At 36.2% G+C, this 72,089-nt stretch overlaps 1 pseudogene across 1 annotated transcript; it reads right to left on the reverse strand.

Moving 5' to 3' along the window:
* Nucleotides 1-12,417: 12,417 nt before the first annotated feature.
* On the reverse strand, nucleotides 12,418-15,999 carry LOC309620143 (DDB1- and CUL4-associated factor 12-like protein 2 pseudogene; annotated as a pseudogene). The gene has a single exon. The product of its transcript is annotated as a DDB1- and CUL4-associated factor 12-like protein 2 pseudogene (transcript).
* Between the last annotated feature and the right edge of the window lie 56,090 nt (nucleotides 16,000-72,089).

Here is a 72,089-nt window from a genome sequence, read left to right on the forward strand (position 1 = left end):
TTAAAAAATCTTAGCAAACTAGGAATATAAGGGAATTTTCTTAATTGGAAAAGGGGTATCTTCAAAAAATATAGTAAGAATCATACTTTAATGAAGTATTGTAAACTTTCCTCTGAATTTTTGAACAAGAAGAGTGTATTTACTATCATCATTCTAGTCAACATTGTATTGGAGGTATTACCTAATGCAAATAAGCCAGGCAAAGAAATAAAAGGTATTGATTGAGATTGGAAAAGAATAATGAAACTTGTCTTTATTCTCAGATGATATCATTGAGTATGAAGATAATCCACAAGCTCCTACATAAAAAGTAAATATTAGAAATGAGAAGAGAGATTGGCAATTTCAATGGATACAAGGCCAATGCACAACTTTTGATTGTATTTCTAAATACTAGCATTAAAGAAATGGAAGGCAAAATTTTACAATGTCATTTATAATACTATTAAAATATCAATTACCTAGGAAGAAATTTAAGGGAAGTTGTGCATTGCACTAAAAACTGTAAAATATTGCTGACTGAAATAAAGTCTTAAATAAATAGAGGAATATGCTATGCTCCTGGAATAAAAAACTCACAATTGTAAATATGTGAAATCTCTCCAAGTATTTCATGGATTTAACACAATTCAAATTAACCCCCAGATTTTTTTTCTTCTTCTTTTTAAAAATATTTATTTATTTAGGCTGCACTGTATGGCTTGTGGGATCTTAGTTCCCTGACCAGGGATCAAACCCAGGCCCTCGGCAGTGAAAGCGCTGAGTCCAAACCACTGGATCACCAGGGAATTCCATCCCCCTCCCCAGATTTCTTTTTAAATCAATAAATTGTTTCTCAAAATATGGATATGAAAAATTCAAAGAATATCCAAGTTTGTACTGCAGAAAAGAATAAACCTGGAGGATTTACACTATCAAATTTCAAGATTTACAATGCAAAAAGTAATTAAGACATTTTGACCATATGACCCAGCAATCCCACTACTGGGCATATACCCAGAGAAAACCATAATTAAAAAAGACACATGCACCCCAATGTTCATTGCAGCACTATTTACAAAAGCCAGGTCATGGAAGCAACCTAAATGCCCATCAACAGACAAATGGATAAAGAAGGTGTGGTACATATATACAATGGAATATTACTCAGCCATGAAAAGGAACGAAATTGGGTCATTTGTAGAGACGTGGATGGACCTAGAGACTGTCATACAGAGTGAAGTAAGTCAGAAAGAGAAAAACAAATATCATATATTAACGCATATATGTGGAACCTAGAAAAATGGTATAGATGAACTGATTTGCAGGGCAGAAATAGAGACACAGATGTAGAGAACAAACGTATGGACACCAAGGGGGGAAAGTGGCAGGGGTGATGGTGGTGGTGGGATGAATTGGGAGATTGGGATTGACATATATGCACTAATATGTATAAAATAGATAACTAATAAGAACCTGCTGTATAAAAAATAAATAAAATTCAAAAAAAAAAGGCAGTTTGGTATTGGTGCAAAGGTAGCTAATAAATCATGGAATAGAGTCCACAAACTGGAGCCCCACACATGATTTTCATCAAAGACTCCACTGCAATTAATAAAGGAAAGAAAATGTACTTTGTAAATTGAATATCTACATGGAAGAAAATAAACTTGATACCATAATTGGAGATTGATCATATATCTAAATATGAGAGCTGAAAGAATAAAACTTCTAGAGGAAAACATAGAAGAACATCTTAATGAACTTGGAATAAGGAAAGAATTCTTTATCAGCACACCAAAATCACTAATTATAAAATTTTTTAATTGCTAAATTTTGCTTCATTAAAAGTTAGTGTAAAACACTACTAAGAAAATAAAGAAAAGGCAAGCTATGAACTAAGAGATTTTTCAGAATACACGTATTTGCAAAGTTCTCATATCTAGAAAAAATTAAGTGTTTCTATAAATAAATGAGAAAAAGGGAAACCCCACTTTAAAAATGGGTAAAGAATTGAAGAGACACTTGACATAAGAGGAAATAAAAATGACAATAAGCAGGTGAAAAGGTGATAAACATCCTCACTGCTAGGGGTAGTGCAAATGAAAACCACAATGACGTACCACTGTGCACATACCAGACGGAAAAGAAGGCCAACAGTACCAACACTTGGCAAGAATTTGGAGCAACAAGAACTCTCTTACAAGTCCATTGATGGAACTGTAAAATAGTACAACTTCTAAAAAAAGGTTAGTACCTATTGTAGCTAATCATAAGCCTACTTTACAATACAGCAATTCCATTCTTGAGTATATCTCCAACATAAATGAGTTGATGTCCACCATAAAATATGTGCAAGGATGTTCATAGCAGCTTTATACAAAATAGTCAAAAACTAGAAAAAATATCCATCAACAGTAAATGGGTAAAGATAATGTGCTATATTACTACAATGGAATATTACCAAAGCAATAAAAAAAACCCCTAGTGATACATGCAACTATATGGATGGATCTCACAGATATAATGTTGAGTGAAAAACGTGAGAGGCAAGAATACATTCCATATGATTCTATCTACATGAAGTTTAAAACAGGCAAAACTAACATGTGATGATAAAAATCAAATAACAGGGAAAGGAGCATTCTGGCAATAATCTGTTGGAAATAATCTTTATTATAATAAATGTGTGTGCATGTGTATGTGTGTATATATGCGTATACACATATATATGCACGCACACATATGTGTGTGTGTCTGTGTGAGTGTATTATTAGTATACTGTTATTTTGTTTGGAGTACTTTACTGTACATAATTTATACCTTAAATACAATTTAAGATATACGAGACTATTATAAATAATTGTATACATTTCTCAGTTTAGATGAAAAGGACAAACTATACTTGGAAGCTGCAGTCAAGTAAAACTGACACAAGAAGAACTAGAAAATCTTAACCATCTTAGATTCCATAAATAAATTGAATCTCTTGTTATAAACCTTCCTACAAATATACTCTGTGCCAGAGAGCCGTGCTGGTGAATTCTTCCAAGTACTTAAACAAATTTACCCAGTATCTCCCAGAGAATAGGAAAAAAGGAACAACTCCCTCACTTTTATGAGGCCAGCATGACTTGATACCCAAACTGATAATAATAATAACAAAAATATTACTGACTTTTATCTCTCAATAACATAGATATTATAAATAAAATAGTAATAAATCCAAACCAGTAACATATGGAAAGACAACGCAAAAGGACCAAGAGGGGATTATTTCAGGAAAGAAAAATTGGTTTAGTACTAAAAAATAAATAATTTCATGTAATGCAAAATACTAACAGAATAAAACACAGAATTACATGATTATTTCAAAATAGATTCAGACAGTAACATTTGATACAATTCAAGACCTCAAGGGCATAACACTGAGTGAAAGAAGCCAGACACAAAAGAGCACACACTATCCCATTTTTATCAAATCCAAAACAGGTAAAACTGGTGGTGTTAGAAGTCATCATCACAGTCCCTTCTGGTAACAGGAATGAGCTAGTGACTGGGAGGAGGCATGAGGGGGTGTTGATGTGCCTGTATTGTTCTGCTTGCTGAACTGGTTGTTGGTTGGTTATCAGGATGCATTGAATTTGCGAGAATTCTTTGAGCTATGACTTGTGATTTGTGAACATTTTTCTGTGTTATATTTCAGTAAAAAAACACACTTTTAGTACCTTATATTGCTAAAGGAAAATATAAATTTGTGAGATGATTCTAAAAAAAAACAGCATAAAACAGGTACCCTGAATTGAAAATAATCCTTCTGTTGTCATATATCTCAGCTATAGACTTTGAAGCACGTTAAGAAGATAAAAGGTCAATGCATACCAATTTGTCAATCATGAAGTACTACTTATGGGAACATACTCTTACTCCACTGCTAGGTATAAAGGGCTTGGAGAGTTTTCCTAAAGCATTCTTCAAAGTTCAGATGCTTTTCTAATTGCAAGGGGCCTATTATATTTCTGGAGATATACATTTTAAAATGAGTATCATGGGATGATAGAAATAAATGTGTAAAAGTTTATACAGCTCCTAAAATGTAAAACTGGCTTTTAAATGAAGCATAATTGCCTTAAGAAATTCAAATCCAAAGAAAACAAAGCAAACATTTTTTAAAACCTCCCTAAGTGTAAATGTATAGCAGAGCATGTTATAAATCAATCCTGATACACATAAAGAGAAATATATGTGAGATGCTAAGATTTTACATTATTGAATAAAAATTGATACTCATCCAATCAAATAACATTTGTAAGTGAAGTGAAATATACAGTGTGATGGAGCCACATTACATTATATTTTAGATGAAATTTATTATTTAAATGCTGAGTTTTCTTACTCTTTCAGTTAAAATTAATTGAACATATACTATGTTCCATGTACTTTTCCAGGTTCTGAGGATGCATAAGCAACTTTAGCTGAGAAAAATTCCCTAGACTGTTCACTAGCAAGTAGGAATAAGAACATCACAGCCAAAGCCTGAGTCTCAAATGAAGTTAAGCATTTAAATCATACCCGGCTTTCTTCCATGCAATTTGCTCAGGTTAAAAAGCAATGAGCAAAATGAGCTCTGAGAGAGACCAGATAATTGAAAACTCAACAGCTAAAAGCAGTTCTTCTCAAATTTTAAAGGGCATCCAAATCTCTGACAACCATTGTGTAAATGAGTACTCTGGGCCCAGCCAGGAATCTGCATTTTCTCTGGTTTGGTTTGGTTTGGTAAGATCCTGGATAAATTTAGTGCAGCTAGTTCCAGGACCATATTTGAAGATGTGCTGACCTCTGCAAAGGAAGCAAGTGTCCAAAGAGTGACCAAACTTAAACTCCATTTTCTCCATCCATTTTTATTCTAACTTGTAGGAAAATATGAGTGATTGAAAATTTATTGTGGCTTTTATTTCCATTTGCAGTTAAAAACACACAGGGAACAAATAAGTTTCTCATCTGATAGGATCACAGACAATATTTTAAAGATATTTGCAAAAAATAAAACAGAGAGAAATAAAATGTAGTTTGTATATTTGCCTGAGGCATGTTTTTTTAAGATACTTAAAAAATCATCCTCATTTACCCTCTTAAGAGAAACTAAAGACACATACAAAGAAGGAATGTCTGGGAAAAAAGCCATGACTAGCAATGACCTGTTGGAAAATGAGAAACATTTTTAATTACTACCATGTTTTAGCAAGTTTTCTATATCTCCAAATCCATGGGACCATGACCAGTATTTTATGTTTCAAAAGTATACTTCCATAAATTATTTTAATAATTTTTTACTTAGATATGATCATAATATTTGCTCTTTGAATGATCCTTCCTTTTTCAACTGTTATTTTCTTGCTACAGTCCTCATCTTTTGAATTTTGAGGTTGTTGAGAAGAGAACTAGTTTAACAGTAAAGTGCTATATCATTTTTGTTGCCCTGTTGAGTACATAAGTATTTTCTATATGGATTCAACTCTTATACCTTTAATAGTTTATAAAATATGTCCACTTTGGACAGGCTAAATAAAGATCAACTTAAAGACCAAAAAAAAGTTTGACATAATCATCTCAAGTCTAAATGCAGTTACATACATAAGCATTCTTATTTTACACTAACTTCTGGCTCCCATTCACAAATGGGCTTTACAACTTTAATAACTCTACATCTCATTAAAAAATGTCAACCTATTTTTTGGAAAATATGATTCCAGGAAGATGTTGAAAGTACAACTGACATAGAACAGTGAATAACACCTTTATTTAATAGCTAATATAAAACAAACCTAGTAGATAGTAGTTACACAACGGGGGCTATTTAATGCTGAGTTGTAGGATATGAAAAAATGTTTTCAATTCACTTGGGGGAGTAAGCCACTCCTAGATGTCAGATGTTTGGTGATGCATTGTAGCATGGTGGACAGAAGTACCCAGGGAATTCCTCTGTAAAGCCATATCTCAAAGCCTGAGTGTGTCACAGTGAGTGATGATAGAAATTTGAGAGATGAGATGCTATATGAATGTATGGACATTTGTAAATGGATTAGTGGCTGCACTACATAGAAGAGTCTTGAAGATAATCTTTTTTTTTTTTTTTTTGAAGATAATTTTAATCTAAGCCAACATTTCCCAAACTTGCCACTGAGATACTATTTAGAGCCTTGAATCAAAACAAGATCCCATTTATTTCAAAGCAGTTACAACTAATACTCAAGGAATAAACTGATCACCTGGTAGGATCTGGTACAATGATTCATAATGTTTTAATTTTATTTATTTATTTATTTATTCATTCATTCATTCATTCATTCATTCGCCAGGCCACGCGGCTTGTGGAATCTTAGTTCCCGGACGCGGGATTGAATCCGGGCCTTCAGCAGTGAGAGCATGGAGTCCTAACCACTGGACCACCAGGGAATTCCCCATAATGTTTTTAAATTCGTAGGAATACCAAAACCAGGTGTTGCTAGTGAAAATACCACTTTCCCAATTGCCATACTAGTTTGGGTTTAAAATAGATTTTTCTTCTGGGGATTCAGTCACTTCATGTTTGTCTCATATTTAAACCAAAAACAAAACAAAACAAAAAACCATAGCAACTACTTTCTGCAGAATGCGAGCATGCATTTATAAAGGGTCAAACTCAGTGGAATGTTAGTTCTCTGCGTTACTTCTAATCAAAATTTTCTCAAAAATGGGCCAATAAAAGTGAAAAAAACAAAACATCTTTTTAGGCCAGGGTATCAGTGCTACTCTCAGTATTTTCCACAATATGATGCTGAACAACAAATTGGGAAATTAATACGGCAAATATCGAATTTGACTGAACTAATATTACGGAAGGTGAGTGGAGATGTGTGTGAACTTCTTGGAATTTTTGGAGCAAACAACATGTTACTAGAGCTCATAAATTAGAATATACTAAGGAGAATCCCTTCTCTTAATCCAATATACCAACTCTTGAAGGTAAAAAGAATGTTAACGAGAATATCTAGAAGAGTGTATATGAAAAATACCCAATTCCACTATATATATACAGATGTTACAGTTCTCATTTATAATGAAGTGAGATGCTTCTAACCATCAAGAAAGCCAAATAAATCTCATTTTTACTTAAAAAATCAGAAAATCAATTTGTTCAAAATATATTAGGCATTTATTATGCCATGCACTTTATTGAGGAGTAAAAATTCAAAAAAACATGGTCTTGCAAGATGCTTACAATATTAGAAATATATAAGTAAATCTCTAATGACAGCAAAGTGTGATAAAAATATAAAATTTTGGGATTTAGCACTTCATTCATAATTGGCTTCAAAGAGATCTTTAAAACAGGAAAAAATGCTAGCCATTATAAAATGTTGCAAAATTTGTAAATATAGGTGGTAAATCAAAGAGATTAAAAATTTCTTGGCATCCCACCTTTATACATTCCTGTATTTTTTTTTCTGATTATCAACACACCAAAAATGTTAAGGGTCTAGAATGAGACTAGATCTTTCCAGATACACAGATTTTTAACATGGCTAATTTAGAATAGTTCCTTTCTGAAATATTCAGTTATTTACTGAGAGGTTAAATAGCTTCTTGTTGGTTATGTAATCTGACCTGTAAAACAGACTGGATAGCAAGAGGTAGTTTGTTTCATCTATTATTTAAAACAGATTTTCTAGCAACACACTCTAACACTGAGTTTAAAATTAGTTTCAGGTGTTGAAACTTTCTATGATGTTTTGCTCCATCAACTGCCACTGAAAGTGTCATATCCTCTGTTTATAACTCACTTTATTTCCCAAGACACTCCTAAGGAACTTCAGGCTAAGGTCAATTGTAAGAAACATATCCTTGGGCAGAATATAATTACTAGTTATTTCTAAAATTAATTTTTTACTCTAGGTATTTCCCCTCAAAATACACCAAGGATAGCATTTAAGATATAACTTTTTCCTTACATCTAGTTAGGAACACTAGATGTGTTCAAATAAATAAATTAGAGGTTAAATATACTGAGAATTTTTAAAAAGTGATAGTTCAAACTTTAATTTTCAAATTATCCAACTTGGTACCTTTTAAAGAAAAACATATAAAGAAAACAGATTTTCTATATGTTTGGTATATTTCAAAACTCCCTTGCCCATACTTAAAAATCATCATGATTTCTCCCCACAGTAATCATAGGTATATGTTCTGTTCCACATGTAGTGTACTATTAATACTTAAGGATTGGGCTGGAATGTTTGTATCAATCAATTATAAATTGAAACAAGTTTAAAAACAGCCCCTGACACCTCATAGCCCATGAGGATGTCACTGTCAAAAAAACAGAAAATAACAAATGTTGTTGAAGATACAGAGAAATCGGAACCCTTGTGTACTGTTGGTGGGAATGTAAAATGGTATAGCCACTATGGAAAACAGAAATCAAAAACAGAATTACCATGAGATTCAGCATTTGCATTTCTGGGTATATATCCAAAATAATTGAAAGCAGAGTCTGGAAGAGATAATTGCACACACATGTTCATAGCAGCATTATTCACAATAGCCAAGAGGTAAAAGCAACCCAAGTGTCCCTCAACAGATGGATGGATAAAAAATATCGTATATACAGACAATGGAATACTATTCAGTATTTAAAAGGAAGAAGTTTTGACATGATACAACATGAATGAACCTCGAGGAACTTATACTAAGTGAATTAAGCCAGTTAAAAAAAGATAAATATTGTATGATTCTATTTATATGAGGTACCTAGAGTAGTCAAACTCAGAGAAGGAAAGTAGAATGGTGGTTGCCAGGGGCTGATGGGGAGGGAGGAATGGAAAATTCTTGTTTAATGTGTGTAGAGTTTCAGTTTTGCGAGATGACAAAGTCATGGAGATTAGTTCCACAGCGTGAGTATACTTAACACTACTGAACTGTACACTTAAAAATGCGTAAGATAGTAAATTGTGTGTGTGTGTTTTACCACAATGGAAAAAAATTTAAATTAAAAAAAGTCCCCGATCTTTAAGAAAGCAACTAAGGAAACATTTTACATTCTTATTATTTCTGGAACCACAGTTCGTCTAGCATGATTATGCTGAAACCATCTTTTTAAAAACCGATTCAAATACCCCAAGTTTTTAAAAGGTTAAATTAGTGAGGAAAAACAAAGCATTATTTATCATCCCTTGGGAGTATTCGTAAGCCAAACACCTTTGCTTAGGGCAATATTCATAAAGAAAGACCAGAGAAAAAGAAAGAAGAGAGCTTCTTTAGGCATAACATATGAGGATATCGTAGAATTTGCCCTGGCTTGCGATAAATATATACAGAGCAAATCAAATTACAGGATGTCCTACTTTAAGAAATCCCATTTTCTACACAAATGAAATAGGGCTTAATTTATCACATTCTGAAAGTATCCTTTAATATTCTTTGAAATAGGGGATTCCATTACATCACTTAGCTTTTATGTGAAGACTAAAGTACTTGTCTCAAGAGGTGGAGGCAGTGGCAACGTGTTAGAAACCACTGTCCATTGGAAATCAATCCATAATAAAGATGACACTTCTAAAATTATAATGTAAATCAATGAGGGAATATATGATTCCATTTTCAAAAATGTGCTTCATGTACAAATGTCCAGGAATGCATCTATTGTGTAAAACGGCATCTAGTTTTAGTCATATATGGCATAATTCAAAAACAAAAACCACCCTCAACCCTATATCTCTGGGTTAGTAAGGCAGGAGGAACAAAAATGAGCCATATCTCAGGTGCTGGGGGATGTTATTTGATGAATTAACTAGGAGCCTAGAGGAAACTAAAGTTGCTGCCCTCTGACTGGAACATTCAAGTGTATCATTTGTGTGTAACATAAAAGGGCAATTTAGATGTTAAAATTTAATCAACATGAAACATTAATGCCTTAGGTTGAAACAGAGAATGGCACAATAATGGCATTAGAAAGGGTGAAAATGGCGCCATTACTCTCATTGACATCATCAACATGTTTGCTTCAGTGAACTGTACCTCCAAAATGGAAAAACAAAAAATTCATTTGTAAGGAAATTATCATCAATATTTAGCTTTCTTCTTGCCCAACTGCAGAATGACCTACATTCTACAAAGGATACAAAAACATCTAACTGAAATATAGATTTTTCTTTATTTAAAACAGCAACATTTGGTAGATTTCCCTGATCTTCTTTTGGTTAATATGATTCATTAGGGAAATTCATAATAAAAGTTGATCATTACCAAATGAAAAGATGAAATATTACTTTTGGGTGGCCACTAAGTAGTGTTTAATATTCACTAAACAAACATTCATTTGGTCATCCGCCTACAAGTCATTAATTTCCTACTATGTGCCAGACATATAGTAATGCATATGTATATATATATATGTGCAGACCTATTAAATATAGGTGGGTTTTGGAATGAGAACCAGAAGACCTTGCTTCTGAGATAGTACACCCCTCCCAGCCTCTCCCAAGTACCATTTCTATAGCGATGATTCCCGCATCTGTAGCTCTAGCCCTAACTTCTCTTATGAGCTTCAGAATCATATTTCTAACTACCAACCAGACATTCCTATCTAGAAATCCCACAGGCACTTCAATTTCACAAGGTCAAATTGTAACAGTCCTGTATGTATGCCAGGTACTCACAATGTACTTTCAAACCAATATTACCTCTGCCCACTCTTATTTTACTTGCCAGACCCAGCTCAAGTATTGACTCTTCTGGGAGCTCTCCATGACCTTTCTAGCAGAATTAATTGTTACTGTCTCCATATTCTCGTTGTACATGCTATATACCCTTAATACAATATTCACTTTTTCTCATCATTAGTGAATTTTTATAATTAATGAAGTAGGTATCTTTTGCCTTTGCTACATCATAAACCTTTATGGCAGATGTCCTGTTTCATTGTTGCTGTCTCATTTTTGTATCTGAATGGATTAATTTAAAAACACTAAAATAAAATGGTGTTTTTACAAGGAAATTCTGTCTCAGTAGGTCTGAGCTGAGACTTGAGGGTCATGGCAACGTCCTGTAACCACACTGCCCTTTCGATGATACCACACGCCAATGATAGATGTTCCTGGGTTTGCAGCAGTCCAGTAGTGGGAAATACTTTTAGACAGCCCTTTCAGCAGCTCTTAAAATAACACCCCTTAAAGCAAACACCTATGGCCTATGCAGCCTTTCTTTGACTTTAGTACATGTCGTTCTCACTGAACTGCATCCCTGAGCAGCTCATATAGTGACATGTTTAATGTAGCTGGGTTACCCAAGACTTGCAGAGATTAGGAAGCTGTCAGTAAAACATTCGGGAGGGCTTTGTGAATTGCTTTCTAAAATCACTCTAAATTAGCAATTAATGGAAAATTTTTGACAACTTGTTCAACATGGAGTACAGTCGGATAAAAATCAACCTCTGGAGAATTCAACACTGTTTATCATTAATACTAGAGTATATTTAACAGATAAATTTTTTCCAGAGTAGTCATCTCTATTTATTTCAGTGGCTATCCTTGATTAGTAGATTCTTTCTCCCCCCTTTAAAGAAAATTTAGAAATTATCTCATCCATATAGTAAAATTAGCTTCTTCTTGCCCAACTGCAGAATGACCTACATTCTACAAAGGATACAAAAACATCTAACTGAAATATAGATTTTTCTTTATTTAAAACAGCAACATTTGGTAGATTTCCAGTAAAGTAAAGGGGAGGAACAAACTTGGGGAGGAATATATGAATATGTAGTTAGGGATAAATGGAATTAATCTTTTTTTATGCATTGTCATAAGTAACTAACATTTTTCAGGCAACAGTGATAGGTAATTTGTACTTAGAGACATGTATTCCATTGTTTATTTTAAGTGAACTATATGCATGGGTTCCTTGAAATGCTGGCATGGTTACTTTTTCAATTACAATTACATTTTCAATTATTTCACACTCACAGGTTACACAATTAATTGTACTTCTGTAGATCACTTTGACCCAGAACTAAAAAATATTTCAAAATAATTAAACTTCTACTAATATAAATACGTAGAGTTAGGCTATCTAGTTTTTTAAAAGGCTAGCCATGTGATTTGGCATTAAGGAGATACACCCTAAATTATGAGAAAGTTAACAGTGAGTCAGTGATGAAGTTAAGGGCTAAGCCAGAGAACAAATCAGGGTAGAGATGTTCCTTCTATTTCTTGAAAATACGTCACGTAGAAAGCATCATTTCCTCTGAAACTGTTCTCCCAATGTCCCAAAACGATGACAAAGTACCATAAAAATACCCTATAACCTACAAGAAGACAGGCAGTGAATACTTTGGTGAAGTTCTTGGGTAATGTTTGAAAAAGTTTTCAGCAAATACACACACACACCCACACACACACACACACACACAAAGTAAAAAGAGAAACTGCCTACAAAAAAGATCTTTCAAAACTAATTTTGTAAAAAACAAAATATTTTAAAGGAATCTTCAAATTTAAGTATTTGCAGGTGGAAATACTAAATTCCAGTGCCATCTAAAATGTATACATTTTCCTTTATCTTCTGGTATCACATATGGAAAGTTTATGAATGGATAAGCACCATGGCCTGACCTAGAAATGAATTAGGGCAAATTTTATGGTAAAAAGGCAGGAAAACAACAATATTCCATACTATTTAAGAGTAAAATATTTACTCTTATTTATGCATTTACTTATTTTTTCATAGCCTTGAACTTTAGGTCTCCAGAGGCAAATACATTCATTCAGTAAATATTTACTGACTGACTATGATTTGCTAGGCATTAGTGGAGAAATGTGAGAATATAAAGACACATTCTCTGCTCTTAAGACACTTATAACTGAGGTGGAGACACATACATGCACACAAATACATTTTACTGCTATATAACAACAACTATATAAACCTGTTAAAACAATCTCTGTAAACAAAAACTGCTTTCTTTCCTGTATTTCTTAACTCCCTTTTAGTACCACTCAGTATATTACTCAGTTGGTTCAGATTTGCAATTGAACAGCATGTAGGAAGGGCCAGTCTCCCTTCTCACTTCCAATATTCTCACATATGGAGAAGTACAACCTGTTTTCCTAACAATCCATGCTTTGTATTTGTCTATGCTCCAAAGTATCGATACTTTTCTTCAACCTAATCCCATTTACTTTTATTTTCCACCCCATCTTCTTGAAATAAACTTCCTGTGTCCTTGATAATTGTATATTATTATATTGAGGGTCATAACATCACTACTTTTTAACAACATATTTATTCGACTTTAGGTAAGAATCTTTGAAATTGACAAAATTAAATCTTAATAAATTGGACTTTACAAATTAAGAATCTTTTTCATAAGGAGTTGGGACGGGCTCATTTTCCTTTTTTGCAGTTTTTTTCCTGTGACTTTAACTGTTAAGCAGAATTAGAAAATTTAAGTATGTTCAAATATAATATTTGGTATTGAAAACAGCAACAGCAAAAATATCCAGTCTATACCCTGCATCAGTATACATTCTGCCCAGCCTGCAATACGTTCTACATTTTCACACTTGGAATCCGTTTTGAATGACGGCACTGAAACTCTGTGCAAGTTCCTTAACAAACATTCAAATATACTCACAAGTCTTAATAGTACTAAGGCAAGAAGTGAAAAAAATACATATTCACTTATCTATTTAACAACAGGTCAGGAAAACTTAAATAAGGGTTTAAGGAGAAAAAGATTGATTAGGTTTTCAGATTAACTCTGAACATTCAATCAGCAGAACCCCTGCGTTCCTAAAGTGTTCTGACCAAATGAGATTCTGGTACAAAAAACAAGATTGTATAACAACTTTTTTTTCAAAGTGAATGAAGTTTTTAAAAAGCTTGTTTAGCACCAACAACTTACAAACTAAAAACATGAAGACTACAATTTGCAAATGGAATGCTTCCAAAAGCCGGTAATCTAGAACTTGGAATGTATCCTCCCACTGGAACAATGCTATAAAACGACAGCTAGCTTTCCAGAACAGATGTACAAACTGTTTTTAAGAGTGTTCTTAATATACCATCTATCTGCAATGAAAAATAACCAAAACAGCATCATTGTAATACTGGTAACAAAAAAATAATAAAAGAAAAAGAAAATATACATAATTGCAAAACCATGACTGCCTGGCCTTCAAGAGAGAGAATATGTAAATGACTCAAAGAGTGAACAGATCTAAGAATTAGTCAAAATTTTTTGTATAATTCAAAACAATAGTGTTGGACAGGTGTAGAAAAGTATTAAAGCAAAGTTTTGACTGCCTGAAGGACACCTCACTCTCTAGCCCGCCCTCTCTCTTTCTTTCTCTCTTTGCATAACACGCTGAGCAGAGGTAAGTTGGACCCTTTCCACCTGGAAGATAAAAGCCACACAGAGTAAAAGCACAAACAACAGAGTGAAGGAGGAAAGCGAGAGGGCACTGGAAGGTGTATCTGGGCACTTTGACGACACGGAGGCCAGCCTTAGCTCCAGAGGCCTGCATAGTTCCCGTGGAGGCCGGAAGGGAGAGGCCCCCCAGCGGCGAAGAGCTTCATCTCGGGCCAGTTGTAGCAGTGGGTGTAGAGCGCGTTGGGGAACTCACCGATGCCACCGAAGTAGTTCACCCACAGGTCATCGTGGTTGAGCCAGCCTCTGCCACAGGTGAGCTTGAGCTTCCTCCCCGTGGGCCCCGGAGAGAAGTGCGGGCTGGCCGAGGCCCTCTCCTCCAGGAACTTCTGCGCGCGGATGTCATAGAAGAGCAGGGAGCCGTGGCCCGTGCCCACGGTGACGATGTGCTGGTAGAAGCTCAGGGAGCGCACACCCGTGCCGCCCTCTCGGGAGCACAGGGGCTGGATGTTCTGGTGACCCTGGCGCAGATCCAGGAAGGAGACGTGGGACTGGGAGCCCACCGCGTACAGGGCCAACTCATCGCAGTAGGTCAGGCACACGTTCTCTCGGCAGCAGGGCAGCCTGATGGACAGCAGCCTGGACAGGTTGCTCCCGGCTTTCCACAGGTGGAAGTAGCCGTCCAGGGACACGGCTCCCAGCTCCTGGTTCCTGCCGCTGAAGGCCAGGGCCCGCACCTTGCGGTTACCGGGGTTGGTGCTGGCCCTGGGGATGGTCTCCACGTCACTGGGACGGATGTGGGCGTACACGGGGAGGCCCGCGTCGTTGTGCCAGGCGATGCTGCCGTGGGACATGTCGGGGTCCATCCTCCAGAGCGCCACGGTGCCGTCGCGGGAGCCGCTCACGGCCACCGTGTCGCTCATCCAGGCGATGGCGAAGATCCAGTCCTTGTGGCCGTGGCGGTCGCCCAGGCACACGGGGTCCAGCGTGGGCAGCTGGTAGACGGCCAGGCTGTTGGGGTTCTCGCCCCCGGTGGCCAGAAGCGTCTTGGAGGGATTCAGCTGGATGGCGTGGATGCCGCAGCTCGGCTGGGCGCGGGCCGAGCCGGGCCCGCGGTCCCGCATCAGGGGGATGCGCGTGATCTGGCCCGATTGCACGTCCACCACGAAGAGCGTGTTGCACTTGGTGCCGCACACCACCTGCCTGGCGTTCAGCCACTGCGACGCGAACACCTTGTTGAGCGTGCCCAGCGCCAGCTCGCGCTCCCTCAGCAGCTCGGGCAGCTTCTGCACCGCGTAGCCGCGCAGCTCGCCCTCGAAGCCCGGGAGCCCGGCGCGGCCCCGCGCGCCCACCTCGCGGCCCTTCAGGTAGTGCAGCAGCGAGCGCCGCGCCGCCGGCCGCTTGGGCTTCTTGGGAGGCAGCGGCCCCTCCCCGTCCGCCGCCGAGCCCAGCGACGACGAGCCCGCGGCGGCCGCGTCGAGCGCCGGCGCTTTCCGCTTCCTGCTACCTGTTTGCCGCGGGGCCATGGTGGGCGGCGGGCGAGTGGCGGCGGCGGGGACGGCGGCGTCGGCCGGGGACCGGGGCGGCCGCGGGGCGCGGCGCCAACAGAGTCCGGGGCGCGGCGGCGACGGAGGCGAGGGCGGCCGGGCCGGGCGAGGAGAGGTGGCCGGGGGAGCGGAGCGCAGGCGGCGCGCGGCGGCGAGGGTGGCGGCGGCGCGAATCGAAGCGAGGGCGGTCAGGGCGGCCGGCGGCGCGGCGGGAGCGAAGTCGGTGTGGGACGAGGACGACGCGGGGGGCGAGTGTGAGGGGGCGGAGGCGGCGGGAGGGGCGGGCGGGAGCTGGTGGGAGGGAGGACACGCCGACAGCGGGGATGGATTTGTTGGGCCTGGGATGTGCTGGGGGCCCCGCTCCAGGACCCCGAGCTGGCCATGTGCTCCTGACCTAGATCCCCACTAAATGACTCGGGATATTTTGCCACTCTTAGGACAGCAGCCGGGCAGCCCCTCTGCTGGAACCTAAACAGTTTCAACCAAATAGATGCACATATATTTTTTCTCCTCAAATTGGGGTCTCGGAGCTCCTGCACCGCAGTGGCCTGAAGGATGCCTTCCGAATGCAGATCCCCGGGGCCCCACACTCTGGTCAGGGAGATGTCTGGGACACCTTGATCAGGTTCTGCCTTGAGAACATGGCAGGCTGAGCTGACACGGGAGAAGGGGTGTTCCTTGGAGGTGTTCGCTTCCACTGTAACTCAGAGCCCTAGGAAGGTGGAGAGGAAGAGTCAGGGGGACGGGCAGCTTCCTCCCTGCTCCTGGGTGCTGTCCTCAGCTCTCAGTCCCAGAGTCTCAGGTGCTTGGGCATAGTCCCCCGGGGCTTTAGGGAGAGGTTCTGAGGGATGGGCAAGACTTTCACAAGCGGTCATGGAGATAAAGAACCTTTCAGAAGGAGGCAACCACAAGGACAAATGATAAACAAGTATAAGCGTTCAGAGGCAGGGCTTAGTCTCCGGAAGTGGGTGTTTCGTACTTCGCTCTGCCGTGTCAGGGCAGCCAGTCCAGTGGCAGGCTCGTAGCCAGGCATGCTCAGTTACTCAGTGATAATGTGGCGCTCCGGGGCTGGTGGTTGATGCCCATTCTGCACACACAGCCCTCCTCCTAACAGAAATATACATGATGCTTGGTGAGTGGGTGCATGGGAAAATGCATTTACTTTTCTGACCAATCAGGGGAGCCCATGGGAGCTGCTTTGTTGCTGCTTCCTCCTCACTTCCCCTGCCCTATTTGCTGATTTTTCTTCCTGCTTCCCTCACCCTTTTTGCAATGTCACCTCAAATTGCACAAATTCCAAGTACAAACCATGGGTCATTTCCACCACTCCAGTCCCGGTGCTGCATTCCAGTGTTCCCCAACACTCCCCTGCACCCCAGTTCTGATTCTTCCCATATCATTCATCTCATAGCAACAGAAGACGGTTACATGGGCTGGTGGTGATGAAAATGAAATTAGGGACGGCTTCATGGAGACAGCTGCATTTTGCTCCCACAAGTTGGGGTGGGGGGCATGGACATTTCAGAAAGAGGCAACCATGTGTGAAATGGCACAGAGAGTGTAGAGAAGTGGTTCGCAAACTTTAGCGTATATTAAAATGACAGGGGCAGCTTAATAAATATACATGTACCTTGGCTGTATCCTTAAAGAGTTGATGCAGATGGTTGGGGACCACTCTTTGAGAAGCACTGGTCTAGGCTCTTCTCACCCAGCTCAGGGCAGGGTGTGTTGCAGGTAGGCGAGTAACATCTTCGGTGTACTTCAGGGTTACCCTGAAAATGGACCCCTATCCAGGCGAATATTGTGAAAACCTTAGCAATTAAAGAGGCTATGGTCAGCTCGATGCCAAAGCAGCATGGCCTAGGCAGAGAAATTGTACCTAGTAAGTATATAGAACTTTTACTATGTAAGCTTACACCTTTACTATATTATTATACTAGCAAGCATCGTTTCAGCAATTTTACAAATATTATCTTGTTTAATCCACTGTTATAATAGGGTAGCTACTATTTTGTACATGAGGGAAAACAAGGCTTGGAGAGTTATAATTTTGTCTAAAGTCAATGAAGTAGTAAGTGATGGATGCAGGATTTGAACCCAAGTAGTCTGAATCCATATTCCATGCTCTTATCCACTTCTCAGAGATTAGGGATATGTCAGGGATTGAGTGAAAGGTTCTGCTAGTGATAGAGATTTAAGCCTCATTTCTTTGCATCACCAAAAATGGTGGGACACGGCTGTGGACATCTGTGAAGTTGGACGCCATGGGTAAAGATGCTAAGAGCAGCTGTGAAAGATTCTAGGATTCAGCCTATGATCAGTGGCAAGGCTTGCTGAAAGGGGCAGTTCTGTAGCTCTTCTGACACAACAGCCAGACAGACTAACAAGGACCAGTGTAGGTCATCCTGATGTCATCCTGTCGTAGAATGAACAATGGGGGTATCCATAGCAAACAAAAGCTAAAGACTACATCCATCTCTTTTTTCCTGGGACCAAGTATGCATTGAAATCTAATACTATCTCATGGAAAGGGGAAAGAATCCTTGAAATTACTGATGTTGGACTCTACCAGCCAGGTGTGTGCAGTTTGGATTCAAATGCATTTTGGTTTAGAAAAACAAGGACACGTGCTATATCTTCCTCCTACGTTTCATGTGAGAAGATAATACTCATTACCCATACCTCACAAGAACAAGGAGAGGGCTTTGTATGCTCTGGGGAAAGTGGTACCACAGACAGTAGAGTGGTAATCCCTTAATCACTTACCAGCACCCCAAGTCATAACGCAATGCCCTTATGTCTGCAGTAGTGGTGGATGAGTATTGTAACTGTGCAAAACATCATGGAGATACAGGAAGGAAGACTTTCAGTTCTGGCAAAGAGAGAACACCCCTATTCCTTCCAGGCCCTCAGCTCTTAGAACTAAAAAGCTCTCGAACATAGCACAGGAAACAAGTAAAGGAAGTCTCTGAAAGATGGAAAGAAGTTGGAAGGACTAAGGATCTCAGAATTTGAGGAAAGACAGGGTGGTGAGTTCCCTGAGTTTCCTTATTGTGTCCCATATATTCCAGAAAAGGAACCGCAGAAGCTCCAACCAGGAACCTTCAATAGGCTCAGAAAATAAGAGCTCCAAGAAAAGCCTGTCCCCTCTAGGCAAAGGATCTGGAGAAGGGAGGCCAAACAACAGAAAACCTTTTTCTCAATACTCACCCTATTTCAGCCAAACACCCCACCTCTCCCCACCCCCACTGCTTCAGTGCGGCCAAGTGGGAAGCTGATCTTCCATTCTCAGTATGGCAGAAGCAGGTGCTGTACCTTGATTCCCCTGCAGGGGTAGTGTCAGCGCGGTCCCGGGATGAGCTGTGCCTCCACACGCACCCAGGAACTCGGAGACTTAATGAGATGATTCGATGAGAAGCTAATCACCACTCTGCTTCTCCCGCCCCCTCCACTTCACCGGTGTCAGCAGGGCTCAGTGAGGAGCTGAGCTTCCATCTCCCAGCATCAGGGAGGCTGAGCACTCCCCTCACCCCTGGTATCAGCAGGGAGCTGACCCTCCACACCCACCCAGCAGCAAAGAGCAAGGGCCTGGGAAGCAGGGCAGTTCTGTTCCCCAAGAGAGAGAGAAAGATGTACACCTATAGATTCCAGAAACTGTGAACCCAAATAGCCTCAGTCCAAATAAATCCACACCAAGGCACATTATAGTTAAACTTATGAAAACGGAAAACAAAGAAAAAATTTTCAAAGCAAGCAGAGAGAAGTGACACCTTACTTGGAGGGGAAAACCAAATTGAATGACAGCAGACTTCTTATCTGAAATGAGGCCAGAGGAAGTGATGAAAGAAAAAATATGTTGACTGAAAATTCTATAGCCAGTAAAAAAACAAAACAAAACAAAAACAACTCAGGACTGAAGGGGAAATAAAGATATTCTCAGATGAAGGAAAACTAAGAGAATTTGTTGGTAGAGAAAACCTACCCTTGAAGGATGGCTAAAGAACGTTTTCTAGGCAGATTGGTAATCATAAAAGAAGACCTGGAATTTTAGAAAGAAAATCAAAATGACTACAAATATGATAATATATAATAGACTACCCCAATTCCCAGGAGTTTCTTAAATAAAATTTGATGTTTGAAGCAAAAATTACACTATCTGATGTGGAATTCAATGTATGTAGGGGGAATACTTAAGACAATGATATTTAAAAGTAGCTAAGGTAAAGGGAACTTAAAGGAAGTGAGGTGTTTTATACTTCACTCAAGGTAGTAAGACATTGATAACAGTATACTATGATAAATGACATATGCAAATTGTAATACCTAGAGTAACTTCTAAGAAACTTTACAAACTGATATATTCAAAAGTAATATAAATAAATGAAGATGGAATCCTACAAAAAGAAAAAAAGAAAAAAGTTCAAATAACCCATGGGAAGGTGGGCAAGGAGAAACAGAGGAACAAGAAAAAGAGGAAACAACAGAAAACAGATAAGTGGCAGACTTAATCCCAAACATATCAATAATTACCTTGAATATAAATGTTCTAAATACGTTAATCAAAAGACAAAAATTGGCAGAGTGGATTAAAAAGAAAACATGATGCGAAAATATGTTTTCTACAAGTAACTCCCTTCAAATATGACATCGACAGATTGAAAGTAAAAGGATAGAAAAAGGATAGAAAAATGGTGCAAACATTAATCATAAAAAAATAGGAGAAGCCATATTAATATCAGAAGAAGTGAACTTCAGAGTGAAGAAAATTACTAAAGACAAAGAGAGCCATTACATAAAGCTAGAAGGATCAATCCGCAAAGAAGGCATTACAATCCTAAATTTGTAAGTGCCAAACAAGAGAGACTGCATGATCAAGTTGGATTTATTCCAGGTGTGCAAGGCTGGTTCAACATTTGAAAATTAGTGTAAATCAACATGTCAAAAGTATAATGAAAAAAATCATATAATCATATCAACTGACAGAAAAAGCAGTTGACAAAATCCAACCCCCATTCATCATAAAAACTCTCAGAAAACTCAGAATAGAGGAGAACTTCCTCAACTTGGTAAAGAACATTTATAAAAGCCTACAGCAAACATCCTATTTAAAGGTGAAAAACTAGATGCTTTACCTCTAAGAAAAGGAACAAGGCAAGGGTTTCTGGTTTCACCACTTTAATCCAGTGTAGTATTAGAATTTCTACCCAGTTTAATAAGGATAGATAAAGAAATAAAAGGCCTAAAAATTGGAAATAAGTAAATAAATGTGTTCCTATTTGCAGATGAAATGATTGTCTATGTAGAAAATCCCAAGGAGTCTACAGGAAGAAATTCCTGGAACTAATAATTGAATTAAGCAAGGTCATAGGATGCTCAGCCATCAGTTACATTTCTATATACCAAAAACTAACATTACAGAAACCAAAATCAAGAACACAATACCATTTAAAATCATACAAATAAAATGAAATATTTACATATAAACTTACCAACATTTTTACAGGATCTGTATGGTGAAAAAGACAAAATACTAATGCATGAAATCAGTTAAGATCTAGGTACATGATACATTCATATATTAGAAGACACAGCATAGTAAACATGTCAATACTCCAGAAGTTGATCTGTAGTTTTAATGCAATTTCTATCAAAATATCAGCAGGGTATTTTTGGAGACATAAGCTTGTTCTAAAATTTGTATAGAAAGGCACAGTCCCTAGAATAGCTAAAACAATCTTGAATAAAGAGCAAAGAGGGAGGAATCAATCTACATATCTACAGTAATCAAGATAGTGTGGTATTAGCAGAGTGATAGATACATTAGCAAACAGAACAGAATAAAGAACCCAGAAATAGACCCACCAAATATGCCTAGCTGAGTTTTGAGACAGGTACAAAGACAATTCAATAGAGGAAGGATGACTTTTTCAACAAACGATGCTGGAGAAATTGGACATCTATAGGTAAGAAATGAACCTTGACCTAAATCTCACTCCTTATACAACAATTATCTTAAAATGGATCATGGACTTAAATTTAAAATGTAAAATTATAAAACTTTTAGAAAAAAATAGAAGAAAATCTTTGAGATCTAGGGCTAAGCAAAGAATCCTTAGAATTAACATCAAAAGCACAATTCATGAAAGGAAAAATCGATAAATTCAACTTCATCAAAATTACAAGGTTTTACTCTGTGAAAGCCTCTGTTAAGAGGAATAAAAGAAAAACTGCAGACTGGGAGAAAACATTTGAAAACTGTATACCCAACAAAGAACTAGAATCTTGAATGCATAAAGAACACTCCAAACTCAACAGTTAAATAAGAATCCAATTAGAAAATGGGCAAAAGACATGACTAGACATTTAACTGAAGAGGATATACATATGGCAAATAAGTACTTAAAAAGATGTTCAATAATACTGCTATCAGGAAAATGCAAATTAAAGTCACGAAGAGGTATTACTACACACCTATCAGAATGGCTAAAATAAAAATGACACCACCAATTTCTGGCCAGAATGGTGGGAATGTAAAATGGTGCAGCCACTTGGAAACACAGTTTGGCAGTTTCTTACAAAAGTAAGCATGTGCTTACCATATTACCAAGAAATTGCACTCCCGGGAATTTATTCTAGAGAAATTAAAACATATATTCACACAAAATCCTGCACATGACTGTTCACAGCAGCTCTATTTGTAATAGCCAAACTCTGGAAACCACATGGATGTCCTTCATCAGATGGAAGGTCAAACAAACTGTAGTACTTCCAGATCACGGGTGATGACTTAGCAATACAAAAGGAACATGCTATTGATACATGCTCCAACTTGGATAAATCTTGAGGGAATTATGTTGAATGAAAAAAGCCAATATCAAAAGGTTACAAACTGTATGATTCCATTTATATAACATTTTTGAAATGGCCAATTTATAGAAATAGACAAGTTAGGGATTTCCGGGGTTTAAATAGGGGAGTGGGAGTTGGGAGGGAAGTGGCTGTGGCCATAAAAGGGCAACAGTAGGTATCACTGTAGTGATGGAAAGCTTCTAAATCGTCACTGTATCAATACCAATATCCTGGTCCTGATACTTTACTATAGTTTTTCATTGGAGGAAACTGGGTAAAGTGCACACTGAATCTCTCTGCAGTATTTCGTACCATTGCATGTGAATCTACAATCGTCTCAAAATAAAAATTTAAAAATCATTAAGAAAGAAATCATGGAACATATAAAGACATTGAAAATCTGTCAAGATAGAAAATTTTAAAATGAATGAAACCATAAGCACCCTTTTGTCAATAGGTCTAACACTAACACATTGGACTCCTTGCCTCTAATTGTGCAGCCTTGCCTGTTGACTTGACAGAAGCCATTGGAACACTTGAGGGTTAGGGCAGGGAAAAACATAGTGAGGTGCCACTTTCTCTCCTTGGCATCCCTCACTCCACTGTACACAACTGTCAGGCACCTAATAGAATTGAGCAGAAAAAGTACATTAGTATTGCAGCCACCCCATAAGTGTACCCAAGGAGGCTGCAACCTAATAACCTCAGTGAGGTCCTGGAATGAGGATTCATTAGGCAGCGAGTGGTCATACTTCTTTCTAACTGTGCAGGTTAGATGATTGAGGTTAATATACAGTAAGTCCCCTACATACGAACAAGTTCCATTCTGAGAGTGCATTCATAAGTCCAATTTGTTCATAAGCCCCACAAAGTTAGCCTAGGTACCCAACTAACACTATCAACTATATAGTACTGTACTGTAATAGGTTTATAATACTTTTCACACAAATAATACATAAAAAACTAAAAAAATAAAGAAAACATTTTTAATCTTACAGTACAGCACCTTGAAAAGTACGGTAGTACAGTACAACCGCTGGCATACAGGGGCTGGCATCGAGTGAACAGGCAAGAGGAGTTACTGACTGGAGGAGGGAGAGGAGGTGGGAGATGGTAGAGCTGAAGGATCGTCAACAATAGGAGACGGAGGGCAAGCTGCAATTTCACTCACGCCTGACCTTGACGGAACGCACGTTCACATCTTTGAAAGTTCTCAACTTGAAGGTTCGTATGTAGGGGACTTACTGTACTGGCCAGCTGCCTCTTTAGTAGGTCCAAATGAAGTGTTTAAAAGAGTGCCTTCACATTCTCACAGAACTCCCAAGAGTAGGCAGAGGACTCCACAGAGTTAAAAAAAAAAATCCAAGAAGGCATTCTTGATTTTTGTCTGTTTATTTAAATATGATATACACAAAATACTATACCCATATATTTTATACTTTCTTGAGAAGACATAAAAGAGATTTAATGAATTAATGCAATGCAAATGTATACTAGGATTCTAACATGAGATACGTGAGTATGTTTGAGTGTGGTGGGGAGAGGGAGATGATCTGGGGGAAAGAGAGAGAGATAGGGATGAGGCAAGCAAAAAGGAAAGACGTATAAATGCCCCCCCACACTCAGCGTATATGACATGATTACATGTTTACATTTATTTAAAATTTTATATATGTATAAACATAATTTTTAAATAATAGACAAATTCAGTGTTTAATATTTTCTTCGGTACCTCAGTGGATAGTCTCGTACTCACTGCTTTGGAGATGTCATCTAGTGGACTGTTATTTATTGAGTGCTTACTAATAAGACAGGTACTATGCTAAGTGCTTTACATCAATTATTTCATTTAATACCTACCACAACGACTGGAGCCCTGGATTATTTCTCCCATTGAACATATCAGGAGTGAAGGTATAGCAAATTTAAGACAACTCAGCAAATTCATACAGCTAGTAAGTGAAAGAGCCTGGATTGAAATGTATCTTGGCTTGCTTCGCGAGACCATGCATAGGCTATAGTATGTATTGTGTATTGAACTTTTGTTTATAAAAACAAGTGATACAGTGAGGTTTTGTTTTATGTCTTTGAAGATTAAGAAATACCGCTTTTATTTTAAAGGTAGAACATAGGAATAAAATGCTAAATGTACAACTCAGCCAAAAAACTTGAATCAACTATTGAGAAATGTTAGGATAAAGTTAAAACATATTGAATTCTTACCCAAGTGTCTGGTTCCCCTTGCTGAGAGTTTTTTCGGACATGTCAAATCAGTCTCGGTCATTTCAAAAATCTAAAAGAGCATAATGCACAGTTTCAAATATGTAAGAAGCAAAAGGAAATATGTATTATTTTCCTTATACAGTAGTCTCCCCTTATGCACAGGAGATACATTCCAAGAGCCCCCAGTGGATGCCTGAAACTACAGATAGTACCGAACTCTATATATACTATGTTTTCCTATACATACATACCTATGATAAAGTTTAATTTATAAATTAGGCACAATAAGAGAATATCCGAATTGCCAGCATCACTACTCTTGCACGTTGGGGCCATTATTAAGTAAAATAAGGGTTACTTGAACACAAGCACTGCAGTACTGTGACAGTTGATCTGATAACCTAGATGGCTGCTAAGCAACAGATGGGATAACAGACAAAGGGCAGGACATGGCTAGATAGCACAAGATTTCATTACACTACTCAGAATGGCATGCAATTTAAAATTTATGAATTGTTTATTTCTGGAATTTTCCATTTAATGTTTTTGGACCACAGTTGACCATGGGTAACTGAAACTGTGGAAAGCAAAACAGTGGATAAGGGGGTACTACTGTACTTTCCCTAATTCCTACCTCATAAAATTATAGGACCATACACATCAGCAGAGGGACCATTCCTTTCATTCCTGGTTAATGTTCTCTTAATTATCGTGAAGAGAGGAGTAGGAAATGGTGTATGGCCCCTGCCTTCCCACAGCACCTTTAATGGCAACCTGCCTCACCCATAGCTCGTTCTAGAAGAAGCCTTTTGCTGAGCATGCTTTATATCACATGACCCTGTACTCCTGGTCTCAGCTGATTGGACCAATTGAAGGTGCAATGATGAGGGTAAGTCGATCCATAGAAAGACGGGTATTACAGATCAAAGAATGAGCTGGGACAAGGAGAGTCTCAGTTTCAATAATTTTATGTAATAAATACCAACTACCATGAACTTAATAAGCATTTACTATAGCTAGTCTAGAATGGAATTTTGAAAACCCTGATTTGTGGGAAAAAGTGGAAGATGGAGTTGAATTAAGTAACACTGCAGTGTACTACAATAAATGTACCCAAAGGAACTCAGCCTATCGCAGATTGGGAAATGAACAATGAAACTCCTGGTCACTATACTTTTTCTAAAAGCTTGATACATTTATCTCCAAATTCTTTAATCTGTTATATTTTGGAGGAGCAGACTGGCATTTAGTGTATGTTTCAATTTAGTCACTTTTTTTTTTTTTTTTAACTTTGGGTTTATTTATTTATTTATTTATTTATTTTTGGCTGTGTTAGGTCTTCGTTTCTGTGCGAGGGCTTTCTCTAGTTGCGGCAAGTGGGGGCCACTCTTCATCGCGGTGCGCGGGCCTCTCATTATCGCGGCCTCTCTTGTTGCGGAGCACAGGCTCCAGACGCGCAGGCTCAGCAGTTGTGGCTCACGGGCCCAGTTACTCCGCAGCATGTGGGATCTTCCCAGGCCAGGGCTTGAACCCGTGTCCCCTGCATTGGCAGGCAGATTCTCAACCACTGCGCCACCAGGGAAGCCCTAGTCACTTTTAATTTCTTGTGAATACATGTACATTTTCCCATCATCACTTGTCTAAATGTCCTCTAAGCATTGTTATTCCACTGAAAAATGAAAGGAGACCCAATCAGTAGTATCTTCTCACATTAACTTTGTGGTTAAGAGAATCTAATTACCTTCATAGCAAAAGGCTGTCCTGTGGAGAAATGAATTGAAAATAATAAACAGGAATCTATCTGGCTATGAATCTATCTATCTATCTATCATCTATCTTCCTCTCTCTCCACACGCACACACACACACACACACAAATTTCATATATATATAAATAGTGATCCAAAAAGGCATTAGGAGAGAATGAATGCAAATCTGGAAAACATAATAAAGATATCAGGCACAATATACTCTGTCTTTCAATAGCGATGTTGCCTACATATGGAAACATGGAAAGTAGTAAGTTACAGGTTCTCCAAAGACAGAATCCTTACCCAATTTACTCATTAAAATTTTTTTCTCACCATGCCTAGCACAAATGCTTTTAACTTGTAAGACTAGGTTTTCAAAAAATGATATTTTAGAAGGAAAGTGTGTTGTAGAATAAATGCTTAAATCATGGTTTTATCACTCTATTTAATGTCCAAAAAATTAACATTGATATATTTATTTCTTAGAGTTAAGGTACTAGGCTAAATTGTCAGGTAGACCTACCAAAGCAATTAGACAAAGAGGCATAGTTATCCAGATCTGAAAACATTTTCCATAATTCTTATGAAACAAAATGACTAACCAGACATGAATACAGTTTTCCAGCAAAAAAAAAAAAAAAGTTAGTTGGATTATGAGCATTATTTTCAACTAGGACCAGAAGTAGGTTATTGTGAGGCCCATCTGGAGGTATTATGAGTATAAAAATTATATTCATCGCTCAGAAATGGTCCTTGGGGTCCAGTGCAAGAAACTTTCTTGGAGTGTTAGAGCTCAGTGGAGTGCTTTCTTAATGCATCTAACACATCACATGATCTAGTTGGGCCTGCTAAGCAGCAAATGTTAATTGAAAATCAGTAAGTTCAGGAGAGCAAGCTCTAACCTAGGCTTATCACTAGGTGTTGATCATACTTAAACAGCTGATCTATTACCATGCTGGACGCTCCAAGGTTAACTATGCTGGACCCATCTTTAACAGCAACAGATTTTGAGTAATTGCCCTCTCCAAAAGGATCCACAGGGATATGGTCTTTTGACCAGAATTTTCCAGTTTGAGTAACCTAACTCATAAATTTCGAGATTTTCAATTCTCTTTAAACTTTGAGTAAGAGAAACCCATAATAATAGGGAAGAATAATAATCATAATCATGGCTGCCATTTATTGATAGCTTGATATAAGCTATGTATATACAATCCTCACAACAATCCTGCAGGGTGAATATTTTTGTCCCTACTCTACAGATGTGGTGACAGACTTAGAGATAGTGTAAGACTGCCAGTAAGGGTCAGAGATGAACTGAAAATTCAGTTTTGTCTCAATCCCCTCAAATGCACTATCTCAGTCAGTTCAAGCTGTCATAACAAAATAGCAAAATACCATAGCCTGGGTGGCTTAAACAACAGAAATTTATTTCTCACATTCTGGAGTCTGCAAGTCTGAGATTAGAGTACCAGCACTGTTAGGTTGTGGTGTAGGCTCTCTTTCTGGCTCACAGAAAGTGGCTTTCTCTCTGTGTTATCATGTGGTAGAGAGAGGAACCTCTCTTGTCTCTTCCTCTCCTTATAAGGGCACTAATTCCATCATGGGGGCTCCACCCTCAGGATTTCATCTATACCTAATTACCTCCCAAAGGCTCCATGTCCCCACCTCCTAATACCATTATATTAGGAGATAGGTCTTCAAAATATAAATTTGGGGGGAACACAAACATTCAGTCCACTAAAAAAAGCATTCAATTTTTCTGTGCAAGAATTTCTAAAGTGTATTATGAACAATCATTTGTGAGATGCTTTGTAAACAAACTGTATAGATGTGTCCTACAGCGAAACACATTTGGCAAGTAGATATACACGATATTCAATTTGGAGAAATTCACAATGCATGCTGTCTGAGTGAAGTCCCTGACAAGTCTTGCACAACAGAAATCTGTTTTACTTTACTCAGTGTTTTCCAAAGTTGGTTTTTTATTAAACACTTTTCCACAGAACACAGTTTGAGAAATATTAGTTTCTGTCCGTCATGGTCTGGTCTTCCAACATTCTTCCTGGGTAAGATTATGACCATAGATTTTGGGAATTTAAGTAAAACACATCATGTTACAAGGCTAGCAGGAGTGAACACAAAGAAGCAGAAAGCTTAATTGCATGACATTTGTGGTCCTGCCAGTAGATGAAAAAAAGCAAAGACAAATGTCAGGGACAGTATGAAACTGTATTATGTATCATACCTAAATTTTATATGTTTAATATTCAATATCTTGCAGAGATGAATAATAAAGGTGTTGGTGATAAGAAATTATTATTATTATTATTATTATTATTATATGAGGTAAAGGCTAATTAATTGAAATACTGCTCCCTCATTGTATTATTCAGGGTTCTCCCAAGAAACAGAGCCAATAGTGTGTGTGTATGTGTGTGTGTGTGTGTGTGTGTGTGTAGAGAGAGAGAGGGACTTATTACCAAGGAATTGGCTCACATGATTTTGAAGGCTGAGAAGTCCCATGATCTGCCATCTGCCATCTGTAAGCTGGAACCCCAGGAAAGCCAGTGGTGTAATTACAATCTGAGTCCAAAGGCCTGAGAATCTGGAGAGCTGATGGTGTAAATCCCAGTCCAAGGGCAGGAAGAAGACTAATGTTCTATCTCAAGAACACAGGCAGGAAAAGAGGTAATCTCCTGTTCTTCCCCTTTTTGTTCTATTTAGACACTCAAGAGATGGCACAACCCCACCCACACAGGGAAGAGCAATGCAAAACAGTCTACAAATTCAAATACTCATCTCTTCAGGAAACACCCTCACAAATACACCCAGAAATAATGCCTAACCAAACTTCTGAGCTTACTATTATCCAGTTAAGTTGACACATAATATTAACCATCACACTCATCATAGGTGGCTTTTAAAAATCTAGAAAACTGATCACTGTACACAGTTGACATGACTCTATTCTTGTACTACAGCACATGACAGTTTTTATGTTGGTGGCTAAAGAAATTTGTTGAGGGCACTCACTCTTTAAAACAAACTTGCATGTAAAAATCAATTGCAAGAGACTCATTTGACTAAAGCTTCTACACAAAGTTTCAGAGTAGAAGTGATGAATTTTTAAAAAAGACATACTAAAGCCTTCAAAGTGTGAAATAAATTTCCACAGCCCCATTTTAAAGTGTCATGACAGACCTAGAAACAATTAGGTGAATATAACTAATTAAAACCAAATTACTAAATCGATAGTGTAATTTAGCCCAAACTAAAACTCACTCTAGCAGACCTGAAATACTTAGATTGGACAAGCTGAGTACTGGATCTCAATTAGATAATATTATGCTATTGGCCAGGAAACTTGCAGAAAAATCTTTATTTTTAGATGTGAGATTAATAATAAGGTACAACATATGCTCTCAGAACATATCAAGTATACCAAAATTCAGAATTAATCCAGAACATTAGCTCTATTACTATGATTGTACAAAGGCTAGCTAGCCATATTCCATAGGTTGAGAAAGGAACACTATTAAGGTGACACCTGTATTTAAGATATAGCTCCAAATTAATTTTAAATGACTTAACTTGTATGTTTATTTTTATTGTACTGTTTGATTTCTAGGGAAAATTACCCCTGGTGAAAGAATGCTGATAGAACTGGAGAGCTGGGCATATGAGATCCTCTATGGAATTTAGGAGGTAGCATAAGATTGTGAGGTCCTTGGAGGCATGCCAAAGGAAGGAACATAGCGTATGGAGAAGTCATTTCTAGAATAGAGTTGGGTGAAATATGGAGAGAGGCTATATGCACATTCTTGTTTCTGGGCCCAGTTGGTGAACTTCCAATGCAGGCATGTTAATAAATGGTACAGTTCATGTGGCAAATTGACTTAGTCTATTTGATTATATGAATATAGATACTGGAAAATATGGAAGAATTTGGTAGAATGATGTGGACTGTAGCAGTAATTCACCTGACCTTGATCGAGAGAAAAATATCAATTTTCAAAGAGCCATAATTTCATCAATAATTTTCTTTTCTTCTGTACATGGATAAAACATATAATTCATGAACCAGCTCATGTGCTGGTAAGTTGTGAGTGTTTGTAGCTATACCTTGTATTTAGGAAAGAGGACAATCACCTAAATGGTGTGATTTCATCTGCCTGTCTCACCAACTCACCAATATTTGATGTTCTTTTAACAAGGAATAAAAACCTTGCATTCAACAATTAGAAAACAATCTTAACACAGAGATACAAATGACTTATAGTAGATCCTTTCTTAAAGTTTTTATTGTAGGTACTTTAAAAGCATGAAAGTGGTAGGGAAGACATATTAGGCTAAAATGAGTCTGACCTATCAAGGAGCCTGTTGATGTTGATAATGGACTGATGTTGACAGTGATGCCTTTCAGGTTCAGCAAAATTCAGCAGCATCTTTTGAATAATTAAACAATAATCAAATCGTCATCAATGTAGTGAAACTTCAAATTTAGATGGAATCTATCTAAAAATTAATGATTCAGAGGTGACATCAGCCAAACGGTGGACTAGGAAGCTCCAGGTCCTCCACTCCCCTTGGAAACATTAAAAAAAAAATAAAAGAAAACAAAACAGAAACAAGCAAACAAAACTAGAGACTGGCTAAAGTAACTTTATAGGAACTCTGTAAAACAATTAAAGATCTATAGCAACCAAGTAAATGCCCAATCAAGAAAAAGCAGAAATCGAATGGTACGAAATGTCCTGACATTTTTACTCACTGTTACCCTACTCCTTCCCTGGTGCTGCAAGGTCTTGATTTGGAAGCAGCAGCAGCCCAGTTTTCAATTCCCTCTCGTGAACCACAGGGAACAGAGGGAGTTCCAACTTATCAGGGGTTTGCCTGACACATAAACAGAAAGTAACAAGTGTTGGCCAGGACGTGGAGAAACTGAAACTTTTGTGAATTGTTGGTGGGAATGTAAAATGGGTCGGCCACTGTGGAAAAGAGTATCATGGCTCCCCCAAAAATGAAAAGTAGAATTATCACATGACACATCAATTCTACTTCTGGGTATATATCCAGAAGAATTGAAATCAAGGATTTGAACAGATATTTGTATATCCATGTTCATTGCAGCATTGTTCAAATAAATAAAAGGTGGAAACAACCCAAAAGTCCACCAATGGATAAAATATGGTATAAATATGCAATGCTACAACATAGGATGAACCTTGAGGACATTATGCTAAATGAAATAAGTCAGTCACAAAGGAACAAATGCTGTATGATTCTACTTATATGAGGTATCTAAAGCAGTCAAATTCATAGAGACAGAAAGTAGAATAATGGTTGCCAGGGGCTGAGAGGAAAGAAGAGAGTGGAGAGTTCTTATTTATGAAGTACAGAGTTCCAGTTTGAGAAGATTAAAAAAGTTCTGGAGGTGGATGGTAATAATGGTTGCACAACAATGTGAATGTACTTAATGTCACTGAATTGTACACTAACAAATGGTTAAAATGCTAAATTTTATATGTATTTTACCACAATAAAAATAAAAATTAAAAAATTAATGATTCACATATTAAACACATGGCAACCTTCTTTTAACCAGAGTACTTGGTTAACTACAATTATCATAGAGAATGGCTTCTATGAACGTACCAGATAAAATAAAGTGTACTATGTTTTGTGTACGAAAATGAGGGTGATGGTATTTCTTTTAGAAAGACTAGACAGGAATTTTTCCAGTGGTATTATATAGGATGTCTATTAACATTGGCTGAATGTTTATATGACCTGCTGAAGAGTACTAAAAAGCAGAACCTAGGAGCAAATATCCACAAAGGAAAATTTTTTTATTAAAGTGCAAATAAAATCAAAAGACCAATACTAAAGAAAATGTATAAACTACAACTTTGCGCAGCAGCATGGATGAATCTCACAAGTAATTATGTTTAGCAAAGTAAACCAGAAACAAAAGAATATGCATGAAACTATTTACATTAAGCTCAAAACCTGATGATTTGAGTAATTTTTCTTCATATAGATGCCATACTACAATTAAAAGAAATATTTAGATTATCTATTTCAAAATCTCAGGGAAACATCCCAAATGCCCATCACTAGGAGGATGGATAAGCAAATTTTGACTTGTTCACACAATGGCATACTATTCCACAATGAAAAGGAAAAGCTACTGGTGTACACAGCAATAAGCATGACTCTCATTGACATTATGCTGAAAGAAAGAAGCTGGGAACAAAAAGAACATATAATATGATTTGTTTATATAAAGTTCTAGAAGAGGCAAAAGTAATCTACAGTAAAAGAAGAAAAGCTATTGCCTGCATTGTGTGTGGTAAGATTGACTAGGAAGGGACATGTGGGAACTTTCTGGGGTGAGGAAATGCTTAAAGACTTCCAGTGACTTTCCATTATGTTTAGAATAAAATCTAAACTTACTCTGGTTTACAAAGCCTTACGCAATCTGACCTTTGTCTATCTCTTTAGAATGTATCACAGTTTATCTGCACTTCCTTCTTTATGTTCTTTAATTATGTTCCCACCAAGGTCATTCATCTCTTGGGGACTTTTTGCTTTAGCTGTCTCCTATGTCAGAGATGTTATTTTCTCTAATCTTTACATGACCTGCTCCTTCTTGCCATTGAGTTCCCTGGTTAAATGTCATCTTCTGGGAGAGCTTTCTTGACCACTCCAGCTTAAATAGTTACCCAGTCATTAACGTATCATTCTTTCATTTTCTTCATAGCACTCATCTCGAGGTATAACTACTTTGGTTACTGCCTGTCTCCCCCCATTAGAATATAACCCCAGACAACAGTGAATCTATGTTTGCCTTATCTACCACTGTTTCCTCAGAGTCGAGAAAACAGCCTGACACATAGTAGTCTATTGATAAGTATTTGATGAATAAATGTTTTTATCTTTGTCCTATTTTTTTCTCTAAACTAGGGCATGTGCCTTAATTTGAAATCCTTCTGTTTATTACTAGCTCCAAACAAAAGTGCCTAGAAAAGAACACAGGTTCAACAATGTTGTAGGATTTAACTGCTTTATTTTTATAATTTTGGGTAATGGATTGTGGGGTTCCTGGGATCATGTCCATTTGACCTACTTTGTGATTGGTTTACATTCCCTAAAATCCTAGAGAAATAGCCTAGGTCTGTAAGTTAATTCTTCTCTACTCAGAATCATCTGTAGCCTGATTTTCTTCCTTCATTCCTTCCTTAAAAATGCAGTAAAAAAACCTCTTGGGGTTTGCATGAAGAAGGCATACCCGGTGAGGGGGGACTGTTCCAGAGGGTATGAGGACCCACACAAGGAAACAAGCCTGAAGCTTAGCAGAGTTGGGAGATTGGTTTCATACAAGTAGACTAGGAAAACATGTAAATATATAGAGGATAACAGAACCCAGATTTCTCACTGTCAGAGAAGGGGGTTATAAATATAAGAAAATAAAAGGAAGGAAAAGCTAAAAATGAACACTGTGATTAGGTTTTAGAACTGGATGTATTGGAAAGAATCCACGGTTTTAAAATTTTAAATATACAAATAAATGGGTATAGAAATAAATATAGATAAATGGATAGATAGATAAAATTTTACCCAGTGAGAAGTTCTGGGAGCAATGAGCTATCCATGGCCCATATCTTGGTCTCTAATGTTACTCTCCAGTGGAAATAAAAAAACAGGGCATCTTGGGGAAATGGAGGGGTTGATGGGTCAGAAAAAAGTACAAGATGAGCATGGATCATCCTGTTGTGTCAGAAAGTAAGAAAATTCAAAGAATGTTGTTTGCATTTCAAAAGGACACAGATGCTATCTTGCAGGAACTCCTACTGGCCCGAAATGGGGCAATGTCAGCTTCAAAATTAGCAATAATAAATAAATAAATAGATAAAGCAAAATAAATAAAATAATCAATGATCCATATTGACATAGAAAGGAAGAAATAAAAGGGAAACAAGGAAATAAAGAATGAAGGAAGGGAGGAAAAAGCTCTACCATAGACTGAAATGCCAACTAATAAATATAGAAGGAAGGATGGAATTAGAAAGCCACCATTTGGCAATCATAAAAGTGATAATCTAGGCAAGAACCATTAGTGATGCTAAAACTTCTGGGTGAATGTTTGATGAGAAGAGAGATGTGCATATGGTGTCAAAGTATTGCCTCAACAATACATGCTAAATATAAAAGGAACAAGTAACTTTACAACAAAGAGGTCTGGCAGACACTACTTTCATCAATTGATTATAGTTAATATCACCAATAAATGGATAAATTGAAATCTTCTACCACCTTATGTGTTAAGATATACTGAGAAAAACACAGCTTCCTTTCTGTAATACTTGTGCCAAAAATGCATAACCTGAATCTAACCAGAAAGGAACATGACACAAACACAAATGGAGGCATATTCTACCAAATAACTGGCCTGCAATTTTCAAAAGTGTCAAAGTTAAGAAAGTCAAGAAAGACTAAGGAATGGTTCCAGTTTGAAGGAGACTAAAGGAAATCATATCCTTACTGCAATGAGTTATCCCCACTTGGATCCTTTATCTGCAAAGGATATTATTGGAATAATTGATGGAATTTGAATGGGGTATGTGGATAAGTTGTAACCAATTAATTCTTATTTATTAATTTTGGTGGTTGTACTATGGTTATATAAGAGAGTGTCTGTAGAAAATAGGTATCAAAGTATTCCTGGGTAACATGGCATCAATTTTCTCTTTATTGATTCAAGAAAAAAGATTTTATTCTTCTTGTATATTTTTTTAAGTCTGAAAATATTTCTAAAAATATGAACATTTCCAGTATAATTGTGGATCATTCATTAAATAATGAGCATTTATCTAGTACTTGAATGCATCTAAATTTCAGCCCCTCCTGCTTCTTTTGGAATCTCATTGAATCAAATATTTTGTCTTTCAACTTCTTCTAAGGAGATTTCCCCCCATAATATTTAAACATATTCAAGTCTCTCTAATCTTAAAAGAGACAAATAAATGTGCAACCAAATAAAACTTCCATGGTGCTACATATTCCTTATTAGTTCTATATTTCAAAGCTAACCTTCTTGAAAGATTAGTCTATTCACTTTTCCCACATTTTCCTTCAAACCCTACCATTACACTGAAACAACTGTTTTTGGTCATAGTAACCAATGACCTTCCAGATGCCAAATCCAGTGGTGACTTTCCAGTCTTTTCCAAGTGTTCAAAACTACCCCTGGTGTTGTTGGTAGGGTGATAGTTCTAATATTCAGGTATGACCACATTAATGTTTTGCTTAAAGCTGTTTAATGATACCCCATAGCAATTAGAATAAAGTTCAATCTCTTAAATAAAACATAAAGGGCCCATCAAGATCTGGCACCTGCCTACTTTTCAGGTCTCATCTCTTGTCTCTTCCTCTCTCCCAACCAGTCATGCTGAAATCTGCACAGTTCATTCCATCTCTATAGTTTCAGCACTGATCCCAGCTACAGGCAAATATGAGTTATTAAGTAAATATTCAATTAATGAGTGCCTACTATGTGCCTAAAATAGTACTAGGTGCTGTGGAAAATTCAAAGAAATATTCGAAGTAATGGCTATTCAAGGATGCTAACTTAATTAGGAATCATTTCCAAGTAAATATTTGTGGGCATTTTTCCTAATATCACCAGGTTTGCTATAGCAAAAATGACCTTTTTAAAGAGGAAATAATATTTTAACGTGAAAATGACCAACAAAGTCATGCTATTATTAAATCAAACTAATCAACTGACGTGTTTATTAGGTAATAAACTATACTGTAATGAACAACTATAGACAAAAGATCATGTAGGTGTTTAGTATAAATGTAGTTACTCTTACATGTAACTCTTTTAAATGAGAACTTGAAACTTCTGGTGTAGTAAAGAATTTTCTGCCTCTCTTTTCTAGAAAACACTGCAAAACTAAAAGAGGAATAATAGCAACAACAAAGACCAGAAACACAATCTTCAATGAAACTAGGAGCTATTAACCATTTTTAAAATAGAGCAAGTATTAAAGCTAGCAGTTAGGAGACAGGACAAACCTAAGCACTTGGATTGGGTAGGAAATGGGGAGAAACTAATCTGATGAAATTTCCCATAGAATCCCAGGAAAGTTCATGCTTTAAAGCCTTATGAGCCTCTGAATGTGTGAGTGATGCTGGAAGGGTAGAAAATAAGGGCAGTGTTTGAAAGTCTCAAAAAGGATAAGTTAAATTTTACCCATATCCAGGTCCCTTCTCTTGTCTCTCACTGCCAAAGAACCACACCTTTCCATCCCCAACCACATGAAAGATTAAATTTATTCTCTGGCATTGGTGAGATGCCCTATGGAAAATAAGGAATGAAGTAAAAGTCTGCATACTGAACGATGGAATTCTCATTTCTACCACACCCAGCTATAAAATGCCACAGCCAGGTTGACATGAACATCTAGGAGACTAGCTGAGAGATGCTTCTTTGAAAAAACTGAACCACTCCTGAGAAAACCTGCAGGCAAGGGCATTTAGCGCCACTCCCCCAAAGCCAGATGACCAGATCATCACAGCAAACCCAGGACATGTCCATGTCGACACACAAAAGCTTATTAGGGTGCACTTTGAATGACCACTAAAAATCACCAGATATTTCCAGAAAGTCTCTAAAATAAAAGAAAGAAGCCAAAATGAAAAGAAAAAAAGCCCAGAGGAAATGACACCAGCAAGATGGTGAAATAGGAGGTCCTCTGTCATATGCTCCCACAGAAACAATAATTGGGCAGTCAGCCACAGACAAAAGTGTCTTTGTGGGAGCTTTGAGAATTAGGCGGGAGGGGTTGTGAAACCCTAGGGAGGAAAGTGAGGACCTTCCTACCAACATTACGCAAATAAAAAGGACATACTAGAAGACTACGAACAATTGTACATTAACAGATAACCTAGATGAAACAGACAAATCCCTAGAAACACATAAATTACCTAAACTAACTCAAGCTGAAATAGAAAATCTCAATAAACCTATAACAACTAAGAGACTGAATCAAATCTTCCCAATAAAGAAAATCAATGACCAGATGATTAAACTGATGAATTCTTCCAAATATTTAAAGAGTTAATACCAATTCGTCTCAAACCTTTCCAAAAATTGAAGAGGATGGAACACTTCCTAACTCATTCTATGAGCACAGCCTTACCCTGATAACAAAGTCAGATACAGACCAAAATACCTTATGAATATAGATGCAAAAAACCCTAAACATTTTACTAGTAGACCCAAATCAACATAATAGCAAAAGAATTACATTCCATGAAAAGTGGGATTTATCCCAGGAATGTAAGAGTGGCTCAACTTAAGAAAATCAATCAATATGCATCACATCAATAGAACAACAATAAAACACCATCATATCAACTGACGCAGAAAAGATAATTGAGAAACCCAACATGCTTTCATGATAAAAAAAAAATTCAGAAAAGTAGGAATAGAAGGGAACTTTCCCAACATGATAAAGAACATTCCTGAAAAACCCACAGCTAACATCACATTCAGTGATGAAAGGATTAAAACTTTTCCCCTAAAGTCAGCCACAAGATATAAATACCTGTTTGACCACTGTTATTCAGCATTGTACTGGAAGTTCTAGCCAGAGCAATTAGACAATAAAAACAAATAAAAGGCACCCAAATTGAAAAGGAATAATTATAAGTATCTCTATTCGCAGATGATATGGTGAAAAAAATACAGAAAATCCCAAAGAATCCACAAGAAAGCTATTAAAGCTAATAAATTAGCTCAGCAAATTTACATGGTATACAATGAACATGTAAAAATCAGTTGTGGCTCTATAAACCAGCAATAAGCAATCCAAAAAGGGGACTTCCCTGGCAGTCCAGTTGTTAAGACACCACACTTCCACTGCAGGCGACACGGGTTTGATCCCTGGTCTGGGAACTAAGATTCCACCTGCTGTGCAGCACAGTGCAGCCAAAAAAACAAAAAAGGAAAAAAAAAAGATATCCAAAAAGGAAATTAAGAAAGCAATTACATTTACGATAGCAGCTAGAAGAATAAAATACCTAGGTACAAATATAACCAGAATGATGACTGTGTTTTACATTGAAAAGTACAAAACATTGCTGAAAGAAATTGAAGAAGACCAAAATAAGTGGAAAGACATCCTGTGTTAATCATAAGAAAACTTGATATTGTTAAGATATCAATACTACCCAAAATGTTCTACAGATTCAGTGCAATCCTTATCAAAATTCTAGCAGCCTTGTTACTGCAGAAATAAAAGCTTATTCTCAAATTCATTTGGAGTTGCAAGGGCCCCTGAATAGCAAAAACAACCCTGAAAAAGAAGAATAAATTTAGAGGACTCACTATAAAGCTATGGTAATCAAGACAGTGTGGTACTTATATAAGTATATACATACAGACCTGTACAACAGAATTGACAGCCCGGATATAAATCCATAAATCTATGGTCAATTGATTTTTGACAAGTTTGCCAAGTCCATCCAATGGAGAAAGAATAATGTCTTCAATAGATGGTACTGGAACAACTGGATATCCACATGCAAAAGAATGAAATTGGACCACTAACTCTCATGATGTGCAAAAATTAACTCAAAATGCATCAGCGTCCTAAATATAAGACATAAAACTATAAAGATTACAAGAAAACATAGGGTTAAATCTTCATGACTTTGAATTTAGCAATGGATTCTTAAATATGACACTAAAAGCATGAAAAGCAAAAGAATAAAATAGATATATCAGGCTCCAACAAAATTAAGAACTTTTATGCCTCAAAGGACGTTATCAAGAAAGTGAAAAAACAATATAGAGAATTGGATAAAATATTTGCAAATTATATGTCTGATGAGAGTTCAATAGCCATAATATACATAGAACTCCTATAACTCAACAACAAAGGACAATCCAATTAAAAAGTGAACAAAGGGACTTCCCTGGTGGCGCAGTGATTGGGAGTCTGCCTGCCAATGCAGGGGACATGGGTTTGAGCCCTCGTCTGGGAAGGTCCCACATGCCGCGGAGCAACTGAGCCCGTGCGCCACAACTGCTGAGCCCCTGTGCCGCAACTGCTGAGGCCCTCGCGCCTAGAGCCCGTGCTCCACAATGGGAGGGGCCACTGCCATGAGGGGCCCGCACACCGCAACGAAGAGTAGCCCCCGCGCGCTACAAATGGAGAAAGCCCACGTGCAGCAACGAAGACCCAACACAGCCAGAAATAAATAAATAGAATAAATAAATTTATTTTTTTAAAAAAGTGAACGAAGTACTTGAATAGACCTTTCTCTGAAGAAGATATACAAATGACCAATAAGCACATGAAAAGGTACTCAACCTGATTAGTCATTAGGATATCCTTTCACCCCCACTAGCATGGCTATAATTTTTTTAAAATTCAGCGTTAGTGAGGATGTGGAGAAATTGGAATTCTCGTGCATTTCTGATGAGAATGTAAAATGGTGCAGCTGCTGTGGAAAACAGTTTGGCAGTTCTTTGAAAAGCTAAACATACAATTACCATATGATCCAGCAATTCCATTCTTTAGTATATACCCAAAAGAATCTTAAGCAAGGAATCCGATACTTACTTGTACACCAATGTTTATTGCAGCATTATTCACAATAGCCACAAGTTGGAAACAACCCAGGAGTCCATCAACAGATGAAGAACAAAACCGAGTAGATGCATACAATGGATATTATTTAGCCATCAAAAGGAATGAAGTTCTGATACATGCAACAACATGGATAAACCTTGAAAACATACTAAGCGAAATAAACCAGACACAAAAAGGCCAAATATTTTATGATTTCACTTATATGAAATATCTAGAATGGGCAAATTTATAGAGACAGGAAGTAGATTAGTGGTTACCAGAGGCTACAGAAGAGGAAGAATGGAAAGTTATTGCTTAATAGTTACAGAGTTTCTGTTTATGGTGATTGAATATTTGGAAATAGATAGTGTTGATGGTGACACAACATTAAATATAATTAATGACACTGAACTGTACACTAAAAGTGGCTAAAATGGCAAATTTGATGATATATAGATCTTTATGGATTATATTTATTTATATATATAATCCATAAAAATTTAATTAGAGTTATGGGGGAGAAGCACATTAGGTAAAAATTAAGGAAATCTAAAGAAAATATGGACCCCAGTTAATTTTAATTACTTGTGACAAATGAACAATGCTAATGTTAGATGATAATAATAAGGGAAACTGGATGAAGTGTATATAGGAACTGTCTGAACTATCTTTGCAATTTTTCTGTAAATCTAAAATTGTTGAAAAAGAATGAATTTATTTTTTAAAGAAAGATTAGTACAATGGGAGAGGGTGTGGAAAATCTAAAGCAAAATAATTTTTTACTAGTATAGATACAAAAACACAGATATGTAAAACATAAAGTCCAGAAATAGACCCAATTCCAAATAATAGTGATGCATCTCATAATAAACATGACCATTGATTGGGTGTCCTTCATATGTCAGACATTTTATTTATATAATTCTCAGTCCTCAACATGACCCTGTAAGTCAAATATTACAAGACCACAATTTACAGACAAGGAGGTTGTGGTTCACTGAGGTTAAATAACCTGGACAACATGGCAAAGCTTATAAGTAACAAAACATGAATTTGAAACCAAGTCTATACAATTGTAAAACTTGTGATCTTTAAGGATTTTTAAAATTACTAGTAGGTAACTAAATATTGTAAATATGCTTTGTAAATGCAACAACATATACTCTATATGGCTTAGACACAACCCAGAAAATTAAACAGAAATTAGATTGGAATATTAATCCTTTTTGTGGAAAACTATTTTATCATTGAAGTGATAGACATTACAGAGGATAAAACTGCCATGTTTGAATATAAAAATTTTAAATTATAAAATAAAAATTAAATAATATATAAATCAGCTAGAAATTTTGGAAAATATTTGCACTGCTTCCAACACGGTGTTTGCATTTATGATATATCAAGAATGTATTCAGATTTATAGGAACAACATCAAGTTCTCAATAGAAAAAGAGATCAAAAAATTGAATAGATATTTCCCATAATGGAAAATTAATGATTGAACATGCTGGAAAATGTGAATTCTCACTAAATGTAATCAAACTGGAGTCATCTTGGTATTTTATGAAAGCACAACACATTCATAATAATAATAAACAGTATTGGTAAGGTGTTAATGTATTTCAACTGGAGTGGCATTACAAATTGGAATAAGCCTTTTAGAAAGAAATATAGCAATGTGAGCTGTGCACCACAAAATATACTTAGACTCAGTAACTCCACTGCTATGTATTCTTTTCAGAAGAACAGTAGAAAAAATGTTTGCATTAATACCTCCATTGAAATGTTTACCTAGAGAAGAAAATACAGGTCATAATTAATTATTTACCTTTAGTGAAATGACTTAATAAATTTTGGTAGATCAGCATGTCAAAAGACAAAGTACATTAAAATACTAATCATCAAGACTGTGAAAGTATGAAAATAATTATGATATAACACAGAAACTGATACATAAACTACGAGTAAATTGACGTAAAAATGTCTCTGCATGGAAGACAATCTGCATGAGTGAAAATGGTGTGTTAGGACTTTGTGTTCTTCATTATTATTTTTCTATTTATCTTGAATGCCAAGTTTTATAGGACTAAAGTGTTATGTTCCTTTAATTACTCCTACATCAGGTCAGAGGTTAAATTTACAGTTACAGGTGGAGGGTACCCAACTAAGGGTACCATTAGGGGCCAGTATACAATGGACTGAGAAAAGTTGAGACTTGGAGCAAGGAATTGCTGAAAGAAGGTCAGAAGAAGAGCTTAACTACCAATGAGATGGAGAACCCCTGAAGTCAAACTTTGACTCCTGTGTTGTTATTTTCAAAAATGGCCCTTGGCTTGTTCTCAGAAAAGAACTCTGAATGAGTAGAGAAACTATTAAGAATATAACTGTTGTTTATTGGTCCTGGAAAATCAAGTTGGAAAAATAAGAGCCATGAGGTTAGTTACAGCTTCTTGTCCTAGATCTAGATGTATATGGATTAATCATTTAAAATGTCAGGATCTGAGTGAAAAAGACTACCAAATCGCCGGTGGCTAATGTTTATGGTTTAGTGGGATTTCTTGTTTTCTTTTGTTTGGTTCGACTGGGGTTTTACTTTTAAGTTCTCTTTGGTAGCCGGTCTACATTTTAAATGAAGTTCGAATGTATTGGTGCATGAACATTTCTCTGGAGCCTAATGAAAACATGTTACCAAAGTGCCTTGTTGTAGCATTGAAATTTATCTCAGGTAATAAGGAGCACAGAAATGAACCGCTATTTCAGCTCCTGAGGCGAAGCAGGGAACCTGAGCGTCAGAAAAGCCCATTAGGAAATGCATGCTGTAGTATCGTACCTTCAGCAATGCTTTGAAATTGTCAAGTTGTATCATGAGGGCATGTGCTGATCAGAGGTAGCACTAGTTCATATATCCTAATCAATCAGGCAGAGTTTTAATTAATCCTAATTGTTTTATTATGGTTCCCAGCAAGCAACAACACAGCAGTCAGGAATCCCCAAACAGTTTAATTGACTTAGTTCCTTGACGATCTTTCTTGAGATTTTTAGAGTAAACTAACATTCAACTCAAATAACTATAAGAAGTTATACCCTGCAAAAAGTTAACACTTTGATGTCAGAAGTAAAAATTCTCAAATACCACTTGGTAAATCAATAGGTTATTTCTTTAAATGCCAAGGTCTTTCTTTGCATTTAAGTGTTCAACAGTATTTATCAATAGTGTGTCAAAGTTTTGGGGTGAAGAAGAGGAAGAGAAGGGTAATCTAAAAACCTAAAACTTTAGGAGCTCTGTCTATCCCTGGATTATAAAAGTTGAGAGAAATCTTTGTTTTCAACCATAATAAAAATTATTTCAAGGATAGTAAATTTTCAAAAATGGACTTTCTCTCAATTATTTTGGAAAATTTCTTTTGACCAGAAGCAAACATTACATAGCCATTAGATTGTTAATTGTTTTAGCACCTTCATCAATACATTTAGAAAATGTATTGTGATTAGACAGATATTACTTTGAGTGTAATATTCTAGAGAAGGAGAAGCCAACTCGTGAATTTTTCTGAGCTTAATTTTACAAACTTAAAATTCTGTATATTGTATAAACCAATCATTGACAAAATTATAACAAACTTGTGAATACTAAGATGGACAATGAATCTGCCAAATTCTTTTCTTAGACAAATTATATTGAGAAGATCATTTCCCTAGGGGCCACTTTTGTGGATGTGGCTGTCTGAATCCAAGAGAAGTATGGGCCAAATTATTTACAAGTATCTTCAAATTATCTCAAAGCTTTGAGGAAAGATACAAGGTAAAATAAATAAAATAGTACATACAAATAAGAATATACAATGTTTGTAACACTTGGAAATATAGTAAAAAAAATCAGTATTTGACAAGCATTTTGACTAAGTATCCTATTAGAACTTTTCTCCTTCAGCATTCGTTATATAGTTATTTCATTGACTGTTATCATTTCATAAATTACTATGCTAATTTAGAGCAATAAATCCTACCTTAAATAATATGGCTTCCCCAAACTGTTAAATATTTCTCCAGTGTATATTAGCATACATAATGTGCTACAAACTAAATGATGTATATATAGATAAGGGAAAAAAGAAACTCTTTCTCAGTCTCCATAAAACCAAGTATACACTCAGCCATAAAAAAGATGAAATCTTGCCATTTGCTTCAACATGAATGGAACTTGAGGGTATTATGCTGAGTGAAATAAGTCAAAGAAAGAAAGATAAATACCATATGATTTCACTCATATGGAAAAACAAACCAACAAACCAAACCAAACAAAATCAAACACATAGATACAGAGAACAGTAGTCGTTACCAGAGGAGAAGGGGGTGGGGAGGGCAAAATGGGTCAAGAGGGTCAACAGTATGGTGACAGATGGAAACTGAAATTTTGGTGGTGAGCACACTGTAGTGTATACAGAAGTCAAAATATAATACTGTATATATGAAACATATAATGTTATAAAAACCAATAAAAAAATTAAAAACCCAAGTATAATTTTAGTTGTTTCAAATCTTTTTCCAGTTTTTAAAATTAGGAATTATGGTATGTTTCCAAATATTGGGTTGGCCAAATATTGAGTTGGCTCCTCTTTGTCTAGAATATTACACTCAAAATAATAATCTGTATTTTAAGTAAAAATAAAAGACATATTTTTCATTTTCACCAAGAACTTTATTGAACAACATATTCACCCTTTTGTTCCACTACCTTCTGCCATTTTTCAGGCAACTTCATAATTCCATCTTCCCAAAACTTTTTATCTTTTTGAGCAAAGAACTATTCCAGGTGCCCTTTACAGACTTCCAAGGAATTAAATTTTTTTCCATTAAGAGAATTTTGTAAAGACCGAAATAAATGGAAATCCGAAGGTGCAATGTCTGGTGAGTATGGCGGATGAATCAGAACTTCCCAGACAAGCTGTAACTGTTTTTGCCTGGTCATCAAATAAATATGCGGTCTTGCGTTATACTGATGGAAGATTATGCATTCTCTGTTGATTAATTCCGGACGCTTTTCATCGAGTGCTGCTTTCAGTTGTTCTAATTGGGAGCAGTACTTGTCGGAATTAATCGTTTGGCTTTCCGGAAGGAGCTCATAATAGAGGACTCCCTTCCAATCCCACCATATACACAACATCACCTTCTTTTGACGAAGACCGGCCTTGGTGTGGTTGGTGGTGGTTCATTTCGCTTGCCCCACAATCTCTTCCATTCCACATTATTGTACAGTATCCACTTTTCATCACCCGTCACAATTTGTTTTAAAAACAAAACTTTTTCATTATATTTAAGTAGAGAATCGCATGCGGAAATACGGTCAAGAAGGTTTTTTTCTCTTAACTTATGTGGAACCCAAACATCAAAGCGATTCACATAACCAAGCTGGTGCAAATGATTTTCAATGCTTGATTTGGATATTTTGAGTACGTCGGCTGTCTCCCGCGTGGTATCACGTTGATTGTTCTCAATGTCTCGATTTGATCGCTATCAACTTCAACTGGTCTACCCGACCGTGAAGCATCGTCCAGCGAGAAATCTCCAGCACGAACCTTCACAAACCATTTTTGACATGTTCCATCAGTCACAGCACCTTCTCCATACACTGCACAAATCTTTTTTTTTGCATTTCAGTTGCGTTTTTACCTTTCTTGAAATAATAAAGCATAATATGCTGAAAATGTTGCTTTTTTTCTTTCATCCTCAAAATTAAAATGGCCACACAAAAATTCACCATTTTTGATGTCTTTTTTTTAATGCATGCTGATATGACAGCTGTCACATACAATTTAACAAAATCGTTTTGAATGAAGTTAAAGACAGCTAAGTGCTACTAGAGCCATCTTCCGGAAAAAAACCGAACGGACCTTTTGGCCAACCCTGTATAATGCAAAATTATTGATTGAATTTAAGTCTAGGAAAGAGGAAAATTAGGAAGAAATTTGCCCATTTAACAAAATAGTAGTAACAAGGACAGCTATTATTTCCAAATGCTCACTCTGGCTTCGCAAGCATTATATTGGGTATTTTACATACATCATCTAATCTAATCTTCAGAATAATTCCTTGAGATAAGTCTATTGCCCACATTTACAGAGGACCAAACTCATTTAGCAAATCCTCCTTGTTACATTTTAGATTATCCCCGTGTTCCACCCCCAGTCATTTCCAAAGACGACTTATACAGTCAAATCAGAAAGTTGAGGCACATCTATATTTTAAATAACGACTTAATGAAGTTATTTATGGGTTATAAAAGATAAGAAAGTATCCTTTAGAAATGAAAGTTTTACTTTTTACAATTCAGAGAAGTTAAGTTTGATTTATAACTTTTAAAAGCTGTTAAGACACAGAGTAATATGAAGTCCTTCTTTTGGAGTTAGAAACAAACCTTCTCCCTGTACTCTTCAGAAATTCTCATCTCCCAAATTAAGGGAAACATTTCAGTTCTGCCTGTTCACAAAAGAAAAGTTCAATAATACTGCTATGATCATACCTTTGAAGCAGGGCAAATGTTTGAGTACAACCACTAGGTGTGGCGTTTTGATAATATAAAGATTATAAAGACAGAATTTTACAAAGCTGGCCTTCAAGTTTTGTTTTGTAATATTTGTACTTTTTTTTCATCATTATTTCTAATCATCCTATTTTAGTTTTGCGTATCAGCATTCAAGACTTTTAGTGCTAGAGCTTATCATTATCCCAGCATGCAAAGTAAAATTCAGAAAAGAAAATCTTAACAAAACGGTGATCATTCAGATTCTAAAATGTATGACCTTATTCATTTATCCAACCTCAAAAAAATATGGCTTTCATTATTAGGTTACAATGGATCAAGATTTGTGTTCACACTAATGTTGCCCTCATTTCCATTTATATTAAACTGGTATTTGTTTTTTAAAGGAGGCACATGAATGAACAGAGCCTTCCCCAATCTCTGTTTGTTCAGCTTGTAACATGCACAATAGCAAATTCAATCTTGTTAAGAGGCTTATTCCTCCATTGTAGAACTTACTCGAATTTCAAGAAAGTTTGAATTTGCATGGGTTATGTATTTGTGTGGAGAATGAATTGAAGCACTTTAAGGACCTTATTTTTCTTTCTCAATAATAAATTGCTTATTACCGCTTAATTTCAAACATCTTTTGTCCATTGCATTGCTCAGCTAGGGGAAAAAAAAATCTTCATTTCAATGATAGAAAAGTCAAGTTCATTTGAAAAAATAACACCTGAAATGTCAATGAAATCACACCTCTTAAATCTCATAGGGACAATTTCTCACTCAGGAAAGTTCCTTAAAGCAAATAATTTTTCTTCGATGAAGCCCAATTATTTTAAGTCAGGGAACAAGGCATTGGACACACATCCATAACGTTCCCTTTGTTAACAAGCTGTTTTGATACACATATGAAGTTATTTTACCAAGGACCTTTTCTGTTAAAAATTCATTACCCTCAACGTAAAAGAAGCTAACTCTCATCAGCCACATGAAAAGAATTCTAATTAAAATTTGGTCATATTGCAAGCATGTAGGTCACGTTGTTAACCTATAATCAAATGTGGGCAACAAGTGAGTGACTACTGTTTTTACTGCACTGCATTAGGTGATGGGGTTGGTAAGATACGGTAGCTGACATTGGGCACATAGGTGAGAAACCTGTGGAACACAATCACACACACACACACACACACACACACACACACACACACACACATATACATCCCAATATATCTCAGCGGAAAAATAGTACTAGAAAGGAGTCAAAAGATAATTCAACCCTGGCCGTAGCACTTATCAACTGTGACCTTGGCAAATCACTTAAACATTCTGCTGAGCTTTCAGTTTCTGCCTTCACAAAAAAAATGAGAAAATAATCAGAAATAATCTTTTCCATATTAAAGGAAACTAAAGACATATGCAACTAAATGTAATGTATAATCTTTGTGTGGTTCTTGGACATTAGGAGGACAATGGCAACAACCGAACAAGGTGAATGGTAATTTCCAGATTTTCATAATTGTACTATGGTTATAGAAGACAATCCTCTCTCTCTCTCTCTCTCTCTCTTTCTCTGTTTCTCTCTCTCTCTCTTTGAGAGGAGTAGGGAGTTATCACTGAAATATTTAAAGGTAAAGGGGCATAATATATTCAATTTACTCCGAAATATTGCAGAGAGAAGGAGAGAAGAAAGAACCAATGGCTAAGCAAGTATGGTAAAGAATTAGCATTTGAGGAATTTGGGTGAAGGACATAATGCAGCATTTTGTACTATTTAATTATTTTGTTCTTTTCTAATTTTTTAAGGTGGACTCTGAGGTTGTTGATTTGAAACTTTCTTCTTTCTAATGTAAATATTTAGTGCTACACATTTCCCTTTAAGTACTCCTTTAATTGCAGCCTACAAAACTAGATATATTCTGTTTTCATTGTCATTCAGATAAAAATGATTTCTAATTATTTTATTATTTCTTCTTTGGCCCATGGGTATTTAAAAATGTGTTATTTAATTTCCAAACAACAGAAAACCTCCTGTAGAAAATAGCACTATTAGTAACTCTGCCAAACTTTTAAGGACGAAATAATGCTAATTTTACCATACTCTTCTAGAAGAATGAAGAGGAAACATTTCCCAGCTCATGAAGTCAGTATTACCTTGACACCAAAGAAGAAAGAAGAGCTTGGCTATTTGGAAATCAAGTTACCTGTGTTTCATTCTAAAATGTTTTATCTGTTGATGGTGAGAAATGTGGGCTGTCATGAAATTTCATGAACTGAATATCAAAATCTTACATATAATTTAGAAACAAAAGCAAGAAAAATAAAACAGTATACTTTAATACAAAATCATCCTAATAAAAGAATATAAAAGAGCAAAATAAGTAGAGGAAGGAAGTGAGGATGGACAGATGAAAAGAAGGAAGGAAGAAAATAAAGGAGAGAGAAATCTCATTAGGCTTAGTTGCTAGGCAATTAGGGATCTGTTATACTTAATGAATATAACAAAGAAATACTGAAAAATAAAAAGTGGAAAATTTTACCTTCTCCTCAACTTGATTTTTTAGAAGCAATGAGGAAAACATCCCTAGAAAGCCACTTGCATAACAAACTTAGAAAATGAAAATTCTGTCATTCTGAAATGCCACCCTATAATTGCATGTGCTTGAGACTTAACTTAAGCATGAATTGCCTAACTTACTTCCTGTACTAGTAACTTATCCAAATGGCAGGATAGGTTGAGCATAAAGTAACAGTAATATAAGTAAACTACTTAATACAAGTTAGAAATCTTGCTTCCTCTTTTTTCTATATATTTTTAATGTCATGATTGTCTTTCCCTTCCTGAAGAGGATACATATTTCTTTAGTGTGAAATCAGAAAAGTGAGAGTAAAAGGTCATATTTTAGAAGGAAACTGATATTTCTTCGGAAAAAACAATGACTAGATGTATTTATTCTAAAGAAACTGGAGGTGGCTAATGTCTAAATCTCAGTAACAATGTAAGGGCTTAAGCAAAGACAGCTATTGTAGTCAAAATTGAAATTCTAGCTTGTTAATTCATTAGGACCTGTGAGAACATTTTAAATTTTTGAGCTCAAACAGATTTACAGAATCTCCAGGGTCACTGAGAGAGAAATTGTCTTTCTTTTTAAACTTAGGATATTTATATACACTCATACAGAAATATCTAACTAAGCTTCCTTTTGAGTAGTTACAGTAAGATATAATATTTTCCAACCACCACACATAAGTCACGAAAGTTGGCAGAGCAGCAAAACTTTTAGATATGACTAAATGAAGACTCCTTAATACAGAAAGTATTTATGTTCTCAATACACACAATTTATGAACAGATACACTAAGTAAGGGTCCTTATTGTCTTACTTTAATGCATATTCATATCATAAAGCAGCTGCCTTATGTTGGGCAGATTAAACAAAAAAAATACTGTTAGTAGATATATGTAAGCTCAGTATATTTCAAAGCGTAAGCTCCTTGAGGACAGAATTTATATATTTCAATAGTATTAATTACCCCTTAGTCTCAAAGTCTAGGATGGCAGAGGCAGTCTGGAACAATTCAGAAAATATGTATTGAATAAATCATTTCATTTGCCTTTAGTCTGAAAGTATGCCTTATAGAAGTGTAGAAAACAGGACTTACTGACATCAAGTATACAGAAGACTATTTGTAAAGACTACATATAAAAAGCTAAGCATAAAAGTAGAAAATATTACTTTTGGAAAATTTCAAACAAATAAACAGAAGAAATATTAATATTAGATTAAGATGAATTTAAAACAACAAATCACTGAATGGGAAAAACAGATTCATCTTATTCAGGTTAAGCATACATAGAACAATGAAGATATGAGATGGGAACGGATAACATGAACACACTTTTTATTATGTGCCAGGTGTTGTGGTAAGTCCTTAGCTCATTTAATCTTCACAAGCATTCTATAAAATAGGCAACATTTTAGATGTTAGGCAATGGAAGCAAAGCTAGGTTAAGTACCTTCCCTAAAGTAAAAAAAACAAAAACAAAAGAAAACAAAGCTCCACAAAATACAAGCATCTGACTCCAGAGTTATACTTTCACCTTAGGCCACAAATTTGACAATTTCATTTAAAGAAATGTTTATTTCTGGAAAATATAATTTATCAAAATGCTTCCCCTAACAAATCTAAGGATAACTTAATGTAAAGAAATCTCTCAGTGTGCCATGTTAGTAGGTCAAATTTGGTATGGTAGTATTAGCAGACAATTAACAAGTAGTTGATAAATTCCATTCCATATCCAATACTGAAGAAAGAATACTTACAATATTCTATAACAGGTAATAGCTCTTAAGTCAATGGACAGCACCACACTTTCTATGAAACAATAAAGATAATTGTATTACATTAGGAACAAGAAAAGTTAGTTAATATTGGCTAGGAAATTCTGTCCAATATGATAAGATGCAAACTAAATAAATAAAAGGTAGAACTATTGGAAAGATAAAGTTAAAATACTTACAGGTAGATTATGTACCTAGAAGCTCTCTGAGAATAGAAGTAACAATCACTAATGTGTGCAAGACATTCTAAAAACTTTACGTGAATTATTTAACCTCATAACAAAACTATGAAATAGATACTATTATTATCATTCCCATTTTACAAATAAGGAAACTGGGGCACCACAAAGTTAGGTGACTCTCTTAGTGTTACACTAAAGTGGGGTTCTAGAATCTGTATTGTGAGCCCCTACACTGTACAACCTCTATTAACATAATGAAAGAGTTCAGTAATGGAGCAATAGTTTCTTGATATTGTAGCAAATACCAATTAGAAGATGGACTGGAAAACGATATTCTACATTAGAAGAAAAATTACAAAATATCAAGGAATGTAAGTTTAACAAGAAACGAAGAGGACCTATGTGAAGACAAATGTAAACAAACACATCTACCAAGTTTTATATGGGAAAAACCCATACATACATGTGCAAAAATGACTATTTTTCCACAATTGAAGTTTAATTAAATTCTAATCAGAATCCCTAGCCATCATGCATTTTTTAAAAATGATTTTAAACCGTCAAGTTCAACTGAAGGAATAAAAACATAAGATTAACCAATTTATAAATGAAGGGTATCGGTGAAGGATTATTCATCAGATATCTTTTAATTGTTATTAATCTTTTAAAATAATATAATTTCTATAAATAATTTTTAATAATTTATAGATTATTTCTATAAATAGAAATATTATATTTATATATATATAGCTTAGAATAAAATATAAACCTTTAGTGTATAATAAAATTTCTATCACAAAACAGCAGTAAAAGAAAGAATTACTCAGTATAAAATGTTGGGACATCTAATTGGTTATTTGAAAAAGAGCGTAAAAAATTTTTATAGTCATTTACTTAGGGCTTTGTTATCTTCCACAACATTTACAAAATAGAAGCTGCAAAATATCAAAACCACAGGAAGTTGACAACATAGACCACAATTAGCTTCCCAGTCTTATTTTAATGAGTGTAATCTTTAAACATCACAATTTATACTCTGTCAAGCACCAAATTAATCATCAAAGTTTATTTTTCACCTCACACCTTCCTAAGCTATAGAAATAATTGAAAAAATTATTACTACTAAATGTAAAAAGAAGAGAACGAATTAAGTTTATGAATGAGTCCAGCTATGAGTAAGTGTTCACAAGACACTGAAAGGCTTTTAGGGGAAAGATGTATATCATAGGACTTTGGTGGCTCTTTCCCTGTGTCTATTTTAAATATTGGTTTTATTGTAGGGTATTGAATGTAGAGTTACATAAAAATGAATCTGTAGAAAGTGGTAATATGACTGTAAGAAATTTGATTCTGAATCCTCCTCATTCATTATTTTTTGCATACCCTCTTGTTGACACATAAGCTAACTACAAATGATTATGCAGTAAGCTGCTATTAGGTAATAGGTACTTGAAAATTATTTTTGGAGCTTTTATAATTCTGAGGAAAAGCTTATTAGAGGAATAGGTCTACCATTGTCTAACCAAAAGTTGACCCTTTATACTGAGACCTATAGGTCCCAGGACGAACTTCCAGGGATTGGCTAAAGTAGTCTTATTCTCTAGAGATAGTAATGACAGCTAACTGGAGTACGGTGTTTACTCTATGCTAGGTTAACTAGTGTTGTAGGTTCTATGCACATGTTAACTCATCCTGTCAACAACCCTAGGAATAATTTAATATATTATTTTCTCATTTTATTGGTAGCGAAATTGAGGTGCAGAGAAATTTAGTGACTTCTCCAAGGTCATATCACTAGTAAATGTGAGAGACAGTGTTATGAATTCAACAGACTGGCTCCAGAGTCCACATACTTGGCCACCATAATTTGCTACCTCTTGTTAAAATGAAAAGCTTCTAAGTATTTGACTGAAACATACTGGTCTCTTCCTCCCTCCCTCCCTTCCTCCTTCTTCCCTCTAAGCTGCTTCACTGTGAGTGACCTTGCTTTTTCCTCCCCTATCTAACATTGTGTGGATCCCCTTATGGCAAGGTAGAGAAGGTCATGAAAACTAGAAACACATTTAAGTATAGCTAGGTGAATAAACTAGGTTTACATAAAGCAATGACTTAGTAAGGGTCTAGCAATATATCCTCTGACTTCCTATTTTAATGCCTTGAAGAGTCATTGGTGCTTAATAATATATTCGGCTTGCATTTCAAACTGTTAATCCTTATACATAATCCTTATCCACTTTTCAACAGCTTTATTTAGGTATAATTTATATATCATGAAATTTACCTATAATAAGGATATGATTCAATTATTTTTAATAAATTTATAAATTTTCAGAGTTGTGCAACCATCACCACAATCCAGTTTTGAATATTTCATCAAGTTCCCTTATTACCACTTAGAGTTAAAATCTGTGTTCATCTCCACCTTTAGGTAACTACTGATCTGCTTTTTATATCTATAAAATTTCCCTGTCTTGACATTTTTTCCTTCTAGTTTTGTTGAGATATAATTAACATACAGCACTGTGAAAGTTTAAGGTGCACAGCATAATGATGTGACTTAACATACATCATGAAATGATGACCACAATAAGTTCAGTGAACATCCATGACCTCATATAGATATGAAATTAAAGAAAAAGAAGAAACAAGATTTTCCTTTTGACGAGAACTCAGACATCAGTGCCTTGACATTTAAAACAAATGGAGTCATTGAATGTGCTCTTTTGCATTGTGCTTCTTTTACTGTTACATGATGTTTTACAGGTCCATCCATGTTATAGCATGTGTCAGCATTTTACCTATTCACCAGATTAAGATTGTGTCCATCTGGGGGCTATTATAAATAATAATGCTATGAAAATGTGCATACATATTTTTTGCATATACACAGGTTTTAATTTATCTTGGGTAGATACCTAGGTATGGAATTAGGAGGTTATCAGTAAATTTATGTATAACTTTTTAAGGAACTATCAAACTATTTCCAAAAGTGGCTGCACCATTTTACCTTCCCACCAACAATACATGAGAGATCCAGTTTTTCCATATCCTTGCCAACTCTTGATAGTGTCTACCTTTTTATTATAGCCATTCTAGGGAGTCTGAAATTGTATCTCACTGTGGTTGTATTTTGCTTTTTCTGATAGCTAGTGATGTCAAGCATTTTAAAATATGCTTATTAGCCATTAGTTTATCTTCATAGTAAAATGTCTATTCAAATCATTTGTCAATTTTTGAATTGTATTGTTTGTATTATTATTGAGTGTTAAGGGTTCTTTACGTATTCTGAATATTATCAGAATATATTATCAGACATATTATTTGAAAAATTTTTAACCAGTTTTTGACTACTCTTTTCATTTTCTTAATGGTTTCTTTTGAAGGACAAACAATTTTCATTTTTGTGAAGTCTAATTTATAATTTTAAAAAAATTTTATGGACCATGATTTTGGTGTTGTATCTAAAACATTTTTGGCCAGATCAAGATTATGAATATTTTGCTTTATGTTACATAGTTTTAGCATTCACATTTAGATGTATTACTCATGTTGAGTTAACTTTTGTGTATAGTGTGAGGTAAGGGTCTAAGTTCACATTTTTGTATGTGGTTTTTGTCCTGGCATTACTTGTTAAAAAGCCTATCCTTTTCCCATTTTATTGCTTTAGCACCTTAGTCCAGTATCCATTGTTCATAAATATAAGGATTTGCTTCTAGACTTTCAATTCTGTTGCATGTATGCAATTTTGACAGTACCATATTGTATGTATTATTATAGTTATGGAGGAAGTTTTGAAATAAAAAAGTGTAACTCTTCAAACTTTGCTCTTCTTCAAGGTTGTATCGGCTATTCTGGTTTCTTGCATTTCCATCTGAATTTTAAGATCAGCTTGTCAATTTCTACAAAAAAGCCTGCTAATATTTTGAATTTTTGTTGCGTTTCTAGATCAACCTGGACAGAATTGCCCTTCAGATGATCTTGAATCTCTCAATCCATGAAACTGAAATGTTCATGTTAAATTTATTCCTAAGTATTTTATTCTCTTGAGGCTATTGCAAATGGAATTGTTTTCTTAACTAGATTTTATGACTGTTTGTTGCAGGTATATAGAAATGCAATTGATTTTGTAAAGGGATGTTGTATTCTCTGATTTTGTTGAAATTGTCTCTTAGTCCTACTAGTTTTGGGGGGTTTCCTTGGGATTTCCTACATACAGGATCATGTTATCATGTTATCTATGAATAAAGACAGTTTTATTACTTATTTTCTAATCTGGATGCTTTTAATTTTTTTCTTACATTATTTTACTGGCAGGATCTCCAATATAATGTAGAATAGAACTGGCAAAAGCATATATCCTGGTCTCTTTCTCAATTGTAGTGGGAAAGCACTCTGTCTTTCACTATGAGGTATGATGCTAGCTGTGGGTTTTTCATAGATGTCATTTATCAGGTTGAGGAAGTATTCTATTTCTAGTTGTTTGAGTGTTTTTATAGTGAAAGTATTTTGGACTTTATTAAATGATTTTCTGTGTCTATTGAGATGGTAGTGTATTTTTCGTCCTTTATTCAATTAATATTGTATATTACATTCATTGATTTTGAGATGTTAAATCAACTTTGCCTTCTTCACCTGGTTTTTTTTTTTTTTTTTTGGCTGCATTGGTCTTCATTGCTGCGCGTGGGCTTTCTCTAGTTGCAGCGAGTGGGGGCTACTCTTCATTGCAGTGCACAGGCTTCTCATTGCGGTGGCTTCTCTTGTTGAGGAGCACGGGCTCTAGGCGTGTGGGCTCAGTAGTTGTGGCACATGGGCTTAGTTTCTCTGCGGCAAGTGGAATCTTCCCTGACCAGGGATCTAACCTGTGTCTCTTGCATTGGCAAGTGGATTCTTAACCACTGCGCCACCGGGGAAGTCCCTTTTTTTTTCTTTTTTTTGACTAAACTTTGCCTTCTTGGGATAAATTCCACCTGGTCACGGTGTGCAAACCTTTTTTTATATGTTGCTGACTTTGGTTTGTTAAAATTTTCTTAAGGATTTTTGTGTCTATAGAATGAGTTATAGAGTGTTTTCTTCTCTGTTTTCCGAAAGAGATTATAGAAAATTGGTTATTTTTCTTCTTTATTTGATAGAATTCACCAGTGAAGCCATCTTGTCCTGGACATTTTTTTCGGGGAAGATTTTTAATCACGAATTTAATTTTTTTACTTGTTATTAGTCTGTTCATATTTTCTATTTCTTCCTGAGTCAGTATTGGTAATTGATGTCTTTCTAGGACTTTTTCCTTGTCATCTAATTGATATGATTTGTGTGCATAAAGTTGTTGTTTTTTTTAATTTTTTAAAAATATTTCTCTCTCTCCTATCCTTCTGGGACTCACATTTTGCTACAATTGATGCTGTCCCACAGGTCTTGGAGGCTCTGTTTTTTTTTGAATAATAATCTTTATCTCTGTTTTTCTTTTTTTTTTTTTTAATTAATTTATTTATTTATTTATTTTTGGCTGTGTTGGGTCTTCGTTTCTGTGCGAGGGCTTTCTCTAGTTGCGGCAAGTGGGGGCCACTCTTCATCGCGGTGTGCGGGCCTCTCACTATCGCAGCCCCTCTTGTTGTGGAGCACAGGCTCCAGACGCGCAGGCTCAGTAGTTGTGGTTCACGGGCCCAGTTGCTCCGCGGCATGTGGGATCTTCCCAGACCAGGGCTCGAACCCTTGTCCCCTGCATTGGCAGGCGGATTCTCAACCACTGCACCACCAGGGAAGCCCCTTTATCTCTGTTTTTCATATTGGATAATATCTATTGATCTATCCTCAATTTCACTAAATTCTCCTTGAGAATTTCTATTTGTAGAATCATTGTTGCCATATTTTCCTTTAATTATTTAAATATGTTTTAAAAGATGTTTTAACATAGTTAACATATTGATAATTGCTGTCTTAAGATACTTGTCTGCTAAATCCAACATCCTGGTACACTCAGAGACAATTTTCTATTGATTGATTTTTTTTTTTCCTGAGTCTGGGTACAATTTTTTGTTTCTTTGAATGTCTCAAATTTTTTGTTGAGAAATAGACATTTTAGATAACATAAGAAATCTGGATCTTGATTTTTCCCTCTAAAGGTTTTTGTTGTTACCATTTACTTGTTTAATAACTTGCCTATGTTGAATCTATGAAATCTGTATTCCCTGCCATTTATTGAGACTGTTGTTCAGCTCAATTTTTAAAATAAATGAGTTTGTCTATTTATTTACTTATATTCTTGATTTCATTTTAAATTCTGACTTCCTAGGAGACTTCCTGTATCTGAATAGCTTAATGGTTAGATAATGATTCTACAGAGGTTATAATGACTACCTTGAAACAGCAAAATTCCATCTTCTGACAATGACTCTGTGTATGGGTAGGTGAGCACATTCAAAGTTCAGACCATTTCTAAGCCCGCCTGGTCACTTAGATTCCACTGGCTCTTTTGGGTCTCCTATGGGCAGCCTCAAAGTTGACCAGAATTATGTGGGATTATCAGAGAAGTCTGATCTCTACTTCTCATGCATGCATTCTCAGCCAGGAATACACCTGCCCCACATACTACAGTAACCTCAGCATAGTAGATCCAGTGATCCTGCCCTGTTCACCTGTCTCTGAAAATATCATTCCTACCCCTACTATCAGAGAAAAGAAAATGCTGGTCGTTACGGCTTGCCCTGTCCTGGCAGAACCCCTGCCTTAACTGAATATAGGTGTGGGCCAGAACACCACAGATTCCCACTGTTCTTACTCAATTTTCATCAGTTTTTCAACCATACATGCTTCTAAAATTGTAAACCACTGGTAGATTTACAAAGCATTGAAATGGTTATTCTGTCAGTTTTCTCCAGCTCTGTAGTTGCTTTTCGTAGAGAAGATTTGCAATCTCTCATTAGATGGTAGCTATAAGTACCACCTTGAAATGCTTTTTAAAAATTTCAATTAGTAGAGCAAGAGGAAAAAAAAAAACACATTTGGCTTATTTTGTGATTAAATCTGTTTTATTGTTCTCCAGGAACTCTTGCTTTATTTTCAGATTTCTTGAAGATGCTAATTTTGTTTTACTAGGTTTTTAAAGTAAAATTTAGTGCACGAAATTAGTACTATGGTACTGTTCCCTGCAGAGGTTTCCAATCTGGGCCCCTGTCCTGTGAGTTGTGATTCTCTGTGTCTTCCTCTGTTTCTCCAGTTTGGGGGGCAACAGTTTGCCCTGTGACCTCAATTCTCAATTCTCTGATGGATCTAAGAAAATTTGTTGATGTTCAGTTTGTTCAGCTTTTTCCTTGTTGTGAAGACAGGAGTGACATCTTCTAAAATCGTTATCCACTGGACCAGAGGTTGGAAGTCCATTTATACATTTTTGATTTTCCTAACACAAGGATATAAAATCCATAATATGAAAAATAAATATTAAAATCATTTCTTATTTCTACATTCTTTTTTTTTTGAATTTTACTGTGATACTGTTCACATAGATCTACCAGTCAACATCTCCAAAGTTTCTTTAAGTACTAGAGAAAGAACATGTGCCTTGACGTGTGATAAGATTTTCTAAAAGGGGATATTGTTTTGTTGCTACCTCATGCCTACCACTTGCCATGTCATAATGTAAAAGGTTACTACGCCTCATCTATGATGTTCAGCCTATTTGCAAGAATAACATAATTCTTAGTTTTCTTTACTTCCACAGTATGTAATTTGGGGGAATATGTTATCTTTACTTGAATTAAGGCTATTTCTTCCTTTCTTTCATCATATACCAGTAACTGTGCTCTGTTATTGCTTATCCTAATAGTAGTTTTTAATTTAGCATCTGCATAAACTTCCTTGTTATCATTTTTCTGTACTTTTTATAAGGACTAGCTTCTGTTCCTTCTCCTACTTTTAAAACCAAATGTATTCATTATAAGTACACGCAAGTAACTTACGCCTTTATTAGACCTTCTAAGTAGTCATGCCTCAGCATTTATATATTAAAATGCATATTATATTTTCAGAAATTAGTTTACTTTTATTTCTCCTTTGTATTACAATTGGGGCATTGCATTTTAAAAGTTATGTGTGAAAGTATGTTACATCATAAATTCCATTTCAGGATAGTATAAGGGTCATTGTAAAATGTTAGTTCTAGGAGTTGTTGAGTCTGATAGGGTGGAGAATCAGTGTCATGGTGAATTAAATGACATCTTCCTTATTGTAGCCTAATTATCTTAATTTCCTTTACATGCAGTAAAAATGTTAGAAGTCTAATTCAACTGTAGTGCTACTAGGTAGGTAGTGCTACTAAATAAGAAAATTCTGTTGTTTTTAAAATTTACTTAATTTTATTTTTTCTTTTGTTATGTCTAACAAGATATTTTAACCAAATTCTATTATTTACCTGGGTGAATAACAGATGCTATTGGTTAGCTACCTTATAACCATTCCTCACTTTCTTCCTTGATAATAATAACCCAAATTTTAGTTCTAGTGACCACTGGCTTCAGCAAGGCTAACCCCTTCCCTCTCATCAAGACCCATAGGGGATGAAACAATTTTAATATAAATTTATATTTATATTTATATCAAATTTAAATTTATATTTATATTTATATCAATACAGCAGAATGCAAAATCATAAGTGTTCAGCTCTGTGAATTTTCACAAACTTACTGCATTTGTGTAACTAACTGTTGACTACTCCCTCCCTGCACCTTTCTCTTCCCATAATGTCATGCACTCTTCTCTTCAACACCTTGGGCTATTTTCTACACTCCTTCTATTATTTCGTAACATCTCCACCCATTTCTTTAAATAAGGATATTTTATAGGGATTTCTCTTAACCCATTTGTCATTTTTACAAAATCTCACTATCTGATCTCACCCACTTATATGATTTTAACTGTCACTTAAAAGGTGATGACACCTAAGTTATCTCTGTACCTAACTTCTTCCATGATCTTCAGACTCTTATAGTCCAATTATGTATTAACTATATCCAATTGAATTTCAAACGCACTTTAAATTCACGATATATCTGAAATGACATTGATTATTTTCATCTTAAGCCTACCCTTCCTTATGTATTCCATACCTTGGTCACTGGCCCTTCTAGCTTCCCTGTGTTTCAAGAGAAAGAATCTGGAGTCATCCTTAGTACCAATCTGTCTTTACTCCTCAATGCATTCAATCAATTACAACTTTTTGTTGATTTTCCCTCTAAATATTTCTCAAATCTGCCCTCTCCTTCCCACCTTCACTACTGTATCATTAATTCACAATTTAATCATCTTTGTTATACTGCAAAAGCCTCCTAACCAATCTTCCCTCTAATCTCAACTTCTTGGATTTATCTTCTACACTACTGCCAGAGTGTTCTTTTGTTTTTTTAATTAATTTTTATTGGAGTATAGTTGCTTTACAATGTTGTGTTAATTTCTACTGTATAGCAAAGTGAATCAGCTATACATATACCTATATCCCCTCTTTTTTGGATTTCCTTCCCATTTAGATCACCACAGAGCACTGAGTAGAGATCCCTGAGCTATACAGTAGGTTCTCATTAGTTAGCTATTTTATACATAGTATTGGGTTGGCCAAAAAGTTCGTTTGGGCTTTTCCATAAGATGTTTGTTAAGGAAAAATCCAAATGAAGTTTTTGGCCAATCTAATATCAATGGTGTATATATGTCAATCCCAATCTCCCAATTCATCTCACCCCCTCTTCTCCCCTTTGGTGTCCATACGTTTGTCCTCTACATCTTTGTCTCTATCTCTGTTTTGCAAATAAGATCATCTATACCATTTTTCTAGATTCCACATATATGCGTTAATATACGATATTTGTTTTTCTCTTTCTGACTTACTTCACTCTGTATGACAGTCTTGTTCTTTATAAATTGAAAATCTGACAAAATAATTTCCTTCATTTAACAGTTTTAGTGGACTTCCATGTTCACATTCTCCAAGCTTCCCATTGAATAAGTAATAAAGGTATGGTAAGTGATGCAAAATATCAACAGATCTGAAATGCTAGTCAAAGTTCTGTCACACAATAGGAGTAGTTTCTAATTAAGGAAAGTTTGAATGAGGCCCTGAGGCAGAGAATGATGGAAATTTAACTGCCCTTAAGAAGGGAAAGCATCCTCTATTTCACAGTAGCTTCTTTCTAGGGAGGTCAGAGATAATGTATCCAACAGCAACCATACTCCATTCTCTAATTCTTATCTATCCTGAACTCTAATATGTGTAATGTGACTTTAGTAAAGGAGCTAGGAGGTGGTACTTTGTATCTGAGAATGTTAAATAAACACAGGAGACGGCTAAGCATGGAAGAGCTATGAGAGTAGTGCACCCTGGGCATTACAGTTTTTAAATTAATTATTTCCAACAATTTGACGCCTACAGACTGATTTAGAGTATTTAAGTGTGCCAAGGCACTTTATTTGAATTTTTTTTTCCTGGTATTTCATCCATTTTTTTCCACTACCACACTTACTCTATTCAAACCTTTATTTATGGGCTTGCCGCTTTAGGTGACAAGTGAAAATTAATTTGTTCAACACATATTTTTGAGTACTTTGTATGCACCAGTCATTGCTCTAGATTTTGCAAATATAGCCATCAAAAAAGAAAGGAGAAATGGGGGAAGATGGACAATTAATAAATTAATAGATAATTAATAGAAATTCAGGCAATGATAAGAGCTATGGAATAATGAGGTTAACGGGTAGAGAATGATAAAGGCATAGGGAAGATCTCGCTGAGGAGGTGACATTTAAGTGGACATATGAATAAAGTGAGGGAGTGAACATGCAAGTATCTGGGGAATGAGCATTGTAGAAGGAAGGAAGAACAAGTTTAAAGACCCTGATTACTATTATATTACCACACTTGGTTTAAGAGCTCAGCTGATATTCACCCAGGAGTGTTTCTTTCCTAGTTCAACATCGGCCAAGATTTCACCCAGTAACCTTTAGAAGGAGTTTAGCAGACAAAGGCTTGAACCCCCCTGTGAGTTGGGACAGTGAAATGAATTATTCGGTACTTAAGAATAACAGGCAATGGATTTAAGAGATTCCTCCTCTGTAAATCTACTTCTGGTTTGTATTTCTGGGTTGTTGTTTCTGGTTTGTAAAATTCTGTAAGACATGCACCATATGTATGATGAGATGAAATTGGGTTAGTTTGACATGAAGCTGGAGCTGCCTAAGAGGTAGAAAAAAATTTTTAAATACCGGATGAGATAAGTAAATAATCAGGAAAATAGAGAAGAAAGATGTTATTCCAGAAGGGAGAAGAAAAAGATACATATGAAAATAATTAACAAGTGGGTGACCTGAACAAATAATATATCATTTATGGCATTGATAATTAAATACTGATAGGTTCAAGTATGTTTTAAAATGATCAGTGTTTACCATGAATATAAATAAAAACAAAATGCATACTTTTCAGATGATAAAGGAATAGAGTATAAAGCAAATATTTTCTAGTAGAAAAATAGATATGAGAGAAAGCATAAAATGGTAAAATAAGAACAAGCTTTTCAGTTCCAAAAATAAGTTTTAAATGAATCACCTTATTAAAAAGACTCTCAGATTGAATTGAGATAAATTCATCTATATGGTATTTATAAGATACATTTCTAAAGTAAACAGTATGAGAAAGTTAAAATTAGATGTTAGGCACAGATATATCAACCATATATAATAATAGGAGATTCACAATATTATTATTTAAAAAATAGAATTCAAGGTAAAAAGATGAACCCAGACAATGAATATATTTTAAACTCTCGGACAAAGGATACAATCCACAATGAAGCTATAATAGTCATAAATTTTCATTCTCTAAATAACATACCATCAAAATATAAAAATAAAATGCTCTTTGAAATACAACTCATCTGGGACTGCTTCAAAGGCGAAGTGAAATAAGAGAGACGCATTCAACTTTCAAGGCAGATACTAATGCTTCAGGGAAAGAAGTAGTAAAAAGGATGCTTTCTTCCATTCTGTTTCACAAGTTACACAAAACCCAGAAAATTCTCAAGCAAAGGAAAAGCAAAGTTTCAAGGAACAAATGGCAGAGGACATATTCATTATTTCTTAGCCCATAAGAATACAGGTTTGGAAGCATCAACAGGAACATCTATTTAGAAAATTCCTGAGGGGGATTGCCCAGCTGAGAGAAATATCTTGAAGTAGGGGAAGACTCATCAAGGAGACAGAATACATAAACCAAGGTGGCACAGGACTAAAAATGCCCTGATAAGATTCTGGAGATGGAAAAATATAAAGAAAGGAAGAGATCTTTTATGGAGAAAGGAAGGCAAGAAATTTTGAGTATTAAAATATCCTTTATTTTACAAAATGGTAATATGCCCATTAGGATTATATTTCATCATTAGTAACAGAAGCCTAGAAAATAATGGTTTAAAAAGTAGGAAGTATTTTTCTCTCATGAGAAGACCTGCGGTGGGAAATCCAAATCTGATAAGGTGACTCCACAATGCCATTAGGAACCCAGGCTCCTTTTCATCTTCTCCTCATCCTCTGACTTCTTTAGCATATAACGTTTATTCCTATGTCTATTGCATGGTTACAAGATGGCTGGCTGCTCCGCCCCCAGCCTCATGTCCATGTAAGGAAAAAAAACAAGGAAGAGTCAGTGGCCCCTATAACAGGAATGCAGAAGTCTTCCAGAAATCCCAGGAGACTCCCCTTTATGTCTCATTGCTCAGAATTGTGTCTTATGACTCTTCCTAGGTACAAAGGAGACTGTTCAATGTAGTATTCTAGCTGAGTGTGTTGCTTCCCTGAGAAAAATTGAGATTCTATAGATGAGGAAGAAAAGGAAATGGGTATTGGGTAGGCATCTGCCATAGATGGTGATGATAACTGATAATTCTTCATGTGTTTATCTGTGGGGTTTTATTGTAACTTTACATAGTGAAGTAAAAAGTTGGGACCACATGTTAGTCAGTCACACTATTTTTTCATGTTACTGTTTCTTGAAACCTGAAAGTTTTAGAATCACTGGGTTAATTAATTTTCTTAAGCTCATTCACTCTGTAAATGACAGAGTCAAGATTTGAATCCATATCTTTCGAACCCCAAAGCCCATTCTCTTTCCAAGAAATCAGCTGCCTCTCACAGATTACTGAAAACTCACTCAGTTACTCCTCTGGCTTGAAAACCTTAATGCCTCTCCAAGCAAGGTGCATACTCAGTTGCCAATATATGGCCCAAGTTTGTTTGGTGGGTTGGTTTTCCCCTGCAACTGCTCAAATGAAATTACATAGCACATCACACGTTCCACATTCAGGAAAGCAAATTAGTAGAAAGGCTCAATAAGATAAACAGTCTCTCCTCTGGCTGTTCAAATAAAATGACATCTGATAATAAGTTACCGTTTTGACTTTTATTATATGTGTAAATACAGAGCTGCACCATGTGTTTCATCAATCAAAAGGTTTCACTTTGATGGCATTAGCATAGGCAGATACAGAATTCCTCTTCATGTGAGACACAAAGATAGATTTTCATTCTTTGATTCTCTTTAAAAACACATTTATTCTTTCTTTTTTGGAACTTGGTAATAAGTGAAATTTAATTCAGGAAATCATGTCACTTTCTCTCTTGGTCACCATCTGGCTGCCAGCACCTTTTCAATCTTTGTGGAAGTCAACTCCTCCCATTAGTAAAACAGGGAGAATCAGAGTTGGTAAAGAGAAGAAGAATAGAGCATAGCACCCAGAGTTCTCAAAAAGAAAAAAAAAAAAAGACATGAATAACACATGTCTTTTTGAGGCAATTAAATCATTTTAAATTAATTATTTCTTAAGCACACATTATTTACTTCAGAATTATTTCTTATATCCTACCTTAGAATATAAGCAGTTTTATATAGAGAGAGATACAGAGATATAGATATAGATGATATAGATGTAGATATGCCACAGAAAATGTAACTGCCAAATTGATTTGCATTTGAAGTGATTATTTAGTTCAGAAAAGGAAGAGAAGAAAGGGGTGGATTAGTTTTGTCTGGATATATGCCCAGTAGTGGGATTATGGGGTCATATGGTAGTTCTATTTTTAGTTTTTTAAGGAATCTCCATACTGTTCTCCAGAGTGGCTGTATCAATTTACATTCCCACCAACAGTGCAAGAGTGTTCCCTTTTCTCCACACCCTCTCCAGCATTTATTGTTTGTAGATTTTCTGATGATGGCCATTCTAACCGGTGTGAGGTGATACCTCATTGTAGTTTTGATTTGTATTTCTCTAATAATTAGTGATGTTGAGCAACTTTTCATGTGCCTCATGGCCATCTGTATGTCTTCTTTGAAGAAATGTCTATTTAGGTCTTCTGCCCATTTTCTGATTTGATTGTTTGGTTTTTTTTGATATTGAGCTGCACGTGCTGTTTGTATATTTTGGAGATTAAGCCTTTGTCAGTTGCTTTGTTTGCAAATATTTTCTTCCATTCTGAGGGTTGTCTTTTTGTCTTGTTTATGGTTTCCCTTGCTGTGCAAAAGCTTTTAAGTTTAATTAGGTCCCTACAGGGCTGCAGTAATCAAGACAGTATGGTACTGGCACCAAAACAGAAGTATAGGTCAATGGAATAGGATAGAAAGCCCAGAGATTACCCCATGCACCTATGGTCACCTAATCTATGACAAAGGAGGCCAGAATATACAGTGGAGCAAAGACAGCCTCTTCAGTAAGTGGTGCTGGGAAAACTGGACAGCTACATGTAAAAGAATGAAATTAGAACACTCCCTAACACCATATGCAAAAATAAACTCAAAATGGATTAAAGACCTAAATGTAAGGCCAGACACTGTAAAACTCTTAGAGGAAGACATAAGAACACTCTTTGACATAAATTGCAGCAACATCTTTTTTGACCCACCTTAACCACAACTTCTTATGTTGAAACAAAATGAAAGAAAAGAACAACACAACAAGGGCATGCTACTTGAAGGGTTACCAGGCAAATGAACCCATTAGCCATATTAGAGAGCAACACCATACACTCAAAATCTGCCCAGTATTCAATAATTAATACATCAAAATCCAATTCATATTAGGGAGTAATCTTCCAGGAGCACACAGCTTACCATTAAATACCCATTTGCTGGTGGGAAAACAAAAACAAACAAAAAAGACAAGCTTACCATGGCATTCTCTGGAACTGAAGATCGAGATGCCTCAATTTTGCATACACCGCCAGCACCCCAATCAGTCTTTTCATGGCTCTTCTCTCTCAGCCACCAAGATTGATCTCAGTCTAAGATACCCTATTGGCCAACTTATTTGGCCTGCAAGTACCTTTGGACTTAAATTTATCTTAATCTTTTTTCTCTTCTACCTGAATCAGTTGAATATACTTGAATTAGTAGTAAAATTCCTGAAAGGATTCTCAGGATGTTCATAAAGCCTGAGGCTACAGTGCTCTTTTCTACATTCTTCCATAATAATGTCCACCATCTTTTTGCATATTAAGAGGTCTTTTCCCATAACTCCTGCTGGGTTGTCAAAAAAGTAATAAGCACTTCCTTGGAGTTCTCTACACTGTCAAAGATTTATTCTAAGACAATAAAACAATTTACCAAAAAAGAGTATACATGTTTACACTAATACCACCTAGAGGGTATGTTGTTTCAAACATTCTGTGACCCTTCTTCATTTCTCAACTTGTGAAGAATTCCATTCCTGGCACACCCTCTTAATGTCATCAAGTTATAGTTTAAACTTCTCTGGAAACACTCCTCATCCTCTATATCTAATAGTTGTGTCAACCACAGGTAATACTGTCTTCCCCTGCTGTCTATCATAGACCATCAATCTAAGACACAGAATAAGCTACCAGCCTGTCTGTGCTTGCCTGGGGCTCTAAATCAATTTCAACATCTTGGAAAAAGATTTTACTTTTCTATCAAGTACTGATTTGAATTTCTTAAAACAAACAGACAAAAAAAACCCAGAATTATTTTTCAGAATATGAGTGATCACAAGTGCTTATGGTCTGCCTTCTTCTGAAGAAAGGAATTGGCCTGAGAAATGTAGGTGATACTATAAAATCCCAGACTTCTACATGGAATATCTACTCTCAAATGGTACAGCTCAGAGCTCCAGTTCTACTGCCAATGTGAGGACTCCTTTTTACCATATCCCTCTTACTATGAGAGGTAATACAAGCACCTTTATTGTTTTTGGTGGGTCCATTTTGCCCTCTGGCAGCATGCTGATAAGAGTTTGGTGACCAGGGTGGGAGGTACTCCTGGCTCACTTCTAGGGTATCGTTCGGTTCAGAATTAGCCAGGAAATGTGCCAAAGTTCACAGATAGTACAAGAGCTACCACAAATTTAACCAATGTGATAAGTTCTTCTGTTTTGTCACATAAGGTGTCTAAGCTATCTTTATCCAACCTTGAAGCCAGGATTGGGAGAAGCTGTTGTCCAACGGGGATGTTGTTTGAAGATGAATACGCTTATCACCCTCCAGTACACAATGATGCTGTTTCTGATACCTGCCAGTGACTGTGGCAGAGAGGGAAGCAGGCCCCTTTGCTTCCTCTTCCAAATACACACACCCTTGGTAAAGAGAAAGATTATATTCAAACTATACAGAGAAAAGGGGATGGAAATGTGGGTATTATACATCTAGCGTAGCCACATCTTCCCTTTGTATCAGGCGAAAATGCTTGAGACCTTACTGCCTGGATATTTGGGGTATCCCACATGGCCACCGTCTTCTTCTTCATGTTAGCCCTTTGTCTTTCTTCCCATAGTCCCTGTCTTTTTTTTAAATTTTTATTGGAGTATAGTTGATTTACAATGTTGTGTTAGTTTCTGCTGTATAGCGAAGTGGATCAGTTATACATATACATATATCCACCCTTTTTTAGACCCTTTTCCCATATAGGCCATTACAGAGTATTGAGTAGAGTTCCCTGTGCTACACAGTAGGTCCTTACTAGTTATCTATTTTATATATCCAGAGAAAACCATAATTCGAAAACATGCATGCACCCCAATGTTCATTGCAGCACTATTTACAATAGCCAGGACATGAAAGCAACCTAAATGCCCATCAACAGATGAATGGATAAAGATGTGGTACATATATACAGTGGAATACTACTCAGCCATAAAAAAGAACTAAATAATGCCATTTGCAGCAACATGGATGGACCTAGAGATTGTCATACAGTAGTCCCCGTCTTGATGAATGTCTTCTTTGAAAAAGTCCCTTCTCCTGCCTTTTTTCCCCAGTATATGCTACTTCTTCAAGAAACAAGTCCCAAGTTTCTTTATATGTCTTGTAGAATGCACACTTTCAGATATCTACTGTGAGTCAAAGTGTATTCTCCTCAACAAGGTTTCTGCTGCTAGCTAGATGAAAGGGGTAAACCTTGGGAGTAAGAGAAGTTCTCACATTTCAGATTGCAATTTGCATCTCCCCAAGTACCTAAAAATTTAGACACATTTCACATTATGAGGATTAATTTCTTGCCAAAATCCCTCAACAGCTCTATATCAGAGGCACATAATCTGGTCAATATAACATTAAGCCTGTAATGCTGGAGGAATACCTTCCTTCCTCATGACGCAGGGTTACATTACAAAGCCATATTCCATTAGCTTCATCCTGAAGGATGCTGAGTCCAATTCTCTTCCCTAATTTCTGGATCTCTTCTTTCCTCCTTAGAGGTTATTAAAAGTGTCCTGCCATCAATAGAAAGTTTTAAACCCCTTGCCAAGTGTAACTTTATTTAACATTTCATCCAAAGCCTTCTATGATCTTCCATCACTCTGGTTTATATTCCCTGTGTTCCAGAAACTGGGATGGCTTACATTTTCCCCAATACTATCTTTGCTTTCCTGTTTCTGCTACTTTGATCATGCCATTTTTGCTACACAAACACACTTTCTATCCCCTTCTCTGTCCAAAAAATTTTACTTACTTTTCAGGTTCCACTTCTCACTTTATTTTTCCATGAAGCATTCTTTGATCTGCCCTTAAGTACCAACTACCTCTAACTACTTAGCTTCAATAGCATTATGTACTTCCTTTATTCGTCTTATATGATCTTTATTGTAGCAATTCCTTGATAAAAAATTCAAATTGTATTTATTTCAGTACTTAGCAGAGTAGGTACTTGGGGACATAACCAGTTCTCTATAAATGTTTTCTGATTGAACAAATAAATACACCAATACTTTATAACAGAAAGGTAAATGGAAGGACTCTTGAGAGTGTCCAGAAGTTGTTTGAAGTCCTAATGTTTACTTATTTGAAGGTACGTGAAGTGCGGTCAACATACGTACACACAGGCACAAATGTGTGCATGCATGTGTGTGCACACACACACATGCACACACACACACGCACACACACAGGAACCACCATTTTACCACCCTATGTCTAGCCTTTTTTTCAAAAAGATGTTCTACCAGTATACTCCCAGATAGGCCTCACTCCACTGGGTTTATATCTTTTGCTATGACAATGTTGTATAGTATAACAAACCTGGGTTTTAGATTAAGAATGAACTGAGAGTGAATTCTGACTCTTAATTTCTAGCTGCATGAAATTGAGCAAGACATTTAACTTCTCTGAGCCTTATTTTCCACAATTGTAAAAATGGAGAAAGCGGTATTATTATGAAGCTTACATGAGATAGTATACATAAGACATCTGGCATGGTGGCTGTCAAATTATAAACATTCAATAAATGTAATTTCCCCTCCCACTTTGGAATCATGTTTTGGGTATTTTCATATATAAATACTTGAGATTGTTTCCTACCGATTTCCTATATGTTCATTTTCTCCTCCCCAACTAGAGTGTGATCTCAATGTAAAAAAATTGTTTATTTTCTTTTTTCTCTTTCTCTACATTAGATTTAATATTGTTACATACACAGTAGACACTTAAGAAATGTTTATTAAAGTTACACATTCAAGGGCTTCCCTGGTGGCGCAGTGGTTGAGAATCTGCCTGCCAATGCAGGGGACACGGGTTCGAGCCCTGGTCTGGGAAGATTCCACATGCCGCGGAGCAAATAGACCCGTGAGCCACAATTACTGAGCCTGCGCGTCTGGAGCCTGTGCTCCACAACAAGAGAGGCCGCGATAATGAGAGGCCCACGCACCACAATGAAGAGTGGCCCCCGCTTGCCGCAGCTAGAGAAAACCCTCGCACAGAAATGAAGACCCAACACAGCCATAAATAGATAAATAAATAAACCCAAAGTTTAAAAAAAAAAAGTTTATTAAAAGAAAAAAGTTACACATTCAAGAACTCATCTGGTAAATATACTAAAAATAATCGAATGTATACTTTAAATGGGTGAACTTTATGATGTGTAGATTCTAACTCAAAAAAGTTCTTTAAGAATAAAAATAACGTATCCTACACTGATATATGACCCTCCTATGACAAAGGAGGCTGAGACAGATATCAAAATTTTGTGGTAGACATTTCTACTGTTTACTAATATCTGATTATTATCTGCTTCCAGGTGTGTGGGGAGATTCCATTTCCCTTCTCTCTTGAAGTTAGGCAGAGCCATCTGACTCTCACTGGCTGATAAAATGTGAGAGGAAGTGACATATATCACTTCAGGCTGGAAATATTTAATTGCTGGTTCTTATCTCTCCACTGCTTCTTCCCCTTCCAAGGCAGTTGAGGAAGACGTGTCATGTAGATGTAGCAGTGCCAAAAGATTGAAGCAGTCAGGATTGTTAACTATGAAGGATGGCTGCCCTGGAGAGTCACACATAACTGCAACAGACTTGGAGGAAGCAAAAAAAAATCACCATTTGTCATGATAAACTGTTTAGCAGAATTCTAAACTGGCTCTCAATAATCTTGCTCCCTAGTGTACATGCCCTGTTTAATCCTGTCCCTGGAGTGTGAGAGGACCTATGACTATGATGGGATAGTCACTACTTTGATTAGTTGCCTTATATGGCAAAGGTGATGGGATAGTTACATTTATTACATTACACAGACACCCCCATAGCAGACTGGAGTGAAATTTTCCTGCCGGTTTTGAAGAAACAAGCTACTATGTTGTTAGAGGGCCACATGCTAGGACCTGAAGGTAATCTCTAGGAGTTCAGAGTCACTAACTGGCAGCCAGCAAGAAAATTGAGACCTCAGATTAACAATGTTAGGAACTGAATTCAGCCAACGATTTGAATGAGCCTGGAAAATGATTTCAAGTCTCAGATGAGATCACAGACCCAGCTGACACCTTGATTTCAACCTGGTGAGACCCTGGTGAAACCAGCTACATTATACCAGAACTTCGGATCCATAGAAACAGTGAGATACTAAATGGGAATTGTTTAAATCTCAGAGTTTGGGGTAATTTGTTTTGCAGGGATAGAAAACTAATATATAAGCCATTTAGATTTTGGTGCTGCTTGTTTCTTTTGCATCACCTACCCTATCTTGACTGACATAACATTCCAAGCAGATATTTTAAAGACTCTGCTCTTTTTTTTTTTTTTTTAATTGTTCATCACCTTTATTATAACATTGTTAATGAAAATATTGCATTTTCATATAATTTTTCTACATTGAGAATCACAGACAATGTTGTAATTTTTC

The sequence above is a fragment of the Balaenoptera borealis genome (genome assembly GCF_965194805.1).
Source record: "Balaenoptera borealis genome assembly, chromosome: X".
In the NCBI taxonomy this organism is placed as follows: domain Eukaryota; kingdom Metazoa; phylum Chordata; class Mammalia; order Artiodactyla; family Balaenopteridae; genus Balaenoptera; species Balaenoptera borealis.